The 72,089-nt window shown below is 45.7% G+C and overlaps 1 protein-coding gene and 2 pseudogenes across 2 annotated transcripts; all 3 read right to left on the reverse strand.

Annotated features, from left to right (window-relative positions):
- Window positions 1–37,044: 37,044 nt before the first annotated feature.
- LOC103646475 (metallo-dependent hydrolase pseudogene) lies at window positions 37,045–39,372 on the reverse strand (annotated as a pseudogene). Its single transcript, NR_163422.1, has 3 exons — window positions 39,146–39,372; window positions 37,315–37,398; window positions 37,045–37,147 (listed from the first exon to the last, which is right to left on the reverse strand). The product of NR_163422.1 is annotated as a metallo-dependent hydrolase pseudogene (transcript).
- Window positions 41,248–46,120, reverse strand: LOC103648663 (sodium/hydrogen exchanger pseudogene; annotated as a pseudogene).
- On the reverse strand, window positions 50,079–52,206 carry LOC100280587 (uncharacterized). Its single transcript, NM_001329721.1, has 3 exons — window positions 51,989–52,206; window positions 51,658–51,839; window positions 50,079–50,388 (listed from the first exon to the last, which is right to left on the reverse strand). Exons 2-3 carry the CDS (start codon window positions 51,823–51,825, stop codon window positions 50,260–50,262), a joined length of 297 nt encoding a protein of 98 aa, NP_001316650.1. The 5' UTR covers window positions 51,826–51,839; window positions 51,989–52,206; the 3' UTR covers window positions 50,079–50,259.
- Between the last annotated feature and the right edge of the window lie 19,883 nt (window positions 52,207–72,089).

The raw sequence follows: 72,089 nt of genomic DNA on the forward strand, positions 1-72,089 counted from the left end.
TTGGTTTCCCTTCGAAAACCAAGTCCATCCTTAATTGAGGGGTGTCTACCAATAGTGTAGGCATCCCTAGCAAACTTTAATTTATCAAAATCATTTTTGCAAGTCTTAAGTTGATCATTAAGACTTGCCACTTCATCATTCAATTTAGTAATAGCAATAAGATGTTCATCACAAGCATTAACATCATAGTCATTGCATCTATTGCAAATAACTACATGTTCTACACAAGATCGAGTTGCATTTGCCTCCTCTAGCTTAGCATTTAATTCATCATTTAAATTCTTTAAACTAGAGACATATTCATGGCATGCGGACAACTCAGAGGATAACATTTCATTTCTTTTAATTTCTAGAGCAAGAGATTTTTGAACACTAACAAATTTATCATGTTCTTCATACAAAATATCCTCTTGCTTTTCTAAAAGTCTATCCTTTTCATTTAGAGCATCAATTAATTCATTAATTTTTCTACCTTAGCTCTATCTAAACCTTTAAATAAACTAGAGTAATCTACTTCATCATCATAAGATTCCTCATCACTAGAAGAACCGTACTTAGGTGTATCTCGAATACTTACTTTCTTCTCCTTGGCCATGAGACACATATGGCGTTCGTTGGGGAAGAGTGAAGACTTGTCGAAGGCTGAGGCGGCCAGTCCCTCATCATCGGAGTCGGATGAGGAGCAGTCAGAGTCCCACTCCTTTCCAAGGTGCGCCTCGCCCTTCGCCTTCTTGTAGTTCTTTTTCTTCTCCTTCTTGCCGTGTCTTTCTTGTGCCTGGTCATTCTCATTATCGGGACATTGAGCAATAAAGTGACCAGTCTTACCGCATTTGAAGCAGGAGCGATTTCCCTTTGTTTTGTTATTGTTGGGGTACTCCTTGCGTTCTTTAAGTGCGGTCTTGAAGCGCTTGATGATAAGCGCCATCTCATCCTCATTGAGGCCAGCAGCCTCCACTTGTGCCACCTTGCTTGGGAGCGCCTCCCTGCTACTAGTTGCCTTAAGAGCAACAGGTTGAGTGTTGGGGACTTGTTCTCAAATGCTATGAGTTAAGAACAAGGCAACATAGAAAATATTAATCGTTAAAGTCCTTCGTCCTTCGAAACATTATCTCCTTTGGGGTATAATGATTTTCGGACGAAGGTTATGAAGAGTATGCCTTCATAAAATCATTACATAATGACGAAGGATGAAATGTAAGGAATATAAATGGCATCATGAACAGTTATGTATTAACATTAAGCATAAACAGAAATATCATTGAATTACAAGTGTACCTTCAACTGGAAGGAGATGATAATACAAGCGTGACGCAAAAAGCGAATGCCAAGTCAGCGTGAACAGTACGGGGCTACTGTTCACCTATTTATAGGCACGGGACGCAGCCCGTGCAAAATTACATTAATGCCCTTTACACTCGATAATAATTCTATAGTAATCTGTCGAGGTCTAAATAGCCTTTTCATCTTTAATTCGGTTTCATCTGCTGCTGTCACGCCGAAGCTTTCCTGCTTACACCTTCGGCGGTTCACCAACCTTCGTATTATTCTGGTCTACTGTAATGCCTGACTTGAGTCCGAAGATACCTGTTCACACATTATACTCCAGAAACACTATTAAATCCTGTTTTTGAGGACCTTCGGATGCCGAAGGTCCCCAACAGTAGCCCCTCGCAATATTAATTTGTTCAAAATAATAAATTTAGATTGCGACCTGGACGAAGGCTTTACGCCGAAGGTCCGAAAAAACACCTTCCCTTTGCTAGAATAGCAATATTCACTGACAAGCGGGGTCTTTCAATTTTCAACGCACTTGGCGTATAAATACGGCCATACCACAAACGCATTTGACGCTCTCTCTGGCCAACTGCTCCCGCTCACTCAATTTTTAGCTCGTGTGCACTACGATTTGCTAAGCTTTTAGTTTTGAAGCTTCGGCTTTGAAAATAGTTTTTAGTGTCTCCGAAGATGTCCGAAGATAAGAAGACTGCTGCTGAGACGAAGCTAAGCCTCGACGAAGAGAAAAATTTGGGGTTTCTTATAGCGATGTCAAAGACCAACACAGAAAAAATCACCAAGGAGATTCTGGAAGGTTTGTCTGAGGATACTGGTGACAGTGACAGCTATGATGTGGACAGTGGTGGTGAAGACTCCGAAGATCGTCCATGGCGACCAAGTCATTCAGTTTATGGTAAATCAACTATCAAAGAGAATCATCTTATCAACATGAGAGGAAGGTATTTTCGGGATTTGTCCATTGTGAGGGCCGACGAAGGGGAGAAAACTTGCCCCCACCCTGAAGAGAATGAAGTCGTAGTTTACCGAAGCTTTTTGAAAGCTGGACTGCGATTTCCTTTAAGCAGCTTCGTTGTGGAGGTGCTGAAAATATTCGAAATCTATCTCCATCAACTTACCCCCGAGGCAATTATAAAGCTGAATATCTTCGTGTGGGCCGTGAGAAGCCAAGGTCTGAAGCCTGACGCAAAAAGCTTCTGCAATATACATGAATTATCATATGAAACAAAACCTTGGGGTAAGGAACAGTATCACAACAATTTTGGCTGCTACAGTTTTGTTTCTCGGTCCGGGTCAAGTTGCCCCGTGCCAACCTTTCGGAAAAGATGGCCCGGAGACTGGATGACAGAATGGTTTTATGTGAAGAGTGATCTGACAATACGAGAAGATATCAAAGGTATAATTATGCGCCCTATTTGGCAAAGCTTCGGCCTTCGAAGGCCGAAGATTGAAATGAATGAAGTTGCCGAAGAATGCCAGAGGGCCTTCGGCGCAGTCTGTTCTTTCATTGGGACAAGAGACTTAGTACAAGAGCATATTGCCTTCAGGGTATGGTCGCTCGCGAAGAATTGGGAAATGCCACAAGAAACCGTAAAAGAGGCCGACGAAGGTGGACTTATCAGGTTGAAGTACACTTTTAAATTTGGAGATAAATTCGTTGAGCCAGATGATGACTGGTTAAAAAGTATTGAAAATTTAAGCGATGAACTGCTTGGGGCTTATTCGAAGGCCGAAGACACTGCAATGTCAGCAGCCTTCGGAGGCCGAAAAAAGAAAAGGCTGAATCGGGTATTTGATGCAATCGGGTTTGTCTACCCTGACTATTGCTATCCCATTCGAAGGCAGAAGAGAAAAAGCACAACCTCTGCAAAGGAAGAAACTGCAATTGCTCCTAGCGAGCCAAAACCGAAAAGAAAGAAGATAAAGGTCCTCACACATCGGCCGCGCTATATTGAACCAGCTTCGGTGCCCGAGTTTACCGGAGAAACTCCTTCGGCCGCCGAAATTGAAAAACCAGCCGAGCCAACCTTACTGCCAGAAGTCGCAGAAACGGCCGAAGTGCCAACAAAGATAGAATTGGAACAATCGAAGATTTTGTTATCAGAAATGAAAGAGAAGGCCGAAGCGCCGTCCACAGAAAAATGGAAGAGGTAAAAGAAGCAACTGAGGGATCCAAAACATCAGAAGTTTTGAGTCCCACAGCAAACATTGATACAGTAAAAAATCAAAAAGTGCCAGCAGTGACTCCAAAAAGAAAGAGAATGGCTAATGTGCTGGATGTACTGGAAACGATCAAATCTTCAAGCACACCTCCGAAGAGGGTTGCTGTCATTCCTGAAATAACAACTGAAATTTCTGGTTCTAGAGCTCCAGGGCAAGAGACTGAAGCCGAAGCTGGGCCCTCAGAGCCTGCAAAGATAAAATCCTTGGAAAGTGAGGCAGAAAAAATAACAAAGCCAACTTTTGTTGAAGAAACCGGTGTCATTGCCCCCGAAGCATCCCCGAAAGTTCGTGATTATATTCTTCGTCATGCTTCGGGGAAAAAATTATCAGAAAAAGAAGAGCAAGAGGCCCAGCACTACGCCCAAAAACTGAAATATCCAAAGGGGGCGTTAATATTCAATGGCAGTGGAGAAGAAGACTTCTTGTATTGTCTCCCCGACAGCAAGGAAATTTCTGTCTGTCGGGAGATGAGCAAGAGCTTCAGATTCCCAACTTTAGAAGATGGACTTTCGGTGCTGTCAAAGAACGATCTGGCCGACAGCCTAGCTTACAATAGCTTAAAGGTGCGACAAATGAAATCCTTGAATTTTTTGTTGAGTTCAAAATTTTTCGTTTGTTTAAACCTATTGACGCAGACATATTTCTCTTTGCAGGGCCTGATACTCAGCAATGCCCTCAGGGCACAGAAAGATGCTGAAGACGAAGGGTGTTCTATAGCCCTGAGCAACCTTCGTTCCGAAGTTATTGAACTGAGGAACGAAGGTCTCGAAAAAGATAAAATGTTGTACTCATTGATAAATAAAATAAAGGAGGACGAAGCTGCTTTTAAAGGCCAAGCTGAAGCTCAGAAGCGGGAAATTGAAGATCTTCGGAAACAACTGGCCAGAGCCAAGGAAGAACGCATACTTGAAGAAACAAAGCGAGAACTCAGCGACCAATGGGCCGATCACCTAGAAATAACTGTTGAAGAGCTTCGTTCGTCCAAAAAGAGATGCTATAACAAATCTATAGAGTGTGTTAAAAAGTTAAAAGCTAGCTTCGCCAGGGTTGGCGCCTTTTCAAGCGAAGAAAACTTTACGAGAGGCAATCCCGAAGGTCCCATCGAATGGATCGACCACGAAGCTGAGGCCTTCGAAGAAATTTTAAATAGCCGAGGAGATATATGTGCCTTCTCTGGTGCCAGAGGGATTGCCGCCATCTTAGAGAAGAAGGGCTGCGAACATGTAAAAATTTTAGCACAGTCCGAAGCTGCTTTGTCTTTTGAAGATGCAAGAGATCCTTCGGCCGAAGCTAGTATAATTGGTGGAAAATTTTTTACCGATATCTGGGATAATGGTGGCCGAGAAATGGCCGGAGAAATTATTCAAAGAAGTGAAAAGGGCATTCACGATGCTAGAGAAGTAGCTGAGGCTGCTGAAAAGAGCGCAGAGGCCGAAGGTCAATTAGGTATTAATTAATAGTTTTTATTGTGTTGTAATCTTTGGACTTTAAGATTTGTTTGCGATTTGTAATAGCAATGTAGCCGTATCCTGTCTTACTTCAGATCCTGCTAAAACGTCTTCGGGCCCTCAGCCGAAAGGAGACGACGAAATTAAAAAGATGGCTGAAGATATTATGGACGAAGTCGTCAATCGGCTCCTGAACGAGGCTGCAGAAGTCGTTTTGAGAGAGGATTAAGTATTTTTGTGAAAACTTCTGAAATGTAATATACTGTAACATTTTGTAACCCCAAATGTAATATACCTATTTTTGTTAGTCAATTCTTTAAGATGCATGAAACTTTACACGTACCGCTTTTGAGTCTTTGACGAAAAAACACCTTCCCTTCTTTTCATGCTTCGTGAAGAAGAATTTTTCTTTGTCACAACAATATCCAATATTCTGATGAATAATATCCAGGCTTCGTGAAAATATTTTCCGAAGCTACACTTCCGAAGATCAATGATGTATCTTTTTGTGACTATGATTTCTCCCTTTTTTCAAAGCGTTCTTCTGTAGATTGATAATGTGTCCACCTCTTATGCCATGTGCAAAATGATGTATGATGCTTATGCTATGCGAAATGATGCGATGATGTTATGTCATGTGAGATGATGTTTATTCCGAAGGTACATACGCATCCCTGCAATAAAACACAATCTTTTATAAGCCTCCCTTAGGAGCTTCTTCGCCTTTTACTTTAGCGGAATCAGCGTTTATTTTTCGCTGTAAGCCTCCCTTAGGAGCTTCTTCGCCTTTTACTTTCAGCGGTATTCGCGTTGACTTTTCGCGCTTCGCCTTTTACTTAGGCGGTATCAGCGTTTATTTTTCGCTGTACGCTCTGCATTCCCTTTGGAACGACTTTGGAGCAGAAAACTTACACTGCGCTCCCTTTGGAACGACTTTTTGTGACTTCGGCAAACTTACTCTGCGTTCCTTAGAACGACTTTTTGTTGCTTCGAAGAATTTTCGATAGTTCGAAGGTCCTCTTTGTTATCATAAGCCTGTGAAGAAAATATATTTTCCTTGTAGGATTCAACGAAACTAATTACATGAAATCTAAACAATGTCCTTTATTACAGAAAATAAAACTGAATGAAAAAGATTGCTATTAAGGTAAGATATTTGTCAATAGATGTGCTTTGACTCTGGCACAGTGCTATTGACTGTACGAGCTTCGGACTGCTCTCTGAAGTCCCTCTGGTGTGGAGCATACTGGCTCCCTTCTGGCTGCTGGCCTTGTTGCAACGGAGGTGGAGGCGGAGGCTGTTGCCAAGAAGCTTGAGGCTGACTCGCCGAAGCAACAGAAACTGCAGGATGATTGCCCACATATTCTGGAATGTAGGGCGAATGATACGAAGCTGTATGCATGACCTGCTTCGGCTGAGCTTGTTGTGCTGCTGCTTCAGCTATTTCCTTTTGCTTCTGAATAGTAACATGGCACATCCTGGTAGTATGGCCTTTGTTCTCACCGCAGAATAAGCAAAAGATTCTTCTCGGTTGATCGCCAAATCTTCCTCCAAAGCCCCTGGCGCCTCTGCCTCTTGGAACTGGTGGTCGGAAGGAGCTTTGCTGTTGTCCCGAAGCCTGTGAGGAGCATTGTGGCCTTTGCTGTTGGCTTCCTCTGTCATCATTTTGTGTAGAGTTATGAATTGATCTCACGTGCCTTGGGTAGAACCTCCCTCCGAAGCCCCTGGTCATTTCAGAAAACCTGAAAGCCTCCTCCCTTCTTTGGCGAAAATCATTATCGGCCCGAATGTACTCGTCCATCTTCTGGAGCAGCTTCTCCAAAGTTTGAGGAGGCTTCCTGGCGAAGTACTGAGCTGACGGTCCTGGCCGAAGCCCCTTGATCATGGCCTCGATGACAATTTCATTGGGCACCGTTGGTGCCTGTGCCCTCAAACGCAAGAACCTTCGGACATACGCCTGAAGGTATTCTTCGTGATCCTGGGTGCACTGGAACAGAGCCTGAGCAGTGACCGGCTTCGTCTGAAATCCTTGAAAGCTGGTTAACAACAAATCCTTCAGCTTCTGCCATGAAGTGATCGTCCCTGGTCGAAGGGAGGAATACCAGGTTTGAGCAACACTTCTGACAGCCATAACGAAAGATTTGGCCATGACTGAAGCATTGCCGCCATACGAAGATACTGTTGCTTCGTAGCTCATTAAAAACTGCTTCGGGTCTGAGTGGCCATCAAATACGGGAAGCTGAGGCGGCTTGTAGGACGGAGGCCAAGGTGTAGCCTGCAGCTCAGCGGACAGAGGAGAAGCATCATCAAAAACAAAATTCCCATGATGGAAATTGTCATACCAGTCATCTTCGTTGGGAAAACCCTCCTGATGAAGGTCTTGGTGCTGAGGCCTTCGGTGTTGCTCATCCTGAGCAAGATGACGAACTTCTTCAGAGGCTTCATCTATCTGCCTCTGCAGTTCAGCTAGCCTGGCCATATTTTCTTTCTTCCTCTGTACTTGTTGATGAAGCATCTCCATATCTCTGATTTCTTGATCTATCTCGTCCTCTGGTGGTGTCGGGCTGACAGCCTTCCTTTTCTGGCTTCGGGCCTCCCGCAGGGAGACTGTCTCCTGATTGTGGTCCAGTGGTTGCAGAGCTGCAGCCCCAGTCGCTGAAGCCTTCTTCGGCGCCATAACGAAGGTTTACGATCGCCGAAGGTGTTCAAAAAACTCAGAGTGGAAGTGAGTTCACCGGAGGTGGGCGCCAATGTTGGGGACTTGTTCTCAAATGCTATGAGTTAAGAACAAGGCAACATAGAAAATATTAATCGTTAAAGTCCTTCGTCCTTCGAAACATTATCTCCTTTGGGGTATAATGATTTTCGGACGAAGGTTATGAAGAGTATGCCTTCATAAAATCATTACATAATGACGAAGGATGAAATGTAAGGAATATAAATGGCATCATGAACAGTTATGTATTAACATTAAGCATAAACAGAAATATCATTGAATTACAAGTGTACCTTCAACTGGAAGGAGATGATAATACAAGCGTGACGCAAAAAGCGAATGCCAAGTCAGCGTGAACAGTACGGGGCTACTGTTCACCTATTTATAGGCACGGGACGCAGCCCGTGCAAAATTACATTAATGCCCTTTACACTCGATAATAATTCTATAGTAATCTGTCGAGGTCTAAATAGCCTTTTCATCTTTAAGTCGGTTTCATCTGCTGCTGTCACGCCGAAGCTTTCCTGCTTACACCTTCGGCGGTTCACCAACCTTCGTATTATTCTGGTCTACTGTAATGCCTGACTTGAGTCCGAAGATACCTATTCACACATTATACTCCAGAAACACTATTAAATCCTGTTTTTGAGGACCTTCGGATGCCGAAGGTCCCCAACATTGAGGCTCGTAGATGGGTAGTGGACCGTTTAGAGCATCGTCCACATATCGAGCCTCCTTCACCATCATACGCCCGCTTACAAACTTTCCAAGGATCTCCTCGGGCGTCATCTTTGTGTACCTGGGGTTTTCACGAATAAAATTCGCAAGATGGGGGTCAATTACAGTAAATGACCTTAGCATGAGTCGGACGACATCATGATCCGTCCATCTTGTGCTTCCGTAGCTTCGGATCTTGTTGACCAGGGTCTTGAGCCTGTTGTAAGTCTGAGTTGGCTCCTCTCCCCTGATCATGGCAAATCTCCCCAGCTCGCCTTCCACCAGTTCCATCTTGGTGATCATGGTGGCATCATTTCCCTCATGTGAGATCTTGAGGGTGTCCCAGATTTGTTTGGCGTTGTCCAAGCCGCTAACCTTGTTGTATTCATCCCTACACAAAGATGCTAGCAAAACAGTGGTAGCTTGTGCATTCTTATGAATTTGTTCATTTATCATCACAGGATTATCCGTACTATCGAAATACATTCCATTTTCCACAATTTCCCAAATGCTAGGATGGAGAGAAAATAGATGACTACGCATTTTATGACTCCAAAATGAGTAATCCTCTCCATCAAAGTGTGGGGGTTTTCCAAGAGGAATAGAAAGTAAATGGGCATTTGAATAGTACAGGATACGGGAATAATCAAAGGAATAGTTTTGATTAACCGTCTTTTTCTTTGATGAAGAATCATCATCGTCGTCGTCTCTTGGTGAAGAAGAAGATGCATCGCTGTCGTAGTAGATGATCTTCTTGATGCGCCTCTTCTTCTTCCCGCCCTTCTTCTTGTGACTCGAGCCAGAGTCAGTGGGCTTGTCATCTCTTGGCTCGTTAAAGATGGACTCCTTCTCCTTGTCGTTGACCACCATCCCCTTTCCCTTAGGATCCATCTCTTCAGGTGATTAGTCCCTTATGTGAAGAGTACGGCTCTGATACCAATTGAGAGCACCTAGAGGGGGGTGAATAGGTGATCCTGTAAAAATCAAACACTAAATAGCCACAAACTTGATTATCAAGGTGTTAGTGTAGTCAAGTGGCTAAGAAACGTTCTCGTGTAAACAAAGCAATCACAATAAGCAGCACATGAGACACATGATTTTTATCCCGTGGTTCGGCCAAGTAACACTTGCCTACTTCCATGTTGTGGTGTCCCAATGGATGAGGGTTGCACTCAACCCCTTTCAAGCGATCGAATGATCAACTTGAATACCACGACTTTCTTTCTTAGTTTTTCTCCCGTTTGCGAGGAATCTCCACAACTTGGAGCCTCTCGCCCTTACAATAATGATCACAAAAGAAGCACAGAAGTAAGGGAGGGGAGAGCAACACACACAAGACTCAATTCCACAGCACAACCACGCACACAAGTCACAACTTGAGCTCGAAGAACAACACAAGGAGTTTGCAACTCAAATGGAGCTCAAATTGCTAACACAAAGAATCAAATGCGTGGGAGCGGAGTCTGGATGCTTTAGAATACTCAGAGAATGCTTGGGTGACTCCTCCATGCACCTAGGGGCCCCTTTTATAGCCCCAAGGCAGCTAGGAGTCGTTGGAGGCCAACTTGGAAGGCCAAACTTGCCTTCTGTCGGGTGGTGCACCGGACAGTCCAGTGCACCACCAGACAGTCATTGTAGCTGTCCGATGCGCGATCTCCTTCCTTTTCTAGCGCAACCGACTGTTGGTCCTCGGGATCGGTTGGCGCACCAGACACTGTCTGGTGCACACCGGACAGTCCGGTGTGCCCAACCGACCGTTGCTGCGGGCCACACGTCGCACGCGGATTGCGCTGGCGACCGTTGCGCTGGCGACCGTTGGCTCACCGGGCAGTTCGGTGCACCACCGGATAGTCCGGTGAATTATAGCCACGTCGCCCCTTTGCTTTTCCCAAGGGCGACGAGTTCGCCGAGGAGTCCCGAGAGCGGCCTTTTCACGCGGACCAGCCTGGCGCACCGGACACTGTCCGGTGCACCACCGGACAGTCCGGTGTGCCAAGTCGAGCTGGAGTTTGCTGCATATAGCCAACTCTTTTTCCAATTCTTTTCTCACTGTTTCTAGCACTTAGGCAAAACACATTAGTACTCAAAACAATGTACTAAGTCTAGAAACGTACCTTTCTCTTTGATTTGCACTTCTCACTTTACTTGGCACATTAGAACTTACTTAAATGTGTTGGGCACTTAATCACCAAAACATTATAGAAATTGCCCAAGGGCACATTTCCCTTTCACTAAGATTGATGAATTAAATACTTGCAAACCATCTACATCTACTGTTAGTCATGTTTCCATTTGTACTAGATGTAGAGACATTGATGTTGATGCTATCCATAATCACCTAGCTTTAATTGAACAACAAAATGATCACATAGCTCAACTTAGTGCTAAAATTAACGAGCATGACTTAGAAAATGAAAAATTTAAATTTGCTAGAAGTATGCTCTATAGTGGGAGACGCCCTGGCATTAAAGATGGCATTGGCTTCCAACAGGGAGACAATGTCAAGCTTAATGCCCCTAAGGAATTGTCTAATTTTGTTAAGGGCAAAGCTCCCATGGTTCAGGATAACGAGGGCTATATTTTATATCATGTTGGTTATCTCGAACATAAGATTAGGAGAATTCATTCTAGGAAGTCTCACTCTGGCTCTCATCATGCTTTTATGTATAAGAGTGAGGTATCTAGTTCTAGGCAATCCACTCATGTTAAATTGCCTAAAAGGAAATCTCCTATTGCATCAAATGAACCTAATGTTTCATTCAAAACTTTTGATGCTTCTTATGTGCTTACTAACAAATCAGGCAAGGTAGTTGTCAAATATGTTGGAGGCAAACACAAGGGACCAAAGACTTGTGTTTGGGTACCCAAGGTGCTTGTTTCTAATGTCAAAGGACCCAAGACCGTTTGGGTACCTAAGAACAAGGCCTAAACTTATTTTGTAGGTTTATGCATCTAGGGGCTTAAGATGGATCATTGATAGCGGGTGCACAAACCACATGTCTCGGGAGAAAAGGATGTTCTCCTCCTACGAGAAAAACCATGATCCCCAAAGAGCTATCACATTCGGGGATGGAAATCAAGGTTTGGTCAAAGGACTTGGTAAAATTGCTATATCTCCTGACCATTCTATTTCCAATGTTTTCCTTGTAGATTCTTTTGATTACAATTTGCTTTCCGTTTCTCAATTATGTAAAATGGGCTACAACTGTCTTTTTACAGATTTAGGTGTTACTGTCTTTGGAAGAAGTGATGATTTAGTAGCATTTAAGGGAGTGTTAGAGGGTCAGCTATACTTAGTTGATTTTAATAGAGCTGAACTCGACACTTGCTTAATTGCTAAGACTAACATGGGTTGGCTCTGGCACCACCGACTAGCCCATGTTGGGATGAAGAATCTTCATAAGCTTCTAAAGGGAGAGCACATTTTGGGACTAACCAATGTTCATTTTGAGAAATACAGGGTTTGTAGCGCATGCCAAGCCGGAAAGCAAGTTGGTGTTCATCATCCACACAAGAACATCATGACGACCGACAGGACGCTTGAGCTACTCCACATGGATCTATTCGGCCCGATCGCTTACATAAGCATCGGCGGGAGTAAGTATTGTCTTGTGATTGTGGATGACTATTCTCGCTTCACTTAGGTGTTATTTTTGCATGATAAATCTCAAACCCAAGAGACCTTAAAGGGATTCTTGAGACTGGCTCAAAATGAGCTCGGCTTAAGGATCAAAAAGATTAGAAGCGACAATGGAATGGAGTTCAAGAACTCTCAAATCGAAGGCTTCCTTGAGGACGAGGGTATCAAGCATGAGTTCTCTTCTCCCTACACACCACAACAAAATGGTGTAGTGGAGAGGAAGAATAGAACTCTACTTGACATGGCGAGGACCATGCTTGATGAATACAAGACTTCGGACCGGTTTTGGGCGAAAGCAATCAACACTGCTTGCTACGCCATCAACCGACTCTACCTTCACCAAATCCTCAAGAAGACATCATATGAACTCCTAACTGGTAAAAAGCCCAATGTTTCATAATTTAGAGTCTTTGGTAGCAAATGTTTTATTCTTGTTAAAAGAGGTAGAAAATCTAAATTTGCTCCTAAGGCTATAGAAGGCTTTTTTACTTGGTTATGATTCAAACACAAGGGCATATAGAGTCTTTAACAAGTCCACTGGACTAGTTGAAGTTTCTTGTGACATTGTGTTTGATAAAACTAACGGCTCTCAAGTAGAGCAAGTTGATCTTGATGAGCTAGATGATGAAGAGGCTCCATGCGTCGCGCTAAGGAACATGTCCATTGGGGATGTGTGTCCTAAGGAATCCGAAGAGCCTCCACAAGCACAAGATCAATTGTCATCTTCCATGCAAGCATCTCCACCAACCCAAGATGAGGATCAAGCTCAAGATGATGAAAATGAAGATCAAGAGAATGAGCCACCTCAAGAGGAGGACAATGATCAAGGGGGAGATGCTAATGATCAAAACAAGGAAGATGATCAGGGTCCAAGACCGCCACACCTAAGAGTCCACCAAGCGATACAACGAGTCACCCCGTGAACTCCATTCTCGGCGACATTCATAAAGGGGTAACCACTCGATCTCGTGTCGCTCATTTTTGTGAACATTACTCTTTTGTGTCTTCTATTGAGCCATACAGGGTGGAAGACGCATTAAGAGATTCGGATTGGGTGTTGGCAATGCAAGAGGAACTCAACAACTTCACGAGGAATGAGGTATGGCATCTTGTTCCATGTCCTAATCAAAATGTTGTAGGAACCAAGTGGGTTTTCCGCAACAAGCAAGATGAGCATGGTGTGGTGACAAGGAACAAAGCCTGACTTGTGGCCAAGGGATATTCACAAGTCGAAGGTTTGGATTTCGGTGAAACCTATGCACCCGTAGATAGGCTTGAGTCAATTCGTATATTACTTGCCTATGCTACTTACCATGGCTTTAAGCTCTATCAAATAGGCGTGAAAAGTGACTTCCTCAATGGACCAATCAAGGAGGAGGTCTATGTTGAGCAACCTCCCAGCTTTGAAGATAGTGAGTACCCTAATCATGTTTACAAACTCTCTAAGGCACTTTATGGGCTCAAGCAAGCCCCAAGAGCATGGTATGAATGCCTAAGAGATTTCCTTATCACTAATGGCTTCAAAGTCGGCAAAGCCGATCCTACTCTCTTTACTAAAACAATTGCAAATGATTTGTTTGTATGCCAAATTTATGTTTATGATATCATATTTGGGTCTACTAACAAATCTACTTGTGAAGAGTTTAGTAGGATTATGATTCAAAAATTCGAGATGTCTATGATGGGGGAGTTGAAGTATTTTCTATGATTTCAAGTGAAGCAACTCCAAGAGGGCACCTTCATCAGCCAAACTAAGTACATTCAAGACATACTCACCAAGTTTGGAATGAAAGATGCCAAGCCCATCAAGACACCCATGGGAACAAATGGGCATCTCAACCTCAACACGGGAGGTAAATCCGTAGATCAAAAGGTATACCGGTCGATGATAGGATCTTTACTCTATTTATGTGCATCTCGACCGGATATTATGCTTTCCGTATGCATGTGTGCAAGATTCCAAGCCGATCCTAAGGAAGTTCACCTTAGGGCCGTGAAAAGAATCTTGAGATATTTAGTTCATACACCTAAGTTTGGTCTTTGGTACCCCAAGGGATCCACCTTTGATTTAATAGGTTATTCAGATGCTGATTGGACAGTGTGTAAAATTGATAGGAAGAGCACATCAGGGACTTGTCAGTTCTTGGGAAGATCCCTGGTGTCTTGGGCTTCAAAGAAACAAAATTCAGTAGCTCTTTCTACCGCCGAAGCCGAGTATATTGCCGTAGGCCATTGTTGCGCGTAATTGCTTTGGATGAGGCAAACCCTTAGGGACTATGGTTACAAATTGACTAAAGTCCCTCTCCTATGTGATAATGAGAGTGCAATCCGCATGGTGAATAATCCTGTTGAGCATAGCCGCACTAAGCACATAGCCATTCGGTATCACTTTTTGAGGGATCACCAACAAAGGGGGGATATCGAGATTGCTTATGTTAGCACCAAAGAACAATTAGCCGATATCTTTACCAAACCACTAGATGAGAAAACCTTTACCAAACTTAGGAATGAGCTAAACATACTTGATTCTAGGAATTTTGATTGATACTTTGCACACATAGCTCATTTATATACCTTTGATCGTATCTATTTCATGGGCTATGACTAATGTGTTGTTTAAGTGTATTTCATGCTAAGTCATAGATTGAAAGGGAAATGGAGTCTTTGGTGAAGACAAGGCTTCCACTCCACTCTACCGGTATTATTTACCCTTCGCCGTCACTCTGCATCGCTCTCCACTTTGGTATAATCCTTCACTCCTATATTGTTTGCCAAAGGTGGAGAGAATTTAATAAGGGCTCTAAAGACTCCGTTTTGTCAATTAATGCCAAAGGGGGAGAGAGTATTAGCCCAAAGCAAAAGGACCGCACCACCATGCCAATTTCAAAAATTTTCAAAACAAGTTTAAGTTTTTAAATGTTTTTCAATTGGTATCTTTAAAATTAGTATTCCTCTAAGAAATTCTATCTCAATTAATATCTATATTCTAAGGAGGAGTTTTTCCAAAATTAGTATCTAAAATATTTGATCTTCTTACAAACGGTAAAAACCCTCTTGAACACTAAGAGGAGAATTTTATTAAGGGGGAGTTTTGTTTAGTCAAAGGAAAAGCATTTGAAACAGGGGGAGAAAATTTCAAATCTTAAAAATGCTTCTCAAAATCTTATTCATATACCTTTGAATATTTGCAAAAAGACTTTGAAAAAGAATTTCCAAAAACATTTGCAAAAACAAAACAAGTGATGCAAGCGTGGTCCAAAATGTTAAATAAGAAGAAAGCAATCCATGCATATCTTATGAAAATGTAAATTGGTTTAATTCCAAGTAACCTTTGCACTTACCTTATGCAAACTAGTTCAATTCTGCACTTATATATTTTCTTTGGTTTGTGTTGGCATCAATCACCAAAAAGGGGGAGATTGAAAGGGAAATAGGGTCAAACCTTTTCCCAAATGATTTTGGTGGTTGAATTGCCCAACACAAACAATTGGACTAACTAGTTTGCTCTATATTATAAGTTCTACAGGTGCCAAAGGTTCAACACAAACCAATAAAAAGTCCAAGATAGGGTTCAAAAAGAAAGGAGCAAAACCAACCGAAGGCTGCCCTGGTCTGGCGCACCGGACAGTCCGGTGTGCCACCGGACAGTGTCCGGTGCACCAGGGTGAATCAACTCGAACTCGCCACCTTCGGGTTTTTGGAAATGCCACTCCGCTATAATTCACCGGACTGTCCGGTGGGCCACCGGACTGTCCGGTGTGCCAGCGGAGCAACGGCTACAGCGCAACGGTCGACTCCAACGGAAACCTGTAAAAGCGCTACAGTGCGCGAACAGTGCGCGCAGAGTCAGAGCAGGCGCACCGGACAGTGAACAGTGACTGTCCGGTGCACCACTGGACTGTCCGGTGGTCCCACCTGTCAGAGCTCCAACAGTCGAACCCTAACGGTTGGGTGACGTGGATGGCGCACCGGACTGTCTGGTGCGCCCATCGATAGACAGCCTCCCCAACGACCATTTTGGTGGTTGGGGCTATAAATACCCCCCAACCACCACACTTCAAGGCATCCAAGTTTTTAGACTTCGCATTCAATACAAGAGCTAGTGCAATCAATACAAGACACAAATCCAATAGAATCAAAGCCTCTCCAAGTCTCATTTCCACTCCAAGCAAATAGTGACTAGAGAGAGAGTTTTTGCTCGTGTTCTTTGAGCTCTTGTTCTTGGATCGCTTTTCTTCTTCCTCCATTCTTGTTCTCAAGCAACTTGTAATCAAGCAAGAGACACCAAGTTGTGGTGGTCCTTATGGGGTCTAAGTGACCCAATTGATTGAGGAGAAAAGCTCACTCGGTCTAAGTGACCGTTTGAGTGAGGGAAAGGGTTGAAAGAGACTCGGTCTTTGTGACCACCTCAACGGGAGTAGGTTTGCAAGAACCGAACCTCGGTAAAACAAATCACTGTGTCATCCGCTCTATTTCTTTGGTTGATTTGTTTTCACCCTCTCTTTCGGACTCGACTTTATTTCTAACGCTAACCCGGCTTGTAGATTGTGCTTAAAGTTTATAAATTTCAGATTTGCCTATTCACCCCCCTCTAGGCGACTTTAATATTCCCCTCTAGAATCTTTATTACTCCTCACACCTCTAAGAAGTTCACTTTCTAACCAATAAGATGGTGAACGCTCATTCAGGAACCAGCGTGGTCAACAGATACCACCACCACCATCGAACCCTAACATGGAACAGTTTATCGCTGCTCAGATGCAGCTTCTGTAGAGACTCACTGCATCTGTGCAACAGATTCAACAAAACCAGCGGAATCAACAGCACCAGCAACAACAGCAGAATGCACCCCCGGCTAGAGATAAGCATCGGGACTTTATGAGCCATCACCCGCCAACTTTCTCTCACGCAGTTGATCCTTTGGATGCCGATGACTAGCTCAACATTATCGGAAAGAAGTTGGATATCACCCAGTGCAACGACCGGGAGAAGGTCTTGTACGCCTCGGGAAGACTCGAGGGTTCCACGTCCGATTGGTGGTATGCCTTCACAGTGGCACACACCAATGCAGACACTATAACCTGGCAGGAGTTCCAAGTGAACTTCCGCGCTCATCATATTCCCTCGGAATTATGAAACTGAAGAAGAAGAAGTTTCTTTCCCTTACTCAAGGGAATATGACTGTCAGTGAGTACCGTGATCGCTTCACCCAGCTTTCACGCTACGCCCCAGAGGAAGTGGATACTGACGAGAAGCGCTAAGAGCGTTTCTTAGAAGGATTGATTGGACCTTTGAACTATCAACTACAAAGTCATACCTTTCCCAACTTCCAGACTCTACTGAACAAGGCAATTGGCCTTGAAAGCAAAAGAAGGGAATTGTCTGACCACAAAAGTAAGTTTCTAGGTCAGTCTAGCAGGAACACACCTCTGAACAACTCGCAAGGTTCTCAGTTCCGCTTTAGAAATCAGGGTGGAAATAATTATCAGATGCAATGCTCTGGACAACAAGGCCAGAAGAACAATCAAAGTCAGAATCAGCAGAGGAACAACTCTCAGACCAACAAAAGGTCTGGTGGTAGTTCATAGACTCGTCACGGTGGCGCCGTGAACATGCAGGCCAAAAGCAACAACGCACCAGTCCAACTCAATGGCTGTTTCAAGTGCGGTGAGCTTGGCCAGTATGCTAACAACTGTCCTAGGCGCAACCAACAGACACCTCAAAAGAACAGCGGACAAAGAACTGACCAGAACACCCCCGCTCGTGGATCTGCGCAGAACAAAACGCCGCAGAACCAGAATAGAGGAAGGGTCAATCACGTCATAGCAGAATCAGTGCCTGAGGATGCTGACGTGGTGTGTGGTATGTTTCTTATCAACTCCATACCTGCTTCAGTTTTATTTGACTCTGGAGCATCACATTCATTTATAACTGAGTCATTCATGGAAAAACATAACATACCAAAGCACCCTCTTAAGAAGATGTTACAAATTAGTTCACCGGGAGGTGACATGAAGGCCACACATTCATGCCTCCATGTTAATCTCAATATTCAAGGAATAAATTTTCTAGTCAACCTAGTGGTCTTAGGATCCAACGGTATTGATGTGATTCTTGGATGCGACTAGTTGAAAAGTTGTGGAGTGATACAATGTGCCAAAGGAACAATTATGCTAACAAGTCCTCTGGGTGAAATAATCCAAGTTATCATAGATATGTCAACAAATACAAAAGGAAAGACAGTGGTGAATCACTTGGAGGAAAAGCCCCTGGAAAATATCAAGGTAGTGTGTGAATACCCAGACGTATTTCTAGAGGAATTACCAGGTATGCCACCTGACCGTGATATAGAGTTTTCTATTGAATTATTACCCAGAATTGCACCTATCTCAAAAAGACCTTATAGAATGGATGTCAAAGATTTAGTTGAACTAAAGAAACAAAAAGAAGAATTACTAGAAAAAGGTTTCATTCGCCCAAATTCATCCCCTTAGGGAGCCCCAGTTCTATTTGTGAGCAAGAAAGATGGTTCGAGAAGAATGTGTGTTGATTATAGAAGTTTGAATGAAGTAACAATTAAGAATAAATACCCATTACCTCGGATTGAAGATTTATTTGATCAGATGAAGGGAGCTAAGATATTCTCAAAGATAGATCTAAGGTCAGGATATCATCAGTTAAAAATTCGAGCAGAAGATGTACCCAAGACAACCTTCACTATGAGATATGGATTATATGAGTTTTTTGTCATGTCGTTTGGACTGACTAATGCACCAGCATACTTTATGAACCTGATGAATAAAGTATTCATGGAATACCTAGATCAGTTTGTGGTCGTATTCATTGACGACATACTGATATACTATCTGAATGAAGAAACACATGAAGATCATCTAAGGCTAGTCCTACAAAAGCTTCGTGACAACCAATTGTATGCAAAGTTCTCGAAGTGTGATTTTTGGCTGAAGGAAGTTAATTTCCTAGGACATATTGTTACTTATGGAGGAATTAAAGTAGATCCAGGAAAGATAAGCGAAATACTAAATTGGAAGCAACCAAAGGATGCGTCCAAGATCAGAAGTTTTCTTGGATTGGCAGGATACTACAAAAGATTTATTGAAGGTTTTTCCAAGTTAGTGAAACCTCTTACCTCACTACTGGAGAAAGGTAAATAGTTTAAGTGGGATGAAGCATGCTAAAAATGTATTGAAGAACTCAAGAAAAGGTTAACCACTGCACCAATATTGGTAATGCCAGACATTCACAAGGGATTTGATTTGTATTGCGATGCATCACACCTTGTACTTGGATGTGTGCTAATGCAAGAAGGAAAAGTAATAGCCTATGCTTCAAGGCAGTTGAGGAAGCATGAGAAGAATTATCCTATGCATGATTTGGAACTAGCTGCCGTAGTACATGCTTTGAAGATTTGGAGACACTATATGATTAGAACCAAGTGCAAAATCTTCACGGATCACAAAAGGTCGAAATACATATTCACTTAGAAAGAACTCAACCTAAGACAGAGAAGATGGCTTGAGTTGATCAAAGACTATGATTAGGAAGTACAATATCACCCAGGAAAAGCAAATGTAGTGGCTGATGCTTTGAGCCGTAAGCAAGTGAACAACATCACTACTCATTTGATGTCACAGGAATTGTGCTGGGAAATGGAACAACGCAACCTTGGTATGCCCAATAATATGGAAGCAACAGTTATGGAAGTTGAATCTACTTTGGAACAAGAGATTCGTAAAGGACAAGAAGTCGATGAGGAAATTAAAGAAATTAAAACTTTGATTGGGTTGGGTAAAGCCCCAGATTTCACGGAAGATGATCAAGGCACAATATGGTTTGAAAAGAGAATCTGTGTACCGGAAATCGAACACCTACGCCAACTTATTTTGAGAGAAGCTCATGATTCGGCTTACTCTATTCACCCTGGAAATACAAAGATGTACCAGGATTTGAAGGAAAAGTATCGGTGGTACGTTTTGAAAAGAGATGTTGCTACCCATGTTGCATTGTGTGACGTGTGTCAGCAAGTTAAAGCCGAACACCAAAGACCAGCAGGATTACTACAACCTCTCAAGATACTAGAATGGAAATGGGAAGAAATCGGTATGGATTTCATAGTTGGATTACCCCGCACTCGGGATGGCTATGATTCGATATGGGTCATAGTAGACAGGTTGACTAAAGTGGCACATTTTATACCTGTGAAGACAACTTACTCGGGAGCCCAGTTAGCAGAGTTATACATGTCGAGGATTGTTTGTCTGCATGGAGTACCGAAGATCGTATCAGATCGAGGAACCCAATTTACCTCGCGCTTTTGGAAAAGACTACATGAGTCCATGGATACCAAGCTAAACTTTAGTTTAGCTTATCATCCGCAAACGGATGGGCAAACGAAAACAACAAACCAAGTGTTGGAAGATATGCTAAGAGCTTGCGCTCTAAAGCATGGTAGAAGCTGGGATAAAAGTTTGCCTTATGCAGAATTCTCGTATAACAAAAGTTATCAAGCAAGTCTAAAAATGGCACCGTTTGAAGCACTTTATGGACAAAAATGTAGAACACCGCTTTATTGGAATCAGATCGGAGAAAGTCAAGTATTTGGTCCAAAAGTTCTCCAAGAAGCAGAAAAGCAAGTGCAGATTATCAGAGAGAATTTGATAACAACACAGTCAACACAGAAAAGCTATGTTGATAATAGAAGAAGAGAGTTGATATTCGAAGTAGGAGACTTCGTATACCTTAATGTTTCACCGATGAGAGGAATGAAAAGATTTAAGGTTAAGGGAAAATTATCTCCTCGCTACATTGGCCCATTCAAGATTTTGGAGAGAAAAGGTGAAGTAACGTACCAGTTAGAGCTACCCGATAGTTTATCGGAAGTGCAAGACGTATTTCACGTGTCACAACTCAAGAAGTGCTTGAGAGTACCGGAGGAACAGTTACCCATGGAAGAATTGAATGTTAATGAGGATTTGACTTATTCGGAGTACCCTGTCAGAATTCTGGAAACATCTCGCAGAATTACACGGAGTAAAGTCATTAACATGTGCAAAGTTCAGTGGAGTCATCATTCTGAAGATGAGGCCACTTGGGAAAGAGAAGATGAACTTAGGGCAGAATTTCCTCAGTTATTCTCAGAAGGTCCTTAATCTCGAGGACGAGATTCTTTTAAGAGGGTAGGTTTGTAACACTATAAAAATCATCAACTAAAAATAATGAATTTAGTTATTAATGGTAATAATGGCAATAAATTTTTCATTCAAGTGTTTGTTATTTATTTGCATTTGGAATAATTTTTGATTGCCCATGATTGATTTTGGATATTTAATAGCATTTCTTCTTAAATGAAAATTCAAATAAATAATATAATAATTATTAGTACAAAAATAAATATTTTATTTAAAAATAATTTTGGTATAATTATTATGAATTTTAAGGTTATTTAAAAATATATTTTAAAATTAGAAAAGAAATAAAAAAATAAAAAAAACTTAACCTAACCCTAACGACCCACTAGGGGCCCAACACAGTGCCCCCCCTTCCCCGCGCCCAAGCCGCCTCGACGCCCTGCGCCCGAGCCACTGCCGCGCCACGCCCCGGTCGCACCCGCGCCCGATGCACCGCGCCCCGGCCCGCCGCCAGCCGAGCCGCCCCACGCCCGACCGCGCGCCACCCGCGCCCGTTCTTCTCCTCGGCGTAATGGAGCTTCAACACGACCATTTCTGCCCTCCCCACTCTCTCCCCATTGATGCCGCCACCATCAATGGCGTCTTGAAGAACCGACCGGCCGCCTCTCTCTCTCCCGACGCCCTCTCCTCTCCCCTCCCTCTCTCTATAAATACCGCCGAGCTCCTCTCTCTCCTCCCTACCCGAGCTTGCCCCCTCTCACTCACTCTCCTTGCTCGTCCACGCTGTCACTGGAGCTCGCCCACGGCGTCGCCGGAGCTTCGTGGACCACGCAACCCCACCGGAGCCACCGGACGCCGAACCCCTGCTCTTCTCCACTTGGCCGAACCCCCGTCGAACTCTCCCCCGTCACACGAGCAAGCTCAAGGTTGAAGACGACCCAAAATAATTTTTATGTGTTTTTGAAATCACTTTTTGATTCCATTTGTGAATTTTATAATTATTGTGTTGTAATATGAGAATGTTGTGATTCAGAATTCATGCGTATGTACACTATGGATTTTTGGTAGATATATGCGATAAGTTAGTGCATCGTTATTAGTCATGTTATTTGTTTACGATGACTTTTAGAATGTTGGATTAGAGAGAAGTATGACAAAAATTGGTAGACACATGTTGGTGATGAAAACACTATGTATGTAATTTTATAGTTAATTTTGTTCACAATGAATTTTAGAAATTATTTGGAAGGTTATAATCATAAGTTCATTTTAATAGATAATAGAAGTTTTTCTTAACATAGAATTAGTAAATGGTATAGAATTCATGGCAATATAAATATTATAGGTTAATAGATGATTTATCTCCGAATATTTTAATGGTACTTTCTTTTAGAAAGAAAGGAGAAAACTAAAAGAATACCACTAGTCGTAATGAAAATAGATTTTTACTAGCCAAAATAAATGTGTTCATGATTATAGCACTTAAATTCTTAAGATTAGTAAAACACTTGTTTTTGTCATAATAACCATGGTTATGTTATTAAAAGTCCAATTAGTGATTTATATTGATTCTTAGAATATTAATGTTAGAAGAATCATGAATAAACCATTTTAGCTATACGCATAAGTTCTATTTAGAAATAAAATCTATTAGTCTATTATTAGTAATAAAGAAAATAATTAGCCTTTATTTTCATAAAGAATGCTAATACGTAGTAATACTATATAAAACTATTATTATAGCCACCTACTCATAATTTCATCAATAATGACTCGCAGTAATAGTCGTAATGAATTAATAAGTATTTACACTTTAAGACGTATTTATGAGTGTGATAAGTGTGATGTATGAATGAGAATGTAATGGTGAATGATTACACCTGTACTGGTGTATGTTTATTTTTTTGGCGTACATGTTCTTTTGTATGTGCGATACGCATATCGATGCTAGATGTGGACTGTGAGTTAGACGAGCCTAACACGTTCGAGGACGACCCGCAGGACACGTTCGAGCAAGGCAAGTGGATTCTCCCTCTGCATATTCCATTTATACCTAATTAATGCATATAATAATGTTTATTTTTGGATATATTGCATAATTTGATGAGATTTGCCTAATTAAGGATTTCCTAGATTTACCAATTGTATTCCTTGATTACCCTGGGAAAATACTATGTTTTGCAAATTTGTGCTACCGCTCAACGTGATAATTTTGATGTCACTCATTATTTGATATTAATGTTCTGGAATTGAAATTGACATTATGGTGTTAACCCGATGGTTAAACAAGATTATTTCATACTAATTGGAACATGGAGTGACCACCCAGGATAACAGTGCAACGACGAGTGCTATCATGGCTGTGGCTTTGGTAATTAGCTTTATATGCTTAATACCTAGCAACCTTACCTGAAATATGAGCAAGAGGGGGGCAGTGGTGGCAGCTCACGTTAACATGGGGACATATTCTTGGCTAAGGTACCTCGCCTAGAGGGCCTCCACACCGACTTGGAAACCTTAGCGAGTTGTTTTGTATTAAGTGTATTTTGTGAAAGCCTCATAATGGATCCCTAGCCATTCACCTCGGCAGTGTTTACGGGTCCGATCAACCCAGGCTAGATGGGATACATGGCTTGTGGGTAAAGTTGTACCACCTCCGCAGAGTGTAAAACTGATATGTCATCCATGCTCACGGTTAAGAGCAACCTGGATCCTCACATGATAATTGAACTTAAAGATGAACAATAAATCGATATCTGATGATCTGCCAATGGTTTGCTTAAGTGGTTTCACTTAAGTGCTTTTGATATACTCTTATACCTTTGTTTAAATGGATACTTGGGATACACACGTATTAGTAAGACAGGTGTTGTTAATAAATTATTGACCAACTAAAATGCTTACTGCTCAACCTTAGCCTCACCTTGTTAAACTTGCATTAACTTTTCCCCCACTTGCTGAGCCCCGACCATAAGTGAGCTCACCCTTGCTAATATTTTGATCAAAGGGTGATGAAGAAGACCTTGATAGAGATTTCGATGAATACTGAGTCTAACGATGCGCCGGTCATCTTCCTATGAAAGATTACCCATGTTATTTCCGTTGTACTTTGATTATGGTAGTTGTTAAGATATAATGATCCAGATGATGTAATAAAGTTACTCTACTCTCTTTACGCATTTATTGCATTGTCTTTTGATATATTACACTTGTGACGTCAACATATCTGTGGAAAATGGATCTTGGCCCACATATGCTATGCATTCGGTTTTGCCCCCAGAACCGGGTGTGACAGGATTCCAGCAGCAACATCAAGGCAAGTGGTTCTAGATAGGGATGTAATCGGATCGAATACGGACGGATATCACTGAAACTATATTTGTTTGTACATTTTTATTCGGATTCGAATTCGAATACGGATAGCTTCGGATACAAATACGAATGTTCTCGGATACAAATACAGATAGTTGTGTGTCGAATACGGAACTAGTCGGACACGGATATTGTCGGTAACGATTTTTTGTCGAATACCGTGTAAGACATCATTCCACACATACCATGGTTGTAATCATGTATCCACTTCTTGAATCCAAACTTTTTTAGCATTATATGTATATATATGTCGCGTTTTTGTAAAATTCATGATTTTTAGGCTATGTGTGTATTATTAATTTATTTTGCGTAATTATCAGTTGTTTCTTTCCCATCTTCTTGTACTATCAGCCAACGGAACGTGGTTGACGTTCGAAACAGCTACAAAACTCATTTTCTAGTCAATTAAAAAATGTCATTTCCAGTGCGTTGCTAGCGGAGCTCGGCCAGTCAACTGAAAAATTATGAAGGCGTCGGAGAGAATGGCACGCATAATCTCTGGCGAACCAGAGATAGAGCTTATTTTCTAGTGCGTTGCTAGCAGCCCGGACAGAATCACACAGATAATGGTGACCAACTGCAAAGGCGTCCATGCAAGTAGTTGACAGAAGCGTGCTCCAATCAACGTTAGTTAGCCCACAATCATTCAGTATGCAACATCAAGCTAGGACTGCTGGAATGAACTTCTATCGTCACTAAGGAAATGTATTGGTCATTCTATATGCCCTTTTAATCATATTATAATTTCTGAGTTTGGACAAGTCAATAACCACAACAGTAATATATATAACTTTTGTCAGTTAGAGATTGATGGAAATTAGAGTTTATTAACAGAAATTAGCTATTTTTTGCCGGTTTGGGCTAAATTTTGTATGTTCGGTCAACGCCCGCTAGACGATGACAATATTAACTTTCGTCGACTAGTCGATGGAAGTTAGCTAATTTTTATCGGCTACAAACAACAAAGAGAAATTACCTCTATCCACACTAACTTATGTCGGCTAGGCAGAACTGGATGAAAAATATCTAATTTCTGTCGGGCAACAATCTAGCCTACCGAACTTATCTTTCGTTGGATGCCTATTTAGCCGACAGAAATTAATGGTTTCAACAACCGAAAATATATAGATAGTTTATATTTATTTCCTTATATGAAATCACGTAAAAAAACATTCATTCACAGCACATAAAATGATTCAAGTACCATTTTATTCATAATTAACTTATACAATGTCGACATAAACAACCACAAATATCCATAGTTTAAATTTCTTACTATTCACACATCTCAGATATATTATCACACATCACACATAAATGTCAATAGTCTAACTTAAATTACTAGTCATATGTATTACATGAAATAGAAAGTTCAATAGACATCAGTCATATTATTGGAGTTTTGGTTGGTGCCTTGGGAAGGGTTGCCAAAAATTGCATTTACATATACGGTTCCAGGCTTCCAGCAACCCAAGCCTAGCTACATAGACCAAAATATACTATTAGCAACAAGCCAACAATTATATGTAGATATAGAAAGATTAACAACTTTTGAATATGACAATCACTAAACACACTTGCTCTTTACTTGCTGGTATCTGTGCAGATGGAGTACGGTAAATCTGAGGCCCTTGTGCGAGCAACTTATGTGTGTAATATACAAATAAGGTTAAATGAGCAAAATTAGTTTGAATAGGTAAATTTTAGATGTAGTATGCTATACTTTTCTAGTTTGAGTAAGTTTTGCTAGAATACATCAAGTAGTAGGACAAATATCAAAAAATAGTTAGAATTGGCCAAATTAAAAAAAGTTTTATATTTCATTAGTTTGAGTAGACTTTGCTAGAATTTATCAAGCAAGAGGTTAATTGAGCAAAATTAGTTTGCTTGAACCAAATTTAAACTTCATCAAGCACGGCGGCGTGGTTACGACGAGCAATGAGAGTTGGACAGGCAGGGCGTGGGTAGGATGGGTCGCTCCTAGAGGCTAGCACAGGTATGGATAGTGAAAGGGAATTAGGCTTACACCTAGTTCCTAAATAATTTTGGTGGTTGAATTGCCCAACACAAGTAATTGGATTAACTAGTTTGCTCAAGTGTGTAAGTTATACAGGTGCCAAAGGTTCACACTTAGCCAATAAAAAGACCAAGTATTGGGTTCAACAAAAGAGCAAAGGGGCAACCGAAGGCACCTCTGGTCTGGCGCACCGGACTGTCCGGTGTGCCACCGGACAGTGTCCGGTGCACCAGAGGACTCCAACTCAAACTCGTCGCCTTCGGGAAAATCCAGAGGCGCTCCGCTATAATTCACCGGACAGTGTCCGGTGCTCCAAGGAAGAGCGGCCTCAGGAACTCGCTAGCTTCGGGAATCTCCAACGGCTAGTCCACTATAATTCACCGGACATGTCCGGTGTGCACCGGACTGTCCGGTGGGACAACGGAGCAACGAATATTTCGGCGCCAACGACTACCTGCAGCGCATTAAATGCGCGCCAGCGCGCGCAGAAGTCAGGCACGCCCATACTGGCGCACCGGACACTCTACAGTACATGTCTGGTGCGCCACCGGACATCCAGGCGGGCCCAGAAGACAGTGCTCCAACGGTCGGAACCCAACGGTTTTGGTGACGTGGCTGGCGCACCGGACTGTCCGGTGCACCATACGACAGTCAGCCCCACCAAACGGTTAGTTTGGTGGTTGGGGCTATAAATACCCCCAACCACCCACCATTCATTGCATCCAAGTTTTCCACTTCTCAACCACTTACAAGAGCTAGGCATTCAATTCTAGACACACTCAAGTGATCAAATCCTCTCCAATTCCACACAAGGCTTTAGTGATTAGCGAGAGAGATTTGTCGTGTTCTTTGAGCTCTTGCGCTTGGATTGCTTCTTTCTTTCTCTCTTGTTCTTGTGATCAAAACTCAATTGTAACCAAGGCAAGAGGCACCAATTGTGTGGTGGCTGTTGGAACTTGCTCTCTGCTGCAAGTGGGCCAACGGGGGTGAACAATGGCGACAACAGGGTTACGTGCACGGGGGCAATAGCTCTGTTGATCTAGCCTCTCACGGGCACTGTGCGGGGGTATTTATAGGTGTCTGAGTGCCCAGCGTCTTGTGTTAAGGACGCATGTGCCCTCAGACGCCTAGTTTATCCCCGGAATATTCCCATAAAGCAGGGTTACAAGCTGTAATTACAAGTTTGCCTTTACAAGTCAGGCCCGTAATACAGAGGCGGCCACGCGGGGCCCGTTACAATGGGCCGGATCACACGTGGGCCTTGGGGCTGAACGAGGCCGCGCCGTGTGAGGTCGTCGCCGCAGGCCTTCGTCAAAGCGCCGAGTCCTGCGAAGGGTGTCCCTGCCCGCTTTGCCTCCGGCGGACCAGCGGCTGCAGCGAAGGCCTCGAGCGAAGGGTGGCGTCTTTGCCTTCGCTCCAACAGTGGCCCTTGCGGGGAAGCTTTGTTCCCGTTTGATTGAGAAGGAGAAGCTCACTCGGTCCGAGGGACCGTTTGAGAGAGGGAAAGGGTTGAAAGAGACCCGGCCTTTGTGACCACCTCAACGGGGAGTAGGTTTGCAAAAACCGAACCTCGGTAAAACAAATCCGCGTGTCTTACCGCTTCACTCGCTTGCGATTTGTTTTTACGCCCTCTCGCGGACTCGTTTATATTTCTAACGCTAACCCGGCTTGTAGATGTGATTATTTTTGAGAATTTCAGTTTCGCCCTATTCACCCCCCCCCCCCTCTAGGCGACTATCAATTGGTATCAGAGCCCGGTGCTTCATTAGAGCCTAACCGCTCGAAGTGATGTCGGGAGATCACGCCAAGAAGGAGATGGAGACCGGCGAAAAGCCCACTACAAGCCACGGGAGCACTTCATCGGAAGAGTCCCATACCAAGAGGAAGGAGAAGAAGAAGGACTCCTCCAAAGGGAAGGAGAAGAGATCTTCTTCACACCACAAAGAGAAGAAGGAGAAATCCTCTTCCCACAAGCCGCATCGGAGTGGGGACAAGAAAAAGAGGATGAGGAAGGTGGTCTACTACGAGACCGATTCTTCATCGGCATCCACCTCCGGCTCTGACGCGGTGTCCGTCACTTCTAAGCGCCAAGAGCGTAAGAAGTATAGTAAGATTCCCCTACGCTACCCTCGCATTTCTAAACATACACCTTTACTTTCCGTCCCATTAGGCAAACCACCAACTTTTGATGGTGAAGATTACGCTAGGTGGAGTGATTTAATGCGATTTCATCTAACCTCGCTCCACAAAAGTATATGGGATGTTGTTGAGTTTGGTGCACAGGTACCATCCGTAGGGGATGAAAACTATGATGAGGATGAAGTAGCCCAAATCGAGCACTTCAACTCCCAAGCCACAACCATACTCCTTGCCTCTCTAAGTAGAGAGGAATATAACAAGGTGCAAGGGTTGTAAGAATGCGAAGGAGATTTGGGATCTACTCAAGACCGCGCACGAGGGTGATGAACTCACCAAGATCACCAAGCGGGAAACGATCGAGGGGGAGCTCGGTCGCTTTCGTCTTCGCCAAGGGGAGGAGCCACAAGATATGTACAACCGGCTCAAAACCTTGGTGAACCAAGTGCGCAGCCTCGGAAGCAAGAAATGGGATGACCACGAGGTGGTTAAGGTTATTCTTAGATCACTCATCTTCCTTAACCCCACTCAAGTTCAATTAATTCGTGGTAATCCTAGATATACACTAATGACTCCCGAGGAAGTTATCGGGAATTTTGTGAGCTTTGAATGTATGATCAAGGGCTCAAATAAGATCAACGAGCTTGATGATCCCTCCACATCCGAAGCACAACCGGTGACATTCAAGGCGACGGAGGAGAATAAGGAGGAGTCTACATCAAGTAGACAACCAATCGACGCTTCAAAGCTCGACAACGAGGAGATGGCTTTAATCATCAAAAGCTTTCGCCAAATCCTCAAGCAACGGAAGGGGAAGGATTACAAATCCCGTTCCAAGAAGGTTTGCTACAAGTGTGGTAACCGGTCACTTTATTGCTAAATGTCCATTATCAAGTGACAGTGACAGGGATAACGACAAGAAGGGCAAGAGGAGAGAAAAGAAGAGGTACCACAAGAAGAGGGGCGGCGATGCCCACGTGTGCCGCGAGTGGGACTCCGACGAGAGCTCCACCGACTCCTCCGACGACGAGGACGCCGCCAACATCGCCGTCACCAAGGGACTCCTCTTCCCCAACGTCGGCCACAAGTGCCTCATGGCAAAGGACGGCAAGAGCAAGAAGGTTAAATCCAAATCATCCACTAAATATGAGTCTTCTAGTGATGATAATGCTAGTGATGAGGAGGATAACTTGCGTACCCTTTTCACCAACCTTAACATGGAGCAAAAGGAAAAATTAAATGAATTAATTAGTGCTATTCATGAAAAGGATGACCTTTTGGATTCCCAAGAGGACTTCCTAATCAAGGAAAACAAAAGGCATGTTAAAGTTAAAAATGCTTATGCTCTAGAAGTTGAAAAATGTGAAAAATTATCTAGTGAGCTAAGCACTTGCCATGAGACTATAGACAACCTTAGAAATGAGAATTCTAATTTATTAGCTAAGGTTGATCCTATTGCTTGTAATGTTTCAATTCCCAATCTTAGAAATGATAATGATGATTTGCTTGCTAAGATTGAAGAATTAAACATGTCTCTTGCTAGCCTTAGGATTGAAAATGAAAAATTGCTTGCTAAGGCTAAAGAATTAGATGTTTGCAATGCTACTATTTCCAACATTAGAACTAAGAATGATATATTGCATGCTAAGGTTGTAGAATTGAAATCTTGCAAACCCTCTACATCTACCGTTGAGCATACTACCATTTGTACTAGATGTAGAGATGTTAACATTGATGCTATACATGATCACATGGCTTTAATTAAACAACAAAATGATCATGTAGCAAAATTAGATGCTAAAATTGCCGAGCATAACTTAGAAAATGAAAAATTTAAATTTGCTAGAAGTATGCTCTATAGTGGGAGACGCCCTGGCATCAAGGATGGCATTGGCTTCCAACAGGGAGGCAATGTCAAACTTAGTGCCCCTCCTAAGAAATTGTCCAACTTTGTTAAGGGCAAGGCTCCCATGCCTCAGGATAACGAGGGTTACATTTTATACCCTGCCGGTTATCCCAAGGACAAAATTAGGAGAATTCATTCTAGGAAGTCTCACTCTGGCCCTAACCATGCTTTTATGTATAAGGGTGAGACATCTAGCTCTAGGCAACCAACCCGTGCTAAGTTGCCTAAGAAGAAAACTCCTAGTGCATCAAATGAACATAGCTTTTCATTTAAAACCTTTGATGCATCATATGTGTTGACTAACAAATCTGGCAAAGTAGTTGCCAAATATGTTGGGGGCAAGCACAAGGGATCTAAGACTTGTGTTTGGGTACCCAAAGTTCTTGTTTCTAATGCCAAAGGACCCAAAACCGTTTGGGTACCTAAAGTCAAGAACTAAACTTGTTTTGTAGGTTTATGCATCCGGGGGCTCAAGTTGGATCATCGATAGCGGGTGCACAAACCACATGACTGGGGAGAAGAAAATGTTCTCCTCCTACGAGAAAAACCAAGATCCTCAACAAGCAATCACATTCGGGGATGGAAACCAAGGTTTGGTCAAAGGATTGGGTAAAATTGCTATATCTCCTGACCATTCTATTTCCAATGTTTTTCTTGTAGATTCATTAGATTACAATTTGCTTTCTGTATCTCAATTATGCAAAATGGGCTGCAACTGTCTCTTTACTGATATAGGTGTCACTGTCTTTAGAAGAAGTGATGATTCAATAGCATTTAAGGGTGTGTTAGAGGGTCAGCTATACTTAGTAGATTTTGATAGAGCTGAACTCGACACATGCTTAATTGCTAAGACTAACATGGGTTGGCTCTGGCACCGCCGACTAGCCCATGTTGGGATGAAGAATCTTCATAAGCTTCTAAAGGGAGAGCACATATTAGGACTAACCAATGTTCATTTTGAGAAAGACAGGGTTTGTAGCGCATGCCAAGCAGGAAAGCAAGTTGGTGCCCATCATCCAAACAAGAACATCATGACGACCGACAGGCCGCTTGAGCTACTCCACGTGGATCTATTCGGCCCGATTGCTTACATAAGCATCGGCGGGAGTAAGTATTGTCTTGTAATAGTGGATGATTATTCTCGCTTCACTTGGGTATTCTTTTTGCAGGAAAAATCTCAAACCCAAGAGACCTTAAAGGGATTCTTGAGACGGGCTCAAAATGAGTTCGGCTTAAGGATCAAGAAAATTAGAAGCGACAACGGGACGGAGTTCAAGAACTCACAAATTGAAGGCTTCCTTGAGGAGGAAGGGATCAAGCATGAGTTCTCTTCTCCCTACACGCCACAACAAAATGGTGTAGTGGAGAGAAAGAATAGAACTCTATTGGACATGGCAAGAACCATGCTTGATGAGTACAAGACTTCGGATCGGTTTTGGGCCGAGGCGGTCAACACCGCTTGCTATGCCATCAACAGGTTATATCTACACCGAATCCTCAAGAAGACATCTTATGAACTCCTAACCGGTAAAAAGCCCAACATTTCATATTTTAGAGTCTTTGGTAGCAAATGCTTTATTCTTGTTAAAAGAGGTAGAAAATCTAAATTTGCTCCTAAGACTGTAGAAGGCTTTTTACTAGGATATGATTCAAACACAAGGGCATATAGAGTCTTTAACAAGTCCTCGGGACTAGTTGAAGTTTCTTGTGACGTTGTGTTTGATGAAACTAACGGCTCTCAAGTAGAGCAAGTTGATCTTGATGAGATAGGTATTGAAGAGGCTCCGTGCATCGCGCTAAGGAACATGTCCATTGGGGATGTGTGTCCTAAGGAATCCGAAGAGCCTCCAAGTGCACAAGATCAACCATCCTCCTCCACGCAAGCATCTCCACTGACTCAAAATGAGGATGAAGCTCAAGTTGATGAAGTAGAAGATCAAGCTAATGAGCCACCTCAAGATGACGGCAATAATCAAGGGGGAGATACAAATGATCAAGACAAGGAGGATGAAGAACAAAGGCCGCCACACCCAAGAGTCCACCAAGCAATCCAACGAGATCACCCCGTCGACACCATCCTCGGCGACATTCATAAGGGGGTAACCGCTAGATCTCGTGTTGCACATTTTTGAGAACATTACTCGTTTGTTTCCTCTATTGAACCACACAGGATAGAGGAAGCACTCCAAGATTCGGATTGGGTGGTGGCGATGCAAGAGGAGCTCAACAACTTCACTAGGAATGAGGTATGGCATTTAGTTCCACGTCCTAATCAAAATGTTGTAGGAACCAAATGGGTCTTCCGCAACAAGCAAGACGAGCATGGTGTGGTGACAAGGAACAAAGCTCGACTTGTGGCCAAGGGATACTCCCAAGTCGAAGGTTTCGATTTCGGTGAAACCTATGCACCCATAGCTAGGCTTGAGTCAATTCGCATATTATTAGCCTATGCTACTTACCATGGCTTCAAGCTTTATCAAATGGATGTGAAAAGTGTCTTCCTCAATGGACCGATCAAGGAAGAGGTCTATGTTGAGCAACCTCCCGGCTTTGAAGATAGTGAGTACCCTAACCATGTATATAAGCTCTCTAAGGCGCTTTATGGGCTCAAGCAAGCCCCAAGAGCAAGGTATGAATGCCTTAGAGATTTCCTTATCACTAATGGCTTCAAAGTTGGAAAGGTCAATCCTACTTTATTTACTAAAACTCTTGACAATGATTTGTTTGTATGCCAAATTTATGTTGATGATATCATATTTGGGTCTACTAACGAATCTACATGTGAAGAATTTAGTAGGATCATGACACAAAAGTTCGAGATGTCGATGATGGGGGAGTTGAAGTATTTCTTAGGATTTCAAGTAAAGCAACTCCAAGAGGGCACCTTCCTAAGTCAAACGAAGTATACTCAAGATATTCTAAGCAAGTTTGGAATGAAGGATGCCAAACCCATCAAGACACCCATGGGAACCAATGGACATCTCGACCTCGACGAAGGAGGTAAATCCGTCGATCAAAAGGTATACCGGTCGATGATAGGGTCCTTACTCTATTTATGTGCATCTCGACCGGATATTATGCTTTCTGTATGCATGTGTGCAAGATTCCAAGCCGACCCTAAGGAAGCTCACCTTAAGGCCGTAAAACGAATCTTGAGATATTTAGTTTATACTCCTAAGTTTGGGCTTTGGTATCCTAGGGGATCCACCTTTGATTTGATTGGTTATTCCGATGCCGATTGGGCGGGGTGTAAAATCAATAGAAAGAGCACATCGGGGACTTGCCAGTTCTTGGGAAGATCCTTGGTGTCGTGGGCTTCAAAGAAGCAAAATTCTGTAGCTCTTTCTACCGCCGAAGCCGAGTACATTGCCGCAGGCCATTGTTGCGCGCAACTACTTTGGATGAGGCAAACCCTTAAGGACTATGGTTACAAATTAACCAAAGTTCCTCTTCTATGTGATAATGAGAGTGCAATCAAAATGGCGGATAATCCCGTCGAGCATAGCCGCACTAAACACATAGCCATTCGGTATCACTTTTTAAGGGATCACCAACAAAAGGGAGATATCGAGATTTCTTACATTAATACTAAAGATCAATTAGCCGATATCTTTACCAAGCCACTTGATGAACAAACTTTTAACAAACTTAGGCATGAGCTAAATATTCTTGATTCTAGGAACTTCTTTTGCTAAATTGCACACATAGCTCATTTATATACCTTTGATCATGTCTCTTTCATATGCTATGACTAATGCGTTTTCAAGTATATTTCAAACCAAGTCATAGGTGTATTGAAAGGAAATTGGAGTCTTCGGCGAAGACAAAGGCTTCCACTCCGCAACTCATCCTTCGTCGTCGCTCCGCGCATCTCTCCATCTTTTGGGGGAGAGTCAAAAGCAAAAGGACTCCGCCCTTGGTATAATCTTCACTCATTTATTTATGACCAAAGGAGGAGAGAGTTATGTAAGGGCTCTAATGATTCCGTTTTTGGCGATTCATGCCAATGGGGGAGAGAGTAAGAGCCCAAAGCAAAAGGACCGCACCACCACCTAATTTTAAAACTAATGATTTTAAAATTGGTATCTCATTGTGTTCAAAAGGGGGAGAAAGTAGTATTTTCAAAATTGATATCTTAAAACCCTCTTGAACACTAAGAGGAGGATTTCATTAAGGGGGAGTTTTGTTTAGCCAAAGGAAAAGCATTTGAAACAGGGGGAGAAAATTTCAAATCTTGAAAATGCTTTGCAAAATCTTATTCATTTACCTTTGACTATTTGCAAAAGAACCTTGAAAAGGATTTACAAAAGAATTTGCAAAAACGAAACATGTGGTGCAAACGTGGTCCAAAATGTTAAAAACAAAGAAACAATCCATGCATATCTTGTAAGTATTTATATTGGCTCAATTCCAAGCAACCTTTGCACTTACATCATGCAAACTAGTTCAATTATGTACTTCCATATTTGCTTTGGTTTGTGTTGGCATCAATCACCAAAAAGGGGGAGATTGAAAGGGAATTAGGCTTACACCTAGTTCCTAAATAATTTTGGTGGTTGAATTGCCCAACACAACTAATTGGACTAACTAGTTTGCTCTAGTGTGTAAGTTATACAGGTGCCAAAGGTTCACACTTAGCCAATAAAAAGACCAAGTATTGGGTTCAACAAAAGAGCAAAGGGGCAACCGAAGGCACCTCTGGTCTGACGCACCGGACTGTCCGGTGCACCATCGGACAGTGTCCGGTGCACCAGAGGACTCCAACTCAAACTCGTCGCCTTCGGGAAAATCCAGAGGCGCTCCGCTATAATTCACCGGACTGTCCGGTGTACACCGGACAGTGTCCGGTGCTCCAAGGAAGAGCGGCCTGAGGAGCTCGCCAGCTTCGGGAATCTCCAACGGCTAGTCCACTATAATTCACAGGACATGTCCGGTGTGCACCGGACTGTCCGGTGGGACAACGGAGCAACGGATATTTCGGCGCCAACGGCTACCTGCAGCGCATTAAATGCGCGCCAGCGCGCGCAGAAGTCAGGCACGGCCATACTGGCGCACCGGACACTCTACAGTACATGTCCGGTGCGCCACCGGACATCCAGGCGGGCCCAGAATACAGTACTCCAACGGTCGGAACCCAACGGTTTTGGTGACGTGGCTGGCGCACCGGACATGTCCGGTGTGCACCGGACTGTCCGGTGCACCATACGACAGTCAGCCCCACCAAACGGCTAGTTTGGTGGTTGGGGCTATAAATACCCCCAACCACCCACCATTCATTGCATCCATGTTTTCCACTTCTCAACCACTTACAAGAGCTAGGCATTCAATTCTAGACATACTCAAGTGATCAAATCCTCTCCAATTCCACACAAGGCTTTAGTGATTAGCGAGAGAGATTTGTCGTGTTCTTTGAGCTCTTGCGCTTGGATTGCTTCTTTCTCTCTCTCTTGTTCTTGTGATCAAAACTCAATTGTAACCAAGGCAAGAGGCACCAATTGTGTGGTGGCCCTTGCGGGGAAGCTTTGTTCCCGTTTGATTGAGAAGGAGAAGCTCACTCGGTCCGAGGGACCGTTTGAGAGAGGGAAAGGGTTGAAAGAGACCCGGTCTTTGTGACCACCTCAACGGGGAGTAGGTTTGCAAAAACCGAATCTCGGTAAAACAAATCCGCGTGTCTTACCGCTTCACTCGCTTGCGATTTGTTTTTACGCCCTCTCGCGGACTCGTTTATATTTCTAACGCTAACCCGGCTTGTAGTTGTGATTATTTTTGAGAATTTCAGTTTCGCCCTATTCACCCCCCCCCCTCTAGGCGACTATCAGATAGCAACAGGGAATTCTCCGTCGGGATTAACTCTCCATTATGTCCCCACAACAACAAATAGTCCATGAGGATCCCCTCAAATAATTGTGGGAGATATTTCTACCTCATCCCTGTTCCCCACGAGGATAAACGGAGATCCACATCATCTCTTAAATTATAATTAGGACGTCTTCCTTTTTTATTAATGCAAAACATTTTCACTTCTACACATTATCAGATGTAAGAAATTATTATGCGTGCATTAAAATGAACACATTTATACAACGAGTTATCTCTTGATATGGTAGTTATTTATTTTTATCATTAACTAGGTACATGCCCGTGCGTTGCCACGGGATTTAAAAATTTGTATAAAATATAGATATAGAGCTTAGTTGTTGTTTGATTGTAGTGAACAACATAGCCATTAAACTGTACTTGTACATGCTCAGCCCTAAATGATTTTACGACATAGTCTCAGTAGGGTACTTGTACATAGTCAGGACTTGCCTGACATGTCATCAGGCTCATGAAACATGGCAAAATTGGCAGCGAGGGAAAATTATAAGACCAAAAACATTTCATAAGCATATTGGAAGTTGTACGAAACCAAACGCCAACCAAAAGGAAACATTTAAAAAAAATCACTCTGACATCAGCAATCCTGGACGGCAGTACCACTCTCAAGCTACGCATTAGCAGACGCGTCAAGATCCTGAGGAAAGAAGAGCCTGCAAGATTGGTATATCCATTAATCATGTATTCACATTGATTAAAAGATGACTTATCGAACACCGCAGAGCTGGAGCTACAAATAAGCAACATGATTATGACATGGGTTGTTTCTAGTTACTGATAACCAGTGGAAAATTCTAAGGTTGGTACGAAGTTATCTTACCTGCATGTGTTGTGGTACAGAGTTCTACTCAGGCCTTCTATGTCAGAAATTTCTTTGCTTCCAGCCACTACCTCAAGAACTTGCCTGAAATCGATAGCTCCAAGTCAAATTTTCTGGGGGCAACATTCATGTGAGAATAAAAATTTGAGTAACAGATAAGTCTGACGAGTTCAGCTCCCAGTAATAACAATAGAACAATCATGACTTAGGGAATAAGGCTAATGAAGCACAAAAGTCAATGATCAATGCTCAACAACATTGATCAGGGTAGAAATACAAATTTCCATGTAAAAGACAAGTTTCTTGTTTAGTCTCTCTACAGAGAAGGGCATGAGTTAAGGTTGGATTACTTGGATGCTTCTACAGAGAAAGCATGTAAAAGAATGAAGTACTTAAATGAGAAGCAAATATTCTCTACACTGGAAATTTGTATTTCTACCCTGATCAATGTTGTTGAGCATTGATCATCATGTTGCAAGAGATGCAGATTTTTATTGCTAGGTGAAAGAGATTTTACCGATAAACATCTTCTCAAAAGAAAGTAGCCTATCCTGGAGTCAGTGAAGGAATGTGTAACCCCACCAGGGAATCTGCCAAAGAGAAAAACAGACACAGAGATCAAGGAATAGTTATAAAACATAACAAGTGAATTGAAATAGAGGTAACTCCTACGACCAATGTACTTTCAACTGTTTCATTAAAAACAAGAGTGTATCCAGCAGGGCATCATTGAGGAACACCACCTACGGAATACAGATTATATGCTACCTGTGCAAATTTCGTGTCATGATTTCACATAAGTCTTCACCAACAGCACGCATGTGAAGAAACATGGGCAGTTTTACAGCTTTAGCCAACTCAAATTGTTTCTCAAAGTACCTAATACAAAATAAATCACTCAGAAATGAATAGATTAAATGCCAATTTGTGTGCATAGGAGAACAAGATTGTATACTTCTTTTGCATATCTGCCGGACAGAACTGAAGTCTGTCATAATCCAAACCACATTCACCAACAGCAACGACATGCAAAACTTGGAATTCATGTAAGATTGCTAGTGTTTTTTCCCTGGAGGATGGTAGAGAGTGGGGACTGAAATAAGATGGTAGAGGGTTTGGGGCACGGCTTCGCACAGCAGGAAGGGAGAAAGGGGAATGCAGTCAGTGCTTCAAAAATCCCTACAATAGAGCAACATTGTGTTAGTTTAGTATTTGAAGTCAAACGATTTTTAGGAACCTTTTTAGTTAAGGATTTATCCAATGCCTTATGTTTGAATGAACCATAATTGAATTGCAGTGTTCGTGAATCCTCATTCCTGGCCTCACATGTAAAACAAAGAGACATTTTTAAATTTTTACAGAAGAACAAATAAAAGGACTCACCAGATGGTGGGGATGGGAATGCACCGGACAGATCGGCTTATTCTCCGGACAAGAAAAGGCATACAAATCAGACAACTGCATAACTGCAACAAGACCCCCCGTGGGGCAGTAAAGTTGCAAGCAATGGCTCACACTAACTTAGGCGAGTTAATTGCTTGACCAACGGAAAATGGTGTTTCCCCACTATCCCTTTTAAATCTGCTAGCAACGTGAACATTTTGATAGGCACGAGATATTTAATTAGATCCATTTATCTATCCAAATACGGGGACGACAACATTTTCTTATGAATGCTAAGAAAAGGAGTACTTAAATGATAAAATGGAGTACTTAAATGATAAGCAAATATTCTCTACACTGGAAAACAATTGTCATATTTAAAAACTCAGCAACCAGTCTATACCGAGCAAGAAAACCCAAGAATTGATGGCAAACTGTTGCAACGTACCTGACTAAACAAGGCTCATTGCGACCTTTTACTGTTGAATCTGGCTCATACTTTTCTTTCTTCTTGGATGGCCAGACAGATTTTACATACTGGCTTCCAGCATGAGTATTTATTATGTCACAATATGGAGAATCTGTTTCCATCATCAACCTCTCGACAGGAATGCCTCGTAGAACCTCAAGATTTCCGTTAGTTTTTAGAGAGGAACCATTAACACCTGCAACCATGATGCACAATCATCTGACCCAACTGGGAGATAAAGAATAACAGAGTATCAAATTTTACAGTTGTTTCAGTTATCAATATCCAAATGGAAATTTTCAACACAGAACTAAATCACAAAGAGGAATTACAACAGAATTCGAAATAGCTTGTTACAACTACCTAAAGGGTGGTCAATTGACTATCTTTACTCTGAAGTTTATCATGTTGCAAGAGATGCATATTTTTATTGCTAGGTAAAGAGATTTTACCGATAAACATCTTCTCAAAAGAAAGTAGCCTATCCTGATCTTCTGCTAAGTCAGTGAAGGAATATGTAACCCCACCAGGGAATCTGCCAAAGAGAAAAACAGACACAAAGATCAAGGAATAGTTATAAAACATAACAAGTGAATTGAAACATAGGTAACTCCTACGGCCAGTGTACTTTCAACTGTTTCATTAAAAACAAGAGTGTATCCAGCAGGGCATCATTGAGGAACACCACCTACGGAATACAGATTATATGCTACCTGTGCAAATTTCGTGTCATGATTTCATAGAAGTCTTCACCAGCAGCACACATGTGAAGAAAATGGGCAGCTTTACTGCTTCAGCCAACTCAAATTGTTTCTCAAAGTACCTAATACAAAATAAATCACTTAGAAATGAATAGATTAAATGCCAATTTGTGTGCATAGGAGAACAAGATTCTATACTTTTTTTGCATATCTGTCGGACAGAACTGAAGTCTGTCATAATCCAAACCACATTCACCAACAGCAACGACCTGCAAAACTTGGAACTCATGTAAGATTGCTAGTGTTTTTCCCTGGAAGATGGTAGAGAGTGGGGACTGAAATAAGATGGTAGAGGGTTTGGGGCACGGCTTCGCACAGCAGGAAGGGAGAAAGGGGAATGCAGTCAGTGCTTCAAAAATCCCTACAATAGAGCAACATTGTGTTAGTTTAGTATTTGAAGTCAAACGATTTTTAGGAACCTTTTTAGTTAAGGATTTATCCAATGCCTTATGTTTGAATGAACCATAATTGAATTGCAGTGTTCGTGAATCCTCATTCCTGGCCTCACCTGTAAAACAAAGAGACATTTTTAAATTTTTACAGAAGAACAAATAAAAGGACTCACCAGATGGTGGGGATGGGAATGCACCGGCCAGATCGACTTAATCTCCGGACAAGAAAAGGCATACAAATCAGATAGCTGCATAACTGCAACAAGACCCCTCTCGTGGCAGTAAAGCAAGCAATGGCTCACACTAACTCAGGCGAGTTAATTGCTTGACCAACGGAAAATGGTGTTTCCCCACTACCCCCCTTTAAATCTGCTAGCAACGCGAACATTATGATAGGCACGGGATATTTAATTAGATCCATTTATCTATCCAAATACGGGGACGACATCATTTTCTTATGAATGCTAAGCAAAGGTTGCTACACACGGGAAAAAAACAAGCACATGCGAGCAGCAAAAGAGGCATCCATTACGCCTAACCGCGACACAACCAGGGGAAAAAATCTCACGGGGAAAACTTTTGCTTCAGTTTAAAAGATTAACAAAAAAAGGGCAACAGGTAGGTCATACTTGCGAGCCTGATCTCATCTAGACTTGTGTTGTCTACGAGGTAGTGTCATGAGTGGGAAGAAGGTACTACCTGGCGGCAACGCCTTCAATACTTCATCCATGTACTCCACCGCGCTCGCTATTGTGGTCACGGACGACTTCAAGTTGGGCATGATGATGTCCCTCCCAAAATGCCTCGCACTGCCACAAAACCTCAGAAACATTGTCGAACACCCGACATGCACCGCCAAAAATCAAGCAGCACCTACACCAAACGAACTTGTGTGGCACTGCAGCCTGAAGGACAGCATCATCACGAAAATGAAGGTGCCAAGCGAGGCGCTCACCACCTCCCAAAATGCCTCGCACTGCCACAGAACCTTGGAAACATTAAGTCAAACGCCTTCATGATGCAAATTGTTTCAATGTCTCAAAATTTAAAACATGTCCATCTATTAGACTAAAATACTACAACTTCTATATAAGATTAAGAAATGAAGGTTGTTGATGTTGGTTTGTTTTTCTATAAACTTTGTCAAAGTTAGAGAATTTTGACTTACGACAACAAAAAATGTCCTATGTTTTGGAATGGATAGAGGAAGCAAAAGCAGTAACACAATTCCAGACCAAAGCTCAAACCATATAGACCAAACACAAGATTAACCTTATTGTAAGCCAACGCAATAGACACAACACCTCTCATGAGACCCGCCCACCAAACAATAACCTAAATGACCAGTATCATGTAAGGAATATAACAACTGTTTCAAGAGAACATAAGAAGTTAAGACGTTGCTAAGTTAAAGACTTACCTGCTGCCTAAAAGATATCTTTCCATTTGGAGTTTTTTGGTCAAATTTGATAGAAAGGATAGTGGGAAAACAAAAGCAACTCTTGAAACCAGCACCAAGGCTAAAATGGTGCTGCTCAAAGCGATAGACTTTACCGGGCTGCACATGATAGAAAATACAGATCTAGAAGAAAGATCTTCTAGTTGAGCAATGAAGAGAGAGAAAGAGGGAGAGAGTATGCCTATAAGTTTGACCGACAATCTTCCACTTCTCTATTTCCAATGCATCCATACCAACATAAAGAAACAGAAAAGTCTCGGAGATAAACGACAATGTTGCAAAGGCATGCCTGTGATCCATCCAATAGTACATTAGCATAAGCATTACCAAAGAATGCATGATCAAAAGCAAATGTTCATACAGAAGGTATGAAGCTACTTACTTGGTTGTGACCCTCGAACTTTCTGTTACATTGTGACAAGTATAGTGACGACACCGCAGAAAAACACAGTGAGAATTCCACTCAAATCGAGCAACTTACAATAAAAAGGCAACCCGTTAATAACAATTTACAGCTATGTTTGCTTTTAAAAAATGCAAAATGTCTGCAGAGGTTAAAAGTATAGGGTGCTCACTTCAGCTAGCATGTAAGATAAATAAGCCATTAGCATCATAATGGAAACTTCACGATCGGTTGAATGCCTAGGGTGCATGTCAAATAAGAGGAATGTAAGATGTGGAAATACCATCAATTTTTCAATTAAAAAAATTGTGTTGTGTCAAGTACAAACCTGCCAAAGTACAACTTCTTAATGGTATAAGCACTAAGAAGTCCAGACTGCAGAAAAAAACACATGTCAGTAAACTTTAGCAAAGCTAGAAGCGGAAGAGCATATAACTTACAGCTACTCCAAGAATGGTGTTGGAGCCGAACAGATAAAGGAAACTGCTAATGAAGTTCAGTAATTTGGCACCACTGATATTTCCAGGATCAAAGTTGTGGATTGCATTGAACAACACAACAGAAGTTGTGTCATTGACAACACCTTCACCAAACACGAGGCTATACAAGAATGGTGTCTCATCTTGGCTTAACACCTACAAGGTGCAAACCGAGTCTGTGGCCGAGAATATTGCCCCAAGTGCTGAAATTTAAGATGTACAAGAGTCAGAAAGAAAGAACTGTATATGGGCAACATAAGTGTTTATGCTTTGGGTGATGAACTTACCAAGATAGTCTCCCAGTTCAAGTGCGCCGATATTAAGCCTTGATATTAGTCCTAGAGCGCCTATTGAGATCAAATGTGAGTTAGGCAGGCAGAAATCGAGAAGCATATAATCCTGTTAAAAGTGAAATTTGGGACTGAACCTACCAAGGGATATTACAGTAAAAGAGATCAAGGTGCCAACTGCACCAAACAGTGTAATAGTAATGAAGTTTCGAAAGAACTGTTTCTTCTTCACTTGGAACCTGGCTTATTGGGGAAGGAAAAAAAAGAATTGTGAGTGGGTTATACACAAAGGTTCTTAGTGCCAGATATTCAGCATAATCATACATGACAACATATCAGCTACACTCCTAACGCCAAAGACTTGGTGGAATAATTGCAGATTTATATTTCATAGCACAACATAGTTGCTTTGCTACTGAAGTGTTCAGAAGTTGGAATCCTTTTTGGACTTTAGCTCAGAAAGCTCCAAAGAGAAAACCTATAGAAATAGGTTCTAAAACAATAACCAAATACATGCAATGCTCCTATGTTAATTTCTTTCCAACATAAACTGTAGGATCACTGTCGTTCAATTAAGGATGCTCCTGCCTCCTGCATCAATTAGAAAGAAAAGGAGGAGGAATTTTCCGAGCACACAGGCAGGGTAGCAACATCTCTCTTGATATAAATACTACTTTTAATCGTTAGGGTCTTCTTGCTTTTTTCGTTATGTTTATTATTATGTGCAGGAAAAACTGATATAAATACTAACAAAAAATAAAATAATAACACCATAACGCTAGAACATAGCATCAATACACGAATCCCATTCCCTGCATTGAATATGATCGGCGGCAGCAGGTAAATAAATAAGAGGTCCTCACTGAACACCAACACACGCGAATGCTTCTCGCTCGACGCGAACAGGATGACTGCTCTAGTTCCCAGCCCCTGCAATCCCCAACATACAGCATTGCAACATCAAGGTCCCGAAGCCTCGATTAAGAACAGAAGCATGAGCACAGCAGGGCAAAAGCGAAAAAGAAAAGGAGGCGGTTGGACTCACGATGAAGAGCGTGGTGATGGACTCGTTCATCCAGCGGTTCTCCTCGAGGAGGTGCCCGACGACGATGCAGACGCACATGAGTGCCACGAACAGCCCCACCGCCGCGATGGATGCGTAGTCCGCCGGCGGGTCGCCCAGCGCCATCGCAGCCCCCAGCCCCATCGTCGCCTCACAGCCAGGGGCCGCGTCCACCCCGCCGGGAGGGCCGCGTGCCTCGCTCGCGTCGTTGGGTGGGGCCGCACCACGCTCGCTCGCGTCGGGGGGCTGGTGGGGCAGCGCGCCGCCATCGGGGCTGAGGTCGGGGGCTGCGTTCGCGCAGGGGCCACCCTCTCCGGTGCCATGCAAGGCCGACATCCTCTCCATTGCTCCAGGCGCTGTGGTCATGGTTAGCAGGCATGGCGCGCAGAGCGCGTCGAGGGGAGGGGGCGTTGTGGCCGCGGGCATCATAGGGATGGGGGCGGGGGCAGGGGCAGGCATCGACGCACGGGGTGGTTGACGGGGGCGAGGGCACGATGCACAGCGAGTGGGAGCGTTCGCCGATGGAAGGGCGCGAGGGGAGGATGTCGGGGGTAGGGCATGCGCACGGGTGCGGGCCGATGATGGCGGGGCGGCGATGGATAGTGCGATGATGGTGGGGCGGATGGAGGGTTCCTAGGATTGCGCGACCAAGAGCGGGGCAAGGGGAGGATGTCGGAGGCAGGGGCAGGGCAGAACCGTGCGCCACGCCACTGTGGACGCCTACGGTATCTTCTTAAGAATAGTAGAGATTACATCTGATGTTGTATTTGGTAAAAAAATATTTTTTCAGAGTTTAGAGCCAACAACTAAACTGCCATCATCTCTTCACCAACAGATGCACAAGACTCCTAGATGTATTGTATGGGGGACAAGGATAGTCTCACAGAAAAAGGGTTGCTAATGATATCATGTTGTTGTAGAAGTAAATCACCATACAGTATGAACTATGAAGTGAGTGATTGAACCAAAAGGGTTTTGCATGGCATCCTACCATAAATTGTGAGAACACAAAACCATAAAAGGAGCTGCTCCTCTTAAGCGGCTGACGATCGATCTATTGTATTGCAGATGGTCCTTAAACCGACAAAATATATATACACTGCCGCTTGGTGTATGCAAATAGCTAACTGGGCAGTCAGCCAAGCGCGTGCACTGTAGCATGATTTAGAAATATAGTGTTTCAAACATAAGAATGTTTATTTTGTTACCGAAAGAATGATATTTAGATCCCCTCCCCCAACAAAAGTCCATGTCCATTGTAACATGCCCATTCTTAAAATTGTGAATTCAAATGCATGAACACAGAATAGCATGTCATGCCCAAATTACATGTGATGGCTGGACAACAATAATTACCAGTGAAACACATCAACAAGATGGCTGGCAATGTTCCAAGCACTGAAACAAAGCATGACCACATGCTCAAAGATCACAAGATAATATGTCACTACCCCACCACAGTACCACACGTAAGTGACTATTTTACCAATGTGTTACCCTCCCTAGAGGATCACCCCATCTTTGTACAAACTTGAAGTGCCACAATACCACCTTACATGCGGTTCAGGCCCTCAATATCTGGTTACACAGACATCCCCATTGATCAAACCACAAAATGCTCATGAAGGAAACTCATGAGATGCCCATGTGATGGGTAATAAAACTTAAATATAATGGAAGACATGATTTTTGTTTCTCAAACATGGAGAGTTTTGCAACATTATATTAATAAGAAAAAAGGAAAGATAAAGGCTAACAAATCATTCACACAATAAGCATAAACAACAATAGAAAGCTGAAACGCATCCAAACCTTAAACTGCGCGCGTAGACATCCACCAACTGTTTTGCAATTTTAGGTCAACCTCCCTTGTTTGCAAGAAGAATCTGGTAAGAAAATTACTTGTAGAGATGTCACAAATTAGAAGGTAAAAATCATAATGTAAATCATATTTCTAATGATTAGAAGCCAGTTTGGTAGATAATTCAGTAAAATTCAATATTAATGAAGATGTTGTCTATGGAATTTCTGAAACAATAATGGCACATAAAGTGCTTTTAATAATTACATATTGCCTGGTACTTGGCCCTAAGCCCAACATGTGGTCTGAAGAGAAAAGAATCTACCTCATCTATCACGACCATCTGCAAATTGAAATAGTTCAATGAGATCAAAAGGAATATAAATTTTATGTACAACTTTGCATGCAAAATATAACATAATTAGCAAGAGCCTGAGCACGGGTGACCTGAAACCCAAGCTTGAATCCACCAAACCCCTGCCCACTCATCATAAATTACCCACTAAAAACTAAAATTTAGCACCCCGCCGAGCACCGGAGGCCAAAACACTGCGAGATCGAGCAGCACTGAGCTCCCAATTTCCCCAACCGCGCAGATCCCCCGAAGAAAAAGCCCGCACCATTCTCCTCCTAAAAAATCCCTAAACCCAATCACGTCATATGTTCTCCAAAAGAGTACCCTTCTCCTCTTAGTAATTTCAGCATTCCCTGTCTTATTTGTACGTGATTTTGAAAAATCTAGTTTCAGATCTTCTCTGAAATTCAGAGCGGAAGCACCCCACAGATGATCGATTTCAGTAATGGTTCGACACTTAGGTGACTCTATCATATTCATAAGGTGAATTATCTCCAAATATGTTTCACTAAGGGTTGCACCATAAATAGACAAAAGCAAGAATAGGCTATGCATTCAACTGTAGCTTCAAGTAAACATAAGTAATGAAATCTTACTGCAGGATAGGCTGAATCTTCATGATATCAGCTGGGGCAATCCCATCTATTTCATCACCATATTCTGCCAAACCTGACACAACTAATGCTTCACACTTGATAAGTTCTGGTTGATATGACCACTGTCATAAGAGTATGAACTGAGTCATAAAGGTGACAATAAAAAATGAACTGTCACACACAATACTTACAGTAATTCATCAGTGCCGAACAGTTCGCAGAGAAAGTTAGCTACAAGCCAGTATGTCCCGTAGCAGAAACAACAAGATTTGATTCATACATCCAGGCAAACAATCTTTAGCACCTACGGTAGCAGGACGCAAGTGTTCGGGAGCTCGGTAGGAAGGGGATCAAATCAACCTTTTTCTGGAAGTCGACGGACTGGGTGTCGGCCCTGTACTTTCCCACGGCGACCTCCTCGAAGGCTGGCTTGAGCTTCAGCGAGGAGTCGACGAAGATGCCGTCGGCGAAGGCGACGCGCGGGCCGCCGGCGCCGGAGCCGTCGGCGAGCACGAGCTGCACCACCTGCTCGGCGAGCGCGTGCAGGCCGTCGGCCCCGGCGGGCGCGTTGCCTCCGAGGGCGGCGGCGAGCTGGTCGCGCGTGGTAGAGGCTTCTGCGGTGGCGGCGACGGAGGAGAAGGGGGAGTGAGCAGTGTCCGCGGGCGCGATGTCTGTGTGCTGGGGCTCGATTTCCGAGGAACCCTAGTCGCCGCGCGATGGCGTCTTACAGGTCGTACGCACCGCCGCCTCCGTAGGGCGGCTACCCGCCGCAGATGAATCCGTACACGCCGCCGCCGCCGCAGGCGCCCTACAATAGGACGCCGGTGCCGCCCTACCACGCTGGGCCCCCGCCCCCGCCACCACCCGGTCTGCCGCCACCTCACCAACCGCAGCAGTTCAATTTCGGTCCTGGGCCTCCGCAGCAGCACCCGCGACGGCTTCGGGGCTGGTGGGCACGATCGAGGAGTGGGACTGTTGTGTTGGATCGGACGGTTTAGAAGAGAAGGATAGAACGGACGGTTGAGATTGTCTAACGGCAGAACGCAAGGAGGCAGGCTACCCTTGCGTTCTTAATAAGTAGTATAGATTATTACACGAAGACATCATCACGTGCAAGTTTAACGGTCCCTGTGGAAAACAGTGATGGAGAATGCTTCCCATCTCGTTCTCATTTACTCGTCGGGGAAGAATTTTTTCTCATTTACATCACCTGTGGGGAAGAAACTTTCTCATCCACATCCTCTATTGGAAAAATTCCCAGCGGGGAATCGGGGATCGGGCCCATAACCATCTCTAGTCGCACGATGTTTTATTCGACTAATTTTCGTCGGCTACTCTAAATTTCGGTAAAATTTGACCAACGATTTTTTTTAATTTTCCCGTTGTGAGTATAAGAGATGAACCACTTGGCATCATGTATGGGTCTAATAATTCCTCAACTCTATTTTAGGGAGAACTTGTTTCCAAAACAATTAGGACATGTAACTGGAATATAATCCACATTTTTTTAATATTGGTTAGAGCTTGGTTCTCACCACCGTCTATGGTCCTTGTGAAGGCAAACATGAGACATTGAAATGGTTCCATAATATTCGAATGGCTAATGATTACGTACGTGTTGGAGGTTCAAATTGGTGTGCAACAGCGATTGTTTTGCTGAGTCTCCTCAACGGATTACACAGTAATAAATTACATTTTTTTCTCGAATATTTGATATCCGCTAGTTTATTTTTGAACCAAACGCCGACAAATAAAAAAACGGAGGCGGTACTGTTTATGGGGTGGATAGGTCATCGAAGGTGAAGATGCCTAAAGGTTGGCGTCCAAAAGAGGTTATAGGTGTACATTTAGGCCGGGTCTAATGGGCCGGCCCGAAGCACGAAAAAAAAGCACGGCCCAGGCACGGCACGACACGAAATATTTTAGTGTCGGGCCGGGTTTGGGCTGAGGTCGCAGTCCATGGGCGGGCACGAGCACGACCCGTTTAAGACAGGCACGAAATGGCCCATATAGATGCACGAAAAGACTCATTTATTTATTAAAATCACACTTCATTCTACAATTTCATTTACTTGATAAAAACACAAAGCTATAGATAATGTTAGTTAGATATTTTTTGTAGCTTTGAATTAGAGTATGTGATGTAATTTTATTTTTGTTATGAACATTAGATAATGAACTGAACTTACGAACTTTATATAGAGCTGATTATACTCTTTTTCTTTCTAACAAAAATGATTTATAAACGAGGTAGTCATTGCATAGCTATAGTAACTTAATACAAATATTAAGTTTGCTTTTGGTCAAATTTATTTGTCTTATCTTTTATTTGTTTTATTAAATTTGTTTTAAATTTCGGGCTCTGATGTGAATTTCGGACCCTGGTGTGAATTTTGGGCAAAAAACTGAATTTCGGGCCAAAAATTGAATTTTGGGCCCTAATGTGAATTTCAGGCTTTTATAATTTCGGGCCGCCCGAAATGAGCCCGGCACATTTAAGGCATGGCCCGAAATTCAAAGAATACGAGCCTTTTCGGGCTTGGGCCGGGCCGGCCCAAATGTACACCTATAAAAGAGGTGTCCATTTGAAGACAGAGGCACAAATCAATGCAACCTCGGTCCGCTCGAGGTGTCCATTTGACATGTACCCTAGAATGTAGTAGGTATACACCACAGAGTTAGTATGCAAACCTCTGACCAATCTCGATATAATCTTGGGAACTCCGAACGAAGTTGTATTCAAACTTCCAAAATGTCAACCTAACCACAGACACTAATGGACATTTTTGGTTGCAGGCAGAATGAGAACCCCTATAGAACTACTGACAGAGGTCCATCTAGCTGAAACCTAAAACACCAAATATCTCAAATGAATTTGTAATTCTAGCAGCAGTGAACATTCATTGAGGTTCACCCGCAAACACATGACCACAACCACAAAATTTCACAAGGTAACGGAAAAATATGGCGGGGCAGATGCCAAATTCAACGCGAAGAATCAGATACAAAGGTTGAAGTTTTGCCGGGAAGCTAGCACGGTGTAGCACCAAAGGGAGGAAAAACAATCAGCAACCGCCAAGCAATGTATAGTTCATTAAAAGTGAGCCATAGACACAAGAAACCTAGTGTGACCCATACATATGACTACCACTCTATCGTCCTAAAATCAGGTGCGCCATTGAAGTTCTGCTTAGCTGAAGTCAGTTGTACTAATTCACAACAAAAGAAATTTATCCTGCACATCTTGTCTCTTCAGTTAAACATGAGCAAAGTTACTGATAAATCAAACATGCTATCAAAATGACAAGCAATCTAATCGGTATGCTCGATGTATAGATCGCTCCAGTACATACAGACAGTAAATGGAAATTTCAGCAAAACAATACATATAGTGTTCTATCTATCCTATCATGTTCCCACAGAACTTTTTTTTTTGAAGTAAAAGTTACTGTAGGGGGTCCCACAGAACTTCAATATACAATACTATGTTGTCACTACTTTGGCAATTTTGGGAAATGGAGCTTAACAATCATTGGGAGTTCAGACAGTTGCACTTTGGACCTGCCCAATAATACGGTCTTCAGCTTCTCATCACACTTCACAATGTTCTTATTCGTTGGGTCCTGCAAAACAAATCAGGATACTTATTACCATCTCCAGAGAAAATGATGACGAAGTCACATAATGCATTTTTTTGTTTCTGTAACAAAAAAACTCGGTGCTAAATTCAGTGACGGTGCCCAACTAATAGTCAATAAAAGAATCAGTGGAAACACACAGTCCGGCCAACAATAGCCACCAAAAGAACTAGTATCCTGACACACACTATTATCCCTAACGTGTAATATTTGACCTGAGGGGGGCACTCCTAATAAAGAATGCCAAAAAAAAACTAAAAAGAAAAACAATATATTCAGTGCTAAAATGAAAACATGTATCAGCCTTCATGCCAAAATAAAGTTCCCATTCTCGTAACTATTGACACAATCTCGTATGAATAATCTACTTACGAACAGTTGTATATATTGGGTTATTGATAAAATTATTCAAGAGCTTGATAATCAATTTGATGAGATTAATATGGAGCTACTTTCTTGTATGAAGGCCCTCAATCCCTCCAACTCATTTGCTTCTTTTCGTGCACAGAAGGTATGCAGACTTGCGGAGTTCTACCCTAAGGGTACATATTTGGTTCCAAATTTCGGATTTACTCAAGCTTGAAATCCAACTTGATAACTATATTGATGTCACAAGACAAGATGTAAAATGCAATGGCTTCAAAACCCTTGTTGGGCTCCCAAATAAGCTAGTTGACACAAATAGACACAAAGTTTATGATTTTGTTTCTCAAATTGATATTGCTTTTATCGGTGGCAACGACAAGTGTTGAGAGGGCATATTCTACAAAGAATTTAGTCAAAAACAAGCCAAGAAACAAGATGAGTGATAATCTTTTAGATGATTGCCTTGCCGCGTTCATTGAGAGAGATTTTGGATTAAGTAGATGAAGTCCATAACTAATAGAAATCATTGACCAAAAAGTAGTGATGTAATCCTATTTGTTCTTTAAGCTTCTATTTCATACAATTAATCTATTAGTATGTAGTTTGAACTATTTGTATAGTAATTTAATACTTCTTGTGTTACTTATATTTGTAGACCAAATTGTGGGCCAATTTTTATGGTACTTTACCAAATCAGTAAATGGGTTATACTGAATTGCTAATTTAATTTGATCTATGACATGAAAATTTTGGTATAGCATACTCCATGGAAAAATCCTAGGTCCCCCACTGCACCGAGCACCAGCCATATTGCGACTAATTACATATTTCTTCGGAAAGTAACGAAAAGGGCCATGTCTTCCCATATGCATACATGGGAAGTAGTACCTGAAGTTTGTTGTCCTTGATGTACGACCAGACACTGAGGAAGAAGGAGATATGTGACATTTGGGACCGGCCTCCGGCGAACTCTCGCAGCTGGGTTGGCAGGTTCACCAGATCCTTCAGCCCCGCAACCTTCTTGGGGCATTCGGTTGCCGCCCGCCTCAGCACCATCTCCCGTCCACCCACTGTGAAGAAGTGTCTCTGGATTTGTAAGAGAGTGTGCTAACCGAACTAATCGAGCCAATCACAGAACGGAACAAATCGGAGCAAATTAACTCATATACCAAGGACAGATTATGTCGAATACATCAAACAGAAACAGGGTTTCATGCACCTGATCAGCACTTGCTGCACTCAGCGGAGGAGTGCGTGACGGGTGAGGGTGGCTCCGGTGGGGAGTTCTGGAGGAGGGGGCGACGCCGGTGTGAAGTACAGGCGCACAGCAGGCACTCGGGGAGGGAGAAGGAGTGCCGCCGCGTTGGGTGGGGAGAAGTGAGCAGTCTGCAGACCTGGATCGGGCGGCGGCGGCAAGGACAGATTGGAGGATTCGCGTGTGGGGATAGGGCATTCCAGGTGGGATATTTGTCCTGGCCGTGACTCACGGATAGTTGTGAACACGGATAGTTGTGAAAACGGGCGGATACGGACGGATAATAGGTCTTTCCGTATTCTACGCTAATATATTTTAACTGGATTCGGGACCGGATACGGATAGTTAGAAACGGGACGGATACGGATACAGAGACCGGGTATTTATTCGGGCGAATAAGAGACGCATATGGATATTATGTAGCCGGATACATGCGGATAATGAGTACATATCGGATAATGCATACATTGATTATCATTCACTATAATTCAGTTGGTGTATAACTGTATAAAATAGTTATACTCCAATATGACAATATAGCAAAGTTCACATCATACAACACAATAGTCCATCATTACAATATAACAATAAGTTTACTCATACAACACAATAGTCCAACATGACAATATAGCAATAAGTTTGTATAATGCAACGCAATATGGTCTAACACAATAGTTCAAATACAATAACAATAAGTTCACATCACATAAGAGTCCAACATAGCACAAGATAGTTCAACATAATAGTTCAAACATAATAGCAATAAGTCGCAACATCATTGTCCAACTCCACGACATCATAGCTTCACTTATAGTTTTTTATTTCACACTCCAAATCTGAAATTAATAGAGAAGACCAAAACATATCAATAGACATCATCATCATTTAGTCATAGACAATTAAAAGAACACATGTACAAGAAAATGAAACCTTTCACTGAAACAATTCATGGTTGCTTGAAGATCTCAACTCGTAGCTTCATCGTCCAACTCCACGTCATCCATAGCTTCACTTATAGTTTTTATTTCACACTCCAAATCTGAAATCAATAGAGAACAACAAAACATATTAGTAGCCATCATCATTTAGTCATAAAGAAATAAAAGAAGACATGTATAAGAAAATAAAAACCTTTATCTGAAGCAAGCTTCCAATCCTTAGTACAAACTAAGGCCTCAATAATTTCAGGTTTAAGCTTCGAACGAAAGGCATCAACCACGCGTCCACCAGCGCTAAATGCAGACTCTGAAGCAACAGTTGACACTTACATTGATAGCACATCACGAGCAAGGGTGGAAAGAATAGGAAATTTTGTCACTTGTCCCTTCCACCATGATAATGCATCAAATGGTGTATCAGCTTCATTAGTCTTCACTAGGCTCTCACTCATGTATAGATCCAATTCTGACACTTTCTTCTCATTGTTTGTTGCTGCATATAACTCATCAAGGTCAACCTCGTTCTCATCCTCATCATCCATCAAAACATGTTTATTTGGAACAAAATCCTTCGAGCTGGCCCCCTTATTGATTGATTTTGCATTGATGGTTGATGAATAGCAAGCAAATAATTCATTTATAACATTCATGAATGCCATTTTCTCCAACTCAGCCATCTCACTATCATACATCTTAGACATGTATAGCTCAACCATTCTATGTTTGTACCTAGGATCAAGAAATGCTCCCACTGCCAAAGCCATATTGTTCATTTCCCAATACTTATCAAATTTGTCTCTCATAGAATATGCCATAGTGCAAATTATAGGATCACCACTATCACACCATCTTGCAACAGACATCTTTATCTCAGAAAATTTACGAAAGAAATGGTTTGCAGTAGGATATGAAGTGCTGAAAAAAAGTAATGTGACATCATAGAACTTCTTCAAACACTTGCTGATGTTTGATGCATTCAACCAATCAATAGCTGAAGGATTTATATGACCATATCTATCCTTTTCTTTTTTTGCAAGACGGTCAAAAGCATTCTTGTAGTAAATGGCATCTCTAACCATAATATATGTGGAATTTTATCTTGTTGCAACATCCAAGGAAAGAGATTTTTTAGTGTCTAGGTCACATTCTCTTGCACATTTCTCAAATGCCTCTAACTGCAGGGCTGACCTTTTAATAATTGTTATAAAATGTATAATGTTTCCAATGGCATGTGCAATTACAGCTAACCCATCTCTAGCAAAAAGGTTCAATATATGATTTGCACATCTAACATGAAGTGAGCTTCTTTGTCTTGACATCTGGTTCTTCATCCAATTCATCCCTGGTGCTTATTTGTACACTTGCAGCTATGCTTGCATTTTCACTTGCGCTCGCACTTGCATCTTGTGCAACTATAACAAAAAATATGTTAATTCACATTTGCAATAACTTGGAAACGAAACAAACAAAGTCATAAAAGGAGACCTTTGGCCACTTGTGGCACTAAATCCATGTTGTTGTTTGACCTTGCTGCTTTAAATGCAGATGCCATAAACTTGCTTGTAGGGGTACTAGTTGACTTGGTTGTTAGTAGTCGTTTGGCTACATGATGGTCTCCATCTATGGACTTGTTTTTTCCACGACCAACTTGGCTGATGACATTCACCTCACTACCAGTAGGTGCAGGAACATGGTCCTCCTCCACCATGTGGTCAGTGTTGTTGGCATTAACATCCTCCCCAATACCATGTATTTCATCTTCGTTGGACACATTGTTATCAATATCACAAATATCATCCACATCCATGGCGTTGTTATTGTCCATCACAATGATAAGATCAAATTTATTGATAGTTAACAAATCATGCTAATCACATACATGTTTGTCCAGAAAACTTAGAAAGCAACAATAGTACCTTTGAAGAGTTTGATGGGCTTCACGACGGGGCCATGGAGGGAGGGTTCGGGTGTGAGGCACCACTATCTGCTGCTGTTGACGAGCCAACGACGACGAGCCGGTGACAGCGGTCGCTGGTGAGTGCCCAGTGCTGGGACCAGATGCGCCAGCGTGGGGCGGCTGCATCCTGCGTCGTAGGTGACAAGTGCTTCACGGTCGGTACCACCGTCTGTGGGTTAACTGAGCTGGGCCCCGAAATTTGCATAAGCAAGCAGCATACCAGTATCGGCATAAATCCAAGTAATCAACTATCCAAGTATCTAAACGTAAAGTAGCTAACATATAATAGTGCCTAGATCCAGAATACCGAATACGTGGCAGGCTCGGCGGCGTGTGGCCTGGCAGGGCTCGGCGGACGGCGGTGTTGGGAACTTGGGATCAGCAGCACTTAGAGGTAGGGCGGCGGCGCGTCGATGCCGAGATGCAAGGCTAGGGCATCACCTGTGCGGCGGTTGTGCCTTTGCTGCTTGCCGCTTTGATGCAGGGGCTGAGTGGCTGATGGGTTGTGGCCTTTGGCTGGATGCGGGACTCGATTTGAAATTTGGGCCTGCTGCTAGTGGACGAGACACTTGGGCTTGTGTTGTATTGGGCCAAAATAGTTACCGGGTACCCGGGCGCCGGGTACCCGTATCCGCCCGCGGGTTCCGGGTATTTGCCGGGTAATAGGCGTCCCGTAACCGTCCTGTATCCAAAGACATCTCATTCGGGTAGTATCTGTATCCGTCCCAAATTTAAAAATACCTGTATTTGTATCCGAAAAAGTGTCCTGAATTAATATCCGTATCCGGTACCCGAACCGGGTACCCGTCCCATTTTCACCCCTACTCACGGATGGTTGTGGAAGCGCGGGATGCGAATATTTTTGGGAGGCGCCGGCGGGGAAGGGACGCTGTCCGTTGGATGGATATCGATGGTGCGGATGGCGCTGCTAGTGGTGGTGATCCACGTCATGGATGATAGTGGCTAGGTTTATGAGCTAAAGTCCTAGTGTCGGACTCCAACATATATCATTTAAAATCATCCTCTCATCTGACATAGTTGGACTCTCATCTGACATAGTTGGATAGAGCTCGACGAGATGGATCAAGCTCGCAGCGGCTCGGCTCGACCCTCAGAACAAGCTCGAGTTAAGCCTGTTTTTGTGGCTCGTAAAAAGAGCGGGTCAGCTCAGCTCTGCTCGCTGCAGCTCGCGAGCTATCTTGTGGCTCGACCCAACAACAATTTGTTACATAAAATCTTAATTAGCATATTGTCGGCGTTTTGAGACCGGGGGGTCCCTAAGCCGACGAGTGAAATGTCGCCGCGTGCCCCAGCCCAGATGGGTCGGCGCGAGGCCGAGCGCAAAGGGGGGAAGTGAGGTGGCCGGAGATGGGCGTGAGAGAGGTGGAAATCCCGCGGCCTTCGTGTTCGTCCCGCGCCCAGGTCGGGTGCGCTTGAAGTAGGGGGTTACAAGCGTCCACACGGGAGAGGGAGCGAGCGGCCTCACGCGAGCGCCTGTCTCGTCCTCGTCCCCGCGCGGCCAACCCTCTCTAAGAGGGCCCTGGTCCTTCCTTTTATAGGCGTAAGGAGAGGATCCAGGTGTACAATGGGGGGTGTAGCAGAGTGCTACGTGTCTAGCGGAGGAGAGCTAGCGCCCTAAGTACACGCCATCGTAGCGGCCGGAGAGATTTTGGCGCCCGGTTTGTGTGATGTCGTGGCCGCTGGAGGAGCGCTGGAGCCTGGCGGAGGGACAGCTGTCGGGGCTGTCGAGTCCTTGCTGACGTCCTCTTGCTTCCGTAAGGGGGCCGAGAGCCGCCATCGTCAGGGAGCGTGCGGGGCGCCATCATTGCCTATCTGGCGGAGCGAACCAGATGGGACGCCGGTCTTGTTCCCCGTAGCCTGAGTCAGCTTGGAGTAGGGTAATGATGGCGCCTCCCGTTGACGTGGCCGGCCCGCGCCCTAGGTTGGGCGATGTGGAGGCTCCTCCGAGGTCGAGGTTGAGTCCGTCTTCCGTGGCCGAGATCGAGTCCGAGCCCTTAGGTCAGGCGAGGCGGAGGCTGTTGGCTGAGGCCAGGGCGGAGTTCGAGTCCTGGGGCCGGGCGAAGCGGAGTTCGTCGTCTTCTGGGGCTGAGCCCAAGTCCGAGCTCTGGGTCGGGCGGAGCGGAATTCGTCGTCTTCTGGGGCTGAGCCCAAGTCCGAGCCCTGGGTCGGGCGGAACGGAGTTCGCCGTCTTCCGGGGCTTAGCCCGAGTCTGAGCCTTGGGTCGGGCGGAGCGGAGTTCGCCGTCTTCCGGGGCTTAGCCCGAGTCCGAGCCCCGGGTCGGGCGGAGCGGAGTTCGCCGTCTTCCGGGGCTTAGCCCGAGTCCGAGCCCTGGGTCGGGCGGAGCAGAGTTCGCCGTCTTCCGGGGCTTAGCCCGAGTCCGAGCCCTGGGTCGGGCGAAGCGGAGCTTCCTATGGTGCCTGTGGCCGGGCCTGACTGCCTGTCAGCCTCACTCTGTCAAGTGGCACCGCAGTCGGAGCGGCGCAGGCGGCGCTGTCTTTCTGTCAGACCGGTCAGTGGAGCGGCAAAGTGACGGCGGTCACTTCGGCTCTGTCGGCTGAGGGGCGCGCGTCAGGATAAAGGTGTCTGGCCACCTTTGCATTAAATGCTCCTGCGATTTGGTCGGTCGGTGCGGCGATTTGGTCAGGGTTGCTTCTTGGCAAAGACAGGGCCTCGGGCGAGCCAGAAATATGTTCGCCGCTGGAGGGGGGCCTCGGGCGAGGCGGAGATCCTCCGGGGTCGGCTGCCCTTGTGCGAGGCTAGGCTCGGGCGAGGCATGATCGAGTCCCTCGAATGGACTGATCCCTGATTTAATCGCACCCATCAGGCCTTTGCATCTTTATGCTGATGGGGGTTACCAGCTGAGAATTAGGAGCCTTGAGGGTACCCCTAATTATGGTCCCCGACAGTAGCCCCCGAGCCTCGAAGGGAGTGTTAGCACTCGCTTGGAGGCTTTCGTCGCACTTTTTTGCAAGGGGACCAGCCTTTCTCGGTTGCGTTTTGTTCCGGTGGGTGCGCGCGAGCGCACCCGCCGAGTGTAGCCCCCGAGGCCTTGGAGGAGTGGTTTGACTCCTCCGAGGTCTTAATGCCTCGCGCAATGCTTCGGTTGGTCTGGTCGTTCCCTCATGCGAGCTGGCCATAGCCCGGGTGTACGGTCGGGTCCCAAGTTCTCGGGCTGGTATGTTGACGCTGTCAACGGTTTGGCCGGAGCCGGGTTTGCGAGAGCAGCCCCCGAGCCTCTGCACGGGGCGAGAGGGCGGTCAGGGACAGACTCAACTTTTTTACATACGCCCCTACGTCGTCTTTCCGCAAGGAGGAGGGGGGAGAGCGCCATGTTGCCCTCGGTGGGCGCCGAACATGGTGTCTCCGGTGAGCTGCAGGCGGGTGATCCGAGCGGACGTCCGTTCCCCATTCGTTAGGGGTCGGCTAGAGGCCCAGAGGCGCGCCCAAAAGTATCTGCGGGTGATCTGCCGGACCCGGTCCCCTGGCGACGGGGTCCGAGGGCTCGATGCCTCCCTCTGATGGGATTCCGTTACAAGATCGTTCCCGCTGGTCTCGGAAATGTCCTAGGGTACCTTGGGAGCACAGCCCGAGCCTTGGTTATGTATCGAACGTACCCATGGTCATCCCTCGCTCTGTGTCTGAGGCGGCTGTGAACCCTTCGGGGGCCAGTCTTCGAACCCCTGATCAGTAGTGGGCGCGGAGCCCGAGTAGCCTGAGGCGGCCGTTGAACCCTTCCGAGGGGCCGGCCTTCGAACCTCTGACCAGTAGTGGGTGTAGAGCCCACGTGCTCTGAGGCGGCTGTTGAACCCTTTCGAGGGGCCAGCCTTCGAACCTCTGATCAGTAGGGAGGCTCGGAGCCTGGTTCCTTCACGGGGAAGGATCCTTTTCAGGGTATCCCCTTTCCCGGTCCCTGTTGCAAGAGAGAGAAAGAGGAAAAAAGGAAAAGGATACGAAATCGAATGACGCGGTGTACCTTTTTTGACGCGGTCATTATGGCGAAGCGTCGCTCGCTTCTCCTGCCAGAGGCGCCGCATGTCCCGCCGCGGAGTTAATGCGACGGGGCGAGTGGTTCGCGGGGCGGCCGTTGCGCGTGCGTGAGCCGTTCGAGGAACGGAACACGGGCGCGTCGTCTTCACGCCGTGAGAGAGGGTTCTCTCGCTGCCCTCGGATGGGACGTAAGCTTGGCTGACGACGTGACCGCTGCTCCTGCCCGCCTGCCACCGCCATTACTGCCGGCCCATTTTTGGCCGCATTGACCGTCGCGCCAGGCTGGCGCTGCTGGGTCATGCGCTGGGTCGCCTCGGGTCATGGTATTGGTTCCGCAGTCGAGGAGACGCGGTGGTGGCGCAAGTGGCGGTGCAGTTGCATGCACGAAGCATTCGGCGCGCCGGTTGCATGACGCGTGGGCCTGGGCCTCCATGCTGGGCACGTTGGGAGTCGGAGAAGTGCGCCCACTTGGCGCGGTTGCATGCCGCCTGCATGGTTGCCCGCCCTTTCGCCCGCTGGTCTGGGCAAAAGTGGAGAGCCGCTTGTAACCGCTGGGCGGTTGCACGCACCACGCACGGCGGTTTGGCTTCTTCTGCTCTGGGCCGGCTTGCATGACGTGTGGGACCCAGCCCCCGCGCCGTAGGGGAGGACCTTGGAGCGTGTTGGAGAAGACTCAGCCCACGACGGCTGGGGACGCAAGTAGGGAGAGTCGCCTTTAAAAGGAGGGTGACCCCCTTGGAAGGCGACCATGTCTTCGCGCTCCCTTATGCATCGTGTCTTTCCACCTTCCAAGTCCCCGGATGGGGGATACCCGCCGTCTTTCCGCCTCGTCGTTGGAGGAACGCAACTCCGTGGGAGTTGGTACCTTTCAGCCATCGTTCGGCTTCAAGGATTTTCATCATGCAGCCCGGTTGCACCCCTCCGCCGGCGGTCACCCAAGATGGTGACCTCCAGTTCGATGGCGGGGGAAAGCGAACCGGGCCACTTCTGCCCCTCCCTCAGCCTCAAGGATTATCATCACCAGGGCTGGGGAGGGGAGTGTGCCGAGTTGGGGTCGGCCCCTGCGTGGGCGGTGGCCCGCTCCTTCCCTTAGTGATCGGGGGGAAGGGCGGTTGTCGTCCGTGGCGCTGGCAGCTGCCGCGTGCCTGGCTCTCGGACCTGAGTGGCTTCGGAGCCGTTCTCGACGCCGGCTTCCGCCACGGCAGATGGAAGAGGTTCTTCCGCCGACGAGATAGCCAGAGCCGCCCACGGACCGACCTCCAACTCTACGGCCTTCTGCCCGTCCTTGCCTCACGAGTTTGGGCATGGGCGGGGGCCTCCTGGCAGCAGCATCCGCCCTGAGGTCATTGTTGCCGTTGTTCGGCCCCCCGGAGCAGAAGTCGTCGTCGCCGCCGCTGCCGGAGCGGGCGACGGCGCGCCGTTTGTCGGTCTTCTGTTGCTCCGCAGGCCCCCCTCCCCATCGAGTGGGGTTGTTCGTACCTGCGGAGGTGGAACCGGAGTTCCGTTTGTAATGGCACTTCGAATGCCAGTGTTTTTGTTCATTGTGGCTGTCGAGGCCTGAACATGTATGTAATTTTGGCACGGAGCCGTGTTTTTTCCTCATTTTCGAGCACTAAGACTCGCCTGTTGGTTGTCTGAACCGCTTCACCAAGCGTGAGTCACCCCGTGTAAAGGTGACGAGTGAGGTGTCCGTATCCCGGAGGCGTAGGAGTCCCTCGGCTCAGTCAGCCTTGTTGTCCGAGGCTTCCCTTGCTTAGTTAAAGGAACCCCTCGGCCGCTCTTCGATGAGCCGAGGCCAGGGGTAGCGGTGTCAGCGCGAACAGAGGCAGAGTTGGCTCGAAAAGAAGACCTGGTCGGCCGGAGCCTGGCCGGGTCGTCCGTTAGCGAGACCAACGCCGGAATTGACCTGCCGAGGCCTCAGGTCGGGCTGATGTCCTCGGAGGGCAGCTGGCCGAGGCCCTGGGGTGACCGGCTGAGCCGCCTGCTCGGGCCGGATTCTCGGAGAAGACCCTGGCGGCGATGGCCCGGGCTTGGTGATGACGTTGTCCTTCAGTGCGGAGACCCTTGGACCGCGTCGCCGTCCGAGGCTAGGTCGGACCTCGCCGAAGGTGTTGTCGACGCCGAGGGTGCTGCTGCTCCCTTTAGCCATCAAGATCCGAGCCTGCAGGACTGGATTATCTTGTAGCGTGTGTTTTCTGCGGCCGCCGAGGCCAAAACACACCCTCGCCGTGTTGTAAAGCCGCGTCTCCTTTCCTCTTGTTTCAAGTATCTGGACTTTTTTGTCGGTAACAGAAATGTTTGTGCGAGCGAGAGTTGCTTCTCACGGAAGGTGATGAGTGAGGTATCCGTATCCCAGAGGCGTAGGAGTCCCTCGGCTCGGTCGGCCTTGCCGCTTACGCGCACTCTTACCCGTCCATGGGGTTCTGTCACCGACGCAGTCGAGAAGGCTCGAAGAATCGCTCCGGCAGAAGAGCTTCCGAACATGAAGACTTGTTCGGTCCGCGGAATCACTTATCCGAACGTGAGTTACTTATCGCAGAAGGTGATGAGTGAGGTATCCGTATCCCGGAGGCGTAGGAGTCCCTCGGCTCGGTCAGCCTTGGCTGCTTACGTGTACTCCGTCGTTTTCAGGATCCACTTTCGAAGTAGTCGAAAAGCACGAAAGACATTCTGGCAGAAAAGATCTTTTTTCGAGGAAAATTTCGACGCAGAGGGGGTTCCCCCCCTTTTAGCCCCCGAGGGAGGGTCGGGCTTTGCCGAGGCAAGGCTGACCCTTCCTTGATGACTAAACTTTGCGTGGGAGCGAGGTATATGAACAACTTGAAAACATCTTAAGGGTAGAAGCGACGTAGCTGTTGGATGTTCCAAGCGTTGTTGTAGACCTCGCTTGACTGTTGGCCAGCTTGTACGTTCCGGGCTTCAGAACTTTGGCGATGACGAACGGCCCCTCCCAGGGGGCGTGAGCTTGTGTCGACCTCGGGCGTCTTGTCGCAGCCGAAGCACCAGGTCGCCCACCTGGAGGTCTCGGGACCGGACCCCTCGGGCGCGGTAGCGTCGCATGGACTGCTGGTACCGCGCCGAGTGTAGTAAGGCCTTGTCTCGAGCCTCTTCCAGCTGGTCCAGCGAGTCTTCTCGACTAGCTTGGTTGCTTTGGTCGGCATAGGCCCTCGTCCTCGGGGAACCGTATTCCAGGTCTGTGGGCAAGATGGCCTCGGCCCCCTAGACTAGAAAGAACGGCGTGAAGCCCGTGGCTCGGCTCGATGTTGTCCTCATGCTCCAGACCACCGAGGGGAGTTCCTTCATCCATCGCTTGCCGAACTTGTTGAGGTCGTTGTAAATCCGAGGCTTGAGTCCTTGTAGAATCATGCCGTTGGCACGCTCTACTTGCCCATTCGTCATGGGATGAGCCACGGCGGCCGAGTCCACCCGGATGTGGTGATCCTCGCAGAAGTCCAGGAACTTTTTGCCGGTGAACTGGGTGCCGTTGTCGGTGATGATGGAGTTCGGGACCCTGAAACGATGGATGATGTTGGTGAAGAACGCCACCGCCTGCTCGGACCTGATGCTGTTTAGGGGTCGGACCTCGATCCACTTGGAGAATTTGTCGATGGCGACCAACAGGTGCGTGTAGCCCCCGGGTGCCTTCTGCAAAGGGCCGACGAGGTCCAGACCCCACACAGCAAAAGGCCAGGTGATGGGTATCATCTGCAGAGCCTGAGCGGGCAGGTGGGTCTGCCTTGCGTAGAACTGACACCCTTCGCAGGCGCGGACAATTCTAGTGGCGTCGGCCACCGCCGTTGGCCAGTAGAAACCTTGTCGGAAAGCATTTTCGACAAGGGCTCGAGGTGCTGCGTGGTGGCCGCAAGCCCCCGAGTGTATTTTTCGGAGGAGTTCCTGACCTTTGGTGGTGGAGATGCATCGCTGGAGGATGCCTGAAGGGCTGCGGTGGTAGAGCTCCTTCCCTTCTCCCAGCAAGACGAACGACTTGGCGCGCCGCGCCAACCGCCGAGCTTCGGCTCGGTCGAGGGGTAGCTCTCCTCGGTGGAGATATTGCAGGTACGGGGTCTGCCAGTTTTGATCAGGCGTGACCCCGCTTTGCTCCCCCTCGACGTGCAGTGTCTCGCCCTCGGGGGCCGAGGGTACCTTCGGCTGAACCGAGGGTGCCTCGGGCCGAGCCGAGGGCACCTCGGACTGTGCCGAGGGTACCTCGGGCTGGGCTGAGGGTGCCTCAGGCTCGGGCGTGTCGTTGATCTTGACGGAGAGTTGATGCAGATCTTGGGAGAAGTCGTCCGGGGGAACCGTTGTTCGCCCCGAGGCTATTTTAGCCAGCTCGTCCGCAATCTCGTTGTAGCGCCGAGCGATGTGGTTGAGCTCGAGCCCGTAGAACTTGTCTTTCAGGCGCCGAACCTCATCGCAGTAGGCCTCCATCTTCGAGTCGCGGCAGTGGGAGTTCTTCATGACTTGGTCGATGACGAGCTGCGAGTCACCGCGAGCGTCGAGGCGTCGGACCCCTAGCTCGACGGCAATCCACAACCCGTTGACCAGAGCCTCGTACTCAGCTACATTGTTGGACGCCGAGAAATGGAGGTGTAGCACGTAGCGTAGGTGCTTCCCGAGGGGCGAGATGAAGAGTAGGCCTGCGCCGGCTCCTGTCTTCATCAGCGACCCATCGAAGAACATGGTCCAGAGCTCCGGTTGGATCGGAGCTGTTGGTAGCTGGGTGTCGACCCATTCATCCACGAAGTCCGCCAAGACCTAGGATTTGATGGCCTTCCGAGGGGCGAACGAGATTGTTTCGCCCATGATTTCCATCGCCCACTTTGCAATCCTACCTGAGGCCTCTCGGCAATGGATGATCTCCCCCAAGGGGAAGGATGACACCACAGTTACCGGATGAGACTCGAAGTAGTGTCGCAACTTCCGCCGTGTCAGGATCACCGCGTACAGCAGCTTCTGAACTTGTGGGTAGCGGATCTTGGTTTCGGACAGTACCTCGCTGACGAAGTAGACTGGCCTCTGAACGGGCAATGCATGCCCCTCCTCTTGCCTCTCAACCACAATCGCGGCGCTAACCACCTGAGTGGTCGCGGCGACGTAGACCAAGAGGGCTTCTCCGGCAGCTGGGGGCACCAAGATAGGCGCCTTCATGAGGAGCGCCTTCAGGTTCCCGAGGGCTTCCTCGGCCTCAGGGGTCCAAGTGAAGCACTCGGCCTTCCTTAAGAGGCGGTACAGAGGTAGACCTCTTTCGCCGAGGCGTGAGATGAAGCGGCTCAGAGCCGCGAGACATCCCATGACCCTCTGTACGCCTTTCAAGTCCTTGATGGGCCCCATGCTGGTGATGGCTGTGATCTTCTCCGGGTTGGCTTCGATGCCCCGCTCGGAGACGATGAACCCCAAGAGCATGCCTCGAAGCACCCCGAAGACACACTTTTCGGGATTGATCAGCTTGACGCCTTTCGCCTTGAGACATCGGAATGTCCCTTCAAGGTCGGAAAGGAGGTCGGAGGCTTTCCTCGTCTTGACTACGATGTCATCGTCGTAGGCCTCGACCGTGCGGCCAATGTGTTCGCCGAACACATGGTTCATGCACCGCTGGTACGTCGCGCCCGCATTCCTCAAGCCGAACGGCATGGTGACATAGCAGTACATGCCGAAGGGTGTGATGAAAGAAGTCGCGAGCTGGTCGGACTCTTTCATCCTGATTTGGTGATACCCTGAGTAGGCATCGAGGAAAGACAGGGTTTCGCACCCAGCAGTGGAATCCACGATGTGATCGATGCGAGGCAGAGGGTAGGAAACCTTCGGACATGCTTTGTTCAGACCAGTGTAGTCTACACACATCCGCCATTTCCCCCCTTTCTTCCTCACAAGCACAGGGTTGGCAAGCCATTCAGGATGGAATACCTCTTTGATGAACCCTGCCGCCATTAGCTTGTGGATCTCCTCGCCTATGGCTCTGCGCTTCTCCTCGTCGAATCGGCGCAGAGGCTGCTTGACGGGTTGGGCTCCGGCTCGGATGTCCAGCGAGTGCTCGGCGACATCCCTCGGTATGCCGGGCATGTCCGAGGGACTCCACGCGAAGACGTCGGCGTTCGCGCGGAGAAAGTCGACGAGCACTGCTTCCTATTTGGGATCGAGCCCGGAGCCGATCCGGACTTGCTTGGAGGCGTCATTGCTGGGGTCGAGGGGGACGGACTTAACCGTCTCCGCTGGCTCGAAGTTGCCGGCATGACGCTTCACGTCTGGCACCTCCTTAGAGAGGCTCTCCAGGTCGGCGATGAGGGCCTCGGACTCGGCGAGGGCCTTGGCGTACTCCACGCACTCCACGTCGCATTCGAACGCGTGTTTGTATGTGGGGCCGACGGTGATGACCCCGTTGGGGCCCGGCATCTTGAGCTTGAGGTAGGTGTAGTTGGGGACGGTCATGAACTTCGCGTAGCATGGCCTCCCCAGTACCGCGTGGTAGGTTCCTCGGAACTCGACCACCTCGAACGTCAGGGTCTCCCTTCGGAAGTTGGAGGGTGTTCCGAAGCAGACGGGAAGATCAAGTTGTCCGAGGGGCTGGACGCGCTTCCCGGGGATGATCCCATGGAAAGGCGCAGCGCCCGCCCGGACCGAGGACAGATCGATACGCAGAAGCCCGAGGGTCTCGGCGTAGATGATGTTGAGGCTGTTGCCTCCGTCCATGAGGACCTTGGTGAGCCTGACGTCGCCGATGACGGGGTCGACGACGAGCGGGTATTTCCACGGGCTCGGCACATGGTCGGGGTGGTCGGCTTGGTCGAAGGTGATGGGCTTGTCGGACCAGTCTAGGTAGACTGGCGCCGCCACCTTCACCGAACAGACCTCCCGGCGCTCTTGCTTGCGGTGCCGAGCCGAGGCGTTCGCCGCTTGCCCACCGTAGATCATGAAGCAGTCACTGACCTCGGGGAACTCTCCTGCCTGGTGATCTTCCTTCTTGTCATTGTCGCGGGCCCTGCCACCCTCCGCGGGTGGCCCGGCCCTGTGGAAGTGGCGCCGAAGCATGACGCACTCCTCAAGGGTGTGCTTGACGGGCCCCTGGTGATAGGGGCACGGCTCCTTGAGCATCTTGTCGAAGAGGTTGGCACCTCCGGGGGGTTTCCGAGGGTTCTTGTACTCGGCGGCGGCGACAAGGTCCGCGTCGGCGGCGTCGCGTTTCGCTTGCGACTTCTTCTTGCCCTTCTTCTTGGCGCCGCGCTGAGTTGACGCCTCGGGGGCATCTTCCGATGGGCGGCCCTGGGGCTACTTGTCCTTCCGGAAGATAGCCTCGACCGCCTCCTGGCCGGAGGCGAACTTGGTGGCGATGTCCATCAGCTCGCTCGCCCTGGTGGGGGTCTTGCGACCCAGCTTGCTCACCAGGTCGCGGCAGGTGGTGCCGGCGAGGAACGTGCCGATGACATCCGAGTCGGTGATGTTGGGCAGCTCGGTGCGCTGCTTCGAGAATCGCCGGATGTAGTCCCGGAGAGACTCTCCCGGCTGCTGTCGGCAGCTTCGGAGGTCCCAGGAATTCTCGGGGCGCACGTACGTGCCCTGGAAATTGCCGGCGAAAGCTTGGACTAGGTCGTCCCAGTTGGAGATCTGCCCCGGAGGCAGGTGCTCCAACCAGGCGCGAGCGGTGTCTGTAAGACCTAAAATTGGTAGAAAAAAATTTATTATTATAAAATAAATTAACAAATATAGTTATTATAGTGCCTTGGGAATTAGGGAATGAGAAGAGAAATTTGTAATAAAGTTAATTATTGTTAGAGTCAAAGATGGGAAGGAGAATAAGATAGTAAAATTTAAAATAATATAATTTATATTCACATTTGATTTCAATTGAGGCATTTGAAAAAATCTGAAATTTAAAGTAGGAGTATAAATTTGAGTTGAATAAGTAAATTTGAAATTTGGAAATAGAAAAGAAAATAGGAAAGAAAAAGATTAAAGAGAAAATGAGGAAAACTCGTGTTGGGCCGTTTCTTCCGTCCACCCGGCCCATTGCCTCATCGCATGCCCATCTGCTGTTATAGCCTGTGCGCTGGTACCGCACTGCCCGTGGGCCCCGTTCCGCAGACACACAAGCCACCCACACCTGCAATTTAGTATCGCTTACATGTGCGCCCGCACTCGCGCCTGGCGTCCGCTGACTGTGGGCCCCGTGGTCAGCGACAAGCACGATGTGGCGCCTCTGCCGTGTGGGTCCACCATGTCAGGTTCGTCCCCTCCAGGGGGGGCAGCACCAACAAACCCCGCGCGATGCACGGATGGTGTTGATCTTCCAGAATCTGCGAGCTGAGAAAATCTGGGTCGGAATTCCGTCTCCCTTGGGCATATAAATTCATTGCCACGGCCCAACCATCGCTAAACCGTAGTGCCATCGTTGTTGCGTAGAAGCAGAGAGAGGGAAGAAGCTAGAAAACGGGCCGCCGACGTAGATCCACCGTTGTCACTGGTGTCGCCCCAAAACCACCCGGTACGCACGGATCGAGCCTCGGGTTGGTTGCCGTTGGGGCTCCGCGGGTGGAGATCGACTGTGGTGCGCTGAATTCGTCGCCGAGATCGTGCCTCCGCCGCGGGCCGCTGTCCTCCGTGGCCAGCCTCTCTGCAAACTCCTTCTCTGGTGAGTCCTCATCTCCCGCATTCGCTATTGTCTCCTCTACGCGTAGCTCGGTTTAATCGACGTTTTGGGCACTGTGGTGGTCGGTGGCCTTTGCGCCGACGGTGTGGTTCCGCCGCCGTGGAACTCGCCCGCGCTACCGCTCGAGATTCCACCACAGTGGGTCTGGGAGCTTCGATTAGAGGCGTGGATGGCACACGGTGCTTCGCTAGATGGGATTGTCGATCGGGGAAACCGTGATTTCACGCCGGAGTTGGTGCTCCGCCGTGGGTTCCGCTCGCACCGTGGGTAGAGTCCTCACCACGACGATTTGGCATCGGAACGACCTGTTTCCGGTCGCTACCTCGCCTGGTGCGAGTAGGAGTAGCTAGTTTCGGAGTTCGGGCGCCGTGGCGGGGCATGGCCACCGCTCCGGTGGGCCTCCGCCGTGCGGTGGCGTCTCTGCGCGGCTCCGTCGGGAGGTAAGGGATGACCTCCAGCCGTTGGATCTAAATCGTGCGCTGCGGATTGGTTCTGGTTAGGCGATTGGGGGATTCAATCTGGGTCGTAGATCTTCTAGCGGACGGTCCCAATTAGAAGCCGGGAGTACCCCTTCGCTTGATTAAAACGTAACCGTCCGATATTGACCGGTGGTCTACAGGGAGCGCTCCTTTTTAAAGAACCATGATCTAATATGTTCCGTAGGTTTCTAATCCAACGATCGGAACTGGCCGATACCCCTTCGGCTGCGATATTTACAGTTGAACCCTTATGTTATTACAGAATAAAACCCGCCGTCCCGTTCTGCTGTGCACTGAGTCTTGGGACTTCTTGCGCCGAACCCCCCTTCGTTTCTGTTTAATATGTGCGCAGTCCAGAGGTCATAGGAATTGAATAAATAATATCAGGAAATGGTTTTTAATAAGAAAATAAATGCTAGAACTTTAATAAATCATAGAAAATTCATATGAACTCCAAATTGCTTCATTCCAGTTTCTAAAATTCTATAATTTTATTCTCTATCACTTAGAGTCCCTGTTGTGACATGAAAACAGTAAGAAAATTAATTTCCCTCTTAATCCTATTTTAAACACATAAAACCTTTGGAAATTCATATCTAAAAATCTATAACTCCTTAATCGTAACTTCGATATTAGTAGTTCTCGATCTCGCGGTCTCGTAGCAACGTGTAGATCATTATTATTCAGTTTGTTATTATGTTTGGTGTAATGTTAATTTTGCATATACCATGTTTGTCTATATTGCTACGACTAGCAGCGAGGTCACGAGTCACCTGAAAGGCAAGTTGGTACCTGGAATCTCAAGTCCCAGGCAAGTTGTGCCCTTGATCACTTCTTTTTACCCACTCATGTTCTAATTAATCATAATGATCTGCATAGGTTAATTTTGATGGGACCCAATAGGTTACCCCAGTTTGATTATCTTTATACCTTGATTACCACCACACTTTTTGGGTAGTACCTGCTATTGCTTTATGTGGTTATGGGTATGGAGATACATTTTATTCATGATTATACTTTTATTATCAGTTGTTATTTACTGTTCATGATAAGATCATTATGTTAATTGGAACATGGAGAACCACCCGGGAAAACAGTGCTACCACAAGGGTTTATGGACGCCCTTGGCTGATTAATTAGGAAAGCTAGTGGAGGACTACCTTACCCGAAAGGGGCAAGAGCAGTAGGGGAGTGGTTAGTGTAGGGAGGTCCTTGGTTGATTTTGCTGCGATGGCGGTCAGGCAAGAACCCTGCATTGGAGCTTCCTATAAACTGTAGCGGGTTTTCTGAAGCTAGTGGAACTTTGTAAAGGCCTCGTAGTGTTACCCTGCCTCGCCTCCTCGGTAGAGGTGTATGGGAAGTCGCGATCCCTTGGCAGATGGGTAACATGACTTGTGGGTAAAGATGTGCAACCTCTGCAGAGTGTAAAACTGGTATACTAGCCGTGCTCACGGTCATGAGCAGCTCGGACACTCACATGATTAATTTATGGAACTTAAATTCAATTTGTCATATGCATTGCATCGCAGGTGATGTTGTTACTTTTGTTCTACTTCTTAATTGGGTTGGTATGTACTTATACTTAGTAATTGCTAATAAAATTTTGACCAACTTTAAAAGCAATGCTCAGCTCTAACCATCCTCTTTGGTAAGCCTTACACTTCACGTGAGTTCCCATCTTTGGCGAGTTCATGCACATTATTCCCCACAACTTGTTGAGCGATGAACGTATGTGAGCTCACTCTTGCTGTCTCACACCCCCCCCCCACAGGTCAAGAACAGGTACCACAGGATGAGGCGCATGGAGGATGCTGTGACGAGTTCGTGAGAGGTCTAGGCCGTCGTCTCCCAGTCAACTTTGGGTTGCTGGACCGCTGTCTCCTTATAATATAATTATTTATTTATTTTGTATAGAACTCTTATTATATAGTAAAGTTGTGACATTCGATCTTGTGCCATGATTCATCATATGTGTGAGACTTGGTCCCAGCACACCTGGTGATTGTTCGCGCCCGGGTCTTGGTGCCCCGAAATCCGGGTGTGACAGAAGTGGTATCAGAGGAATGTTGACTGTAGGACGAAACCTAGATAGAACTGGACAACCATTATCTACTTACCTTTGCTACTCTGATTCTTTTCTAAACTTATCTTAATCTTTTCTCATCTATTTTCGCTATACTCTGATCATTCTTACCTTTTCCTTCTAAAGACAAATGTGGATTTCACACTTTGAAATCCTGTGCCTAAAGTGACTTTAGGAATAGGAGACCTACTCTTAGGAACAAAAACAAAACTATTTTTATAGGTATTTGTATGCTTGAATGTTTGTTCTTATGATACTTGTTTGATTTGGTTCTTTGATTGAGTGTGATGAATTGTGGAGTAATATCCACAATTGCATCTGCATATACATATAGGCGTAAAAAAACAATATGATAACTCGACAAATTAGATTATTCCTCATTAAAATATATCTAGCTTAATAGATCTATATTATCTTAAAAGATTCTCTCTTATCTTAATAGATTCATCTTACCTTAAAAGGATTCTATCTTATCCTTCTGACTGGTCCTAACCACTTTACTTATCTCATCCTAAAGTAACAACCATGATCTAATTAAGGAGGTATTATCTAGTCTACCTAGTCATAACAATCTAACCTAGATCTGATCTAGTGTGATAGAATAATTTAACCTAATGAAGGCTAACCCTAAGTTGAGCTAATCTGATGTAAGTTACTTAATGCTGGTACAAAGGATAAGGCCATACTCCTAATTCACTTAAGACTAAATTGGTGACTTAAATCAACTCGGTTATACCCAACAACTTGACCTACATAACAGATCAATCTTAGCCTCTTGTTCCAAACCCGGATGGAGACGCCAAAGAGCAAGAAGGAGGAGACCAACCTCGACATGGAAGAATAGGAGTCAAATCAGATCACGAGATGATTCAAGATTTACCACCTTGGATGGAGTCTTCCCTTACCAAGTTCTTCTTACCATCAGCTTGAAGGATTACGGGGAGGCTACGCTAGCGCAAAACAAAATTTTCATCCCCATAATACCAAGAACTACTGCGGTTATAGGTCATGGAATTACCACTAGACGCGCAGAGCAGCGGAAGACGTCTCGATGTAGACGAACGCGTCGAGCAGTGCCGTGCAGTCACCGACGTCCTTCACGTCCTCGCACGGTTCGTCCAAGTGCTCCAGATGTAGCACCTCCGAGGTATCCACACGTACAGGGAGGAAGCGCCGCGTACCGAACTGCTAGGTTCGCGACGGCGGCTTGGCGAGGGCAAGAGGTGGGCGGCGGCTGTTAGTTCGCTGGTGGCGAATTAGGTTATCTCTTAACCGCGCCCCCGCCCCTCATTATATAGGCGTTATGGTGGGCTTCTGACGCCGAGGCCCATCATTAACCCTAAAGCCCAGTCTAATTTCGGATCTAATCCGAATTAGGCTTCCTTCCCCTTAAGTGTGTGACCCTATAGGTTCACGTACAAATAGACATAGCCCGAGTACTCTTACTTGGCCCAATAATTGACAGTGGCCTCTAGCAAGACATGTCAACTCCTATGTGTACGTAAAGATCATATCAGACGAACCATTGCGACATTACGTACATGTTGTTCCCTTTGTCTCACGATATTTGGTCTGGCTCTAAGCTGACCTCTCTTTCTCGATACTGTGAATTGGAATCCTTTCAATGGTTAACTCTTAACCCTAGCATGGCCATGCATTTCTTGATCCAATCACTCGAGGGGCCCAGAGATATCTCTCTCACAAAGAGAGGGACAAATTCCATCTTGACTGACCATGCCTCATAGCATGCTTCCTGACAAACCCAAAACTACCTTTATAACTACCCAGTTACGGGATAGCGTTTGATAGTCCCTAAGTAAGTCAATTCACATCTTGAGAACATGCGACAATCTCAGGTCTAAGGATACAGTATTCATGTTGCAAGAAGAGAACTATATTACAATATCTCACGTTGGGTCGGTCCAGCCTCATGTCATACATGCGCCCACATTATTAGTT

The sequence above is a fragment of the Zea mays genome, chromosome 2 (genome assembly GCF_902167145.1).
Source record: "Zea mays cultivar B73 chromosome 2, Zm-B73-REFERENCE-NAM-5.0, whole genome shotgun sequence".
Classification (NCBI taxonomy): Eukaryota; Viridiplantae; Streptophyta; class Magnoliopsida; order Poales; family Poaceae; genus Zea; species Zea mays.

Bases quoted from the DNA above. Each gene is read 5' to 3' on its own strand.
- LOC100280587 (NM_001329721.1), bottom strand. From the start codon at position 51,825: ATGGTGCTGAGGCGGGCGGCAACCGAATGCCCCAAGAAGGTTGCGGGG. The intron at 50,389-51,657 runs GTACTACTTCCC...TTTGTTTTGCAG, and splicing joins TCAAGGACAACAAACTTCAG to GACCCAACGAATAAGAACAT.